The following is a 59952-nucleotide window of genomic DNA, read 5'->3' as shown; positions in this document are numbered from 1 at the left end:
GACTGTTTTTGAAGGGTTGAGCCAACAGATTGACCTGAATTTGGCTTAATGTTAATTTTGTCTATTTTGATAAGTTGTTACTGGTACAAGTAGTTGTTACAATTTTTGCAGTTTTAGCAAAATACTTTGTGATCTTTTAGAATGACAAAAAATGTAGTCTGTTTTGAGCTTGAAGTGCAGTAAAGACTGGTTAAATATTTTAGGTGGATATCTAAAGGGGAGGGTATGGAAAGGCAAAGAGCTGGATCTGAGTTAAACATCAAACTCAAACAAAACATACTCTAAACTGGTCAAGAGCTGGGCTGGCCAACCAGCTTAGCCAGACTGATTCATTTATTCAGCAGAGATTTAAAGAATCAGGCCCTTTCTTATCTTACTGGTCTGGTTTAGTTCTGATTAATTTTAAAGGACTCTACAATTAATTATGTTCCTGGTAGGTCAATTGTTCTCAACTCTCATTCAGCTGTGCCAAGTTCAATGGCTCTGTTGAGAGGTAAACTTGACTTCAAATAGGGTTTTTGGTTTATGGGAACACTCTAGCAATAGCAGGCACTGCAGAGCCCAAATCTATGGCCGGACCTCAGTTATGGAAAAGTTCACTAAGCATGCAACATACACATTATTATTGTTCAAAATTGTTCAAAAACTTGTTTCTTGTTTGAATGATTTTTTAGTTTCTTATACTAAACACAAATATCAGTGTGACAGGTGAACAAAAATACTAGTAGCTTTTCTAATAGCTTTGTCCAACTTTTCTTTTACAATATGACAATGTGGACCATCTAATTCAGTTTATATGACAATTTGGGAACATAAGCAGTCATATAGCGCTTCATATCCAAAACATATGATCGCTGTAAAAACCTGGCAGTGGAAAAAAAAAAGTCTTTGTTAATTCATAGAGCAGTGTTTTTCAGGTAAGTGGTACATCAGAGGAGTCATTGTGGCGTGTCTTCTGGTTTCCATCCATCTCTTGCCGGCTCTCCACGGAGACATCCATGGATGCACAGGGATTTCTATATTTCACTGTTTGAGTATCTCTGTCTCCTGGCCTAAATCTCCACTAAGCTAAAAATAACAGGCAGCCGTCTGCATTGTAGTCTTGCCCAGCCACTTTGGCTGTGTGGCTACCTGAGGAAACATTAACTCTTGATGGGTAGGATAGACACAAACACATACAGACACACACACACACACACACAAAACAGAGCGAATGCAGAGGGGAGGAGATTCAGCTGCTGTCCAGATGTAGAATGGGAAGAAATAGGGCAGGAGGTTTTACTGGCACACGTCCTACGGATGGTATGGCATAAGGTATGCCACCACCCAAAAACATAACAGACTCTTTGAGCTTGCACAACACTAGAAATGGTCCATTTAACTTTCAAACAATCACCAGGTCAAACAACCTTGAAAATCAAGAGACAGGACCTCTGTTCCCCCTGCAGCTCGGTTACTGTAAATCTGTTCCTCCAAGCAACTCTGTTACAGTAAACCTGACACTCTGTACATCTGTAACTGTACACTAAAAGCGTGATTTACTACAAAGACAAATAAACTATATAAATGTGCTGTTTAAAGTAGTATGCCTCCTTTTCCTTTGCTACAACTATTTATGACTATGATTACTGACTGTTTATGTTCCATTTTATGTGTTGCCTGGGTCTTTTGGGATGAATAATTATTTTTAGTATATATCTATCTATCCATGTACCTGTCTGTCTGTTTTTCTGTCTGTCTTGTCTGTCTATCTAATCTGATCTAATCTGATCTAATGTGATTAGCATCTCATTAGCAGAACAAATGTCCAGTCTAAAGGCTGATTTATATTTCTGCGCCGAGTCAACACATTGTTTTTAGTGTAACCTGCGCGAGTGCAGTTCATGCTTGTACAATCGCATTTTATTGCACTGGATAGCATAAGGTAGTTTAATTCTCAGTGATCATAGAGCAAAGGAGCAGGAAGATTAAAAGCCTACAGAAACTCAGACTTTACATCTAATGGTCTTAATAGGCTGAAGCAGCATATTATGGTTTACAGAAGTTAGCCATGTGTCGCATATAAATCTTACATTTAAAAACCATCAAAGCATTTCATAACATTTCATTATAAATCCACTCTTCTTCTCAGCTGTTCCTGCAGTTTTTCAAATGGTTTGGAGCTGCTTGTGAAGGATTGTGGCTGAGTGAAGGCCTTTTAGAATAAACTAATGTCTGTACAGTATAAACAGCACAATGTCTCTCAAAAGTGAAGCAACCAAATGCAACCTCTTGCTTATTGCAGCATAATGTGTAATTCTTATGTATTAGCTAATTTTCCTCCTCGAAACTGTCTTTCTATTTTCAGTGTCTTATTCCAACAGTTAGTCTCCCCGTGATAATAATCGTTATGTTTTATTTTCTCCCAGAGATTTTTAAAATGTTATTCTGCCATATCATTTGGCAGACTTGTCAGAGACAGACCATCTGCAGAATAATTTCTATCTATTACAAGGACTAGCTGAAAGTAGAGCATAAATCAATGATAAAATTTTAAAATCACTTTTTAATGCTATCCTTCTGCACTGTAAGAGTAATTAAGGCTGGTATCTACTTTAACAACATGGTAGACAATGCTGGCTTCATTTCTATTTTACTTTGTGATATAAATATTGAATATACATATATGGAACAAATATTAAATCAATATTGCTATGCCAAATTGTAGCTTTAGCAGTTTTCATGAATGTAATGATTTGGGTGATTTATCTGGCAATTTATCGGCCTAAATCAGTCGAGTTTGAACTGTGTCAGTTGGGTCATGTTGCATCATGTGATTTTAAGGAATTTAGCCAGATTCATAGGCCCAACCACCCCACAAAGAACTCAATAGACGGAACCCATCAACACATATAACTGTCTATTAAAAATGCAGCAGTAGTGGTGAAGCAGAATGAAAACTGATACAGCTTAGAACTGTGAAAAACATAAAAATCAAGTCAAGCGTAATGCCATTCCAGCTTTGTCGGAATCATTAAGGCTGATGTATTCTTCCTATAAACACTGTGCTGCTCATTAGTGTAAAAAATACAACCACAATGAAATACCATCACAATTAAAGCAGCCAACTTCACTCTTTCTACTGAATGAAGACAAATCCAATCACTTCCAAAAGCATGTGACTAAATTGCATAGAAGCAAACTCCTTAGCACTGTCTGATTTCCGGTCTTATTGAATTTCCTAGATTCCAGTTGAGAGGGAAGCAGACACATAATTCTAACCTCTGTCAGGAAGAAACAGCTGCTGTTTTCTCCAGAGCCCATTATAGCGACAGGCACGACAGAGAGCTAGTGGATGAATTCAGGTGAGAAAGAAGCTCCGGCGCAGCGAGCCAGACATTATAAATGACAGCGAGCAGTGGGAGTCCACCAACTGCTACCATCAATCCTACAGTGGGATTACTTACAGTTGTTTGTATTCATTACTGGGGAAATTGCAAACAGACAGTGCATATCTGTATATAGCTCAACTGAAAAACCAATATCTGCTGCCAATATCTACTGTACATACTGTATTTATTCCTTTATTCATCCATTTATCTTCTTATCTGCACATACTGGATTATGAAGTATCATTTATAATCAATGGTCGTATCTGCATCGCTGCTTTACAGAAGCTCTCTGCACAAGCTCTCAGCCAAATTCCAACAAAACGGACAGGCTGATTTGCTTGGTTTTAAAGCAATGAAGCCTAAATTTTGCTTTTATGGAGCGACTGAGTGTCTTTTTAAAACAAAGAGGCCCCTGAAATTTCTGTATTCATAGGGTATAGTCTAATGGTTTATGCATATCTATATATACATTTTGAAATTTGCACGAAATCTCCCAACGTGAGGCTTAACTAAAAAAAACATATATGTATATATACTCTGCACATTTTCCCTGATAGCTCACACAAAAAACAATGAGAATGAAAGAAATAAAAATAAGGCATGTTTAGTATCAGGCTGGCCCCAATGTATGGTAAAACATTCACTAGTGGTTTGGTGAGTGCACGGCTTGATTTTAATTACAGTGGAGTGGGGGGAGCTGCTTTTATAGAGCTGCCAGGTTTTGGCTGTACAGTCTGTGGCCAGTTTCAGAGTTTATTTATGCCAAGTTCTAATGAATATTAAAGGAATTCAAAAGACAGTAATGTTTCTATATTATTCCGTATTCTATTTTAGCATGTGTGTGAACTTACCAACAAACCAATACCTTATTTTCATCCATAACCACCACCAGGTACTAGAGATGTGTGCGAGTGTGTCACTGTCAGGATTCATTCCACTCAGCCCTGAGGCTTTATGTTGGTGCCTGCAGCTCTAACCACTTTGCGACTATTGCTGCCAACACTGCGGACAAGATGGCAGTAAGTCTCTTCACACTGGAATTATTTAACTGTAAGCCTTCACACAGCACTATGAAACCACAATTGAAAAAATCATACTCACTCACTGGCAACTGATTGTCTGCCAGCTCCCGAGTCTATTTATGAATATGGCCAAAGCTCTGTGACAGTAATGGCTTAACTGATAATTCACATGATTTATATATAGGTTGAAATGCAAAATGTATTACAGAAGGCTGCAATATCAATTTTCAACTGTCTACACCAAAAGTGTGGCATTAAAAACCAAAGCAATTCTTAATTTTGTGGTCCAATTCCACACGTCGTATTCTGTTACAATAATAAAACAACTATTGGAGAGTTATATGAAGACGTCATGACTGTAAAGATGTCATTCGTTTAAGGTCAGTTTATTGAGACATCACACTGTCCACTTCTACTAGCTGCTCCACCAGATAGAAGCTCATCTGTTTCTACACAGTTTGTGTTGGCCATCCTCTATTTCTTCATCAGTGCTCAGAGGATGCTGCCCACAAGCCACCAGTTGGTGGACTATTATTATTCCAGCAGTGACCATGAGGTGTTTAAAAACTCCAGCAGCACTGCTGTGTCTGATCCACTAATACCAGCACAATAAAAACACTACTAACTATCCACTACCATTGTGTCAGTGTCACTGCAGTGCTGAGAAGAATGACCCACCACCCAAATAAAAGCTGCTCTGTGGTGGTCTATCCTGTAGAGTCCAGACCACTGAAGAACTGGATGAAAGGAGGATAATAAAGTATGCAGATAAACAGATACAGAACTACAGTCTGTAATTATAGAACTAAAAGGTGTACATACAGTATATTCTCCAAAGTGAGTGTAGAAACAAGGAGGTTTTCATAAGCTTGTTATGCTTGACCAGTCGTGATGGCTGCCCACTCCACTGGGTCATTTTTCACAATAGTTTCGGGAAAGAAAAGGAAAACTCGGGCAGTTTAATTATAGTTATTTTAAAAATATAACTGGCCTTATCCTTTGAGTTGAAGGGTATACTGTAGATGTAGGCTGTTCCTAACATTTCATAGTACAGCAGTGTGTCATTTCTCAGGTTTTCCTCAAAGGTTGTGATGTACTTTGTCATTTTTTATCCTTAAATACTTATAATATCTGTGCAACACAAAAACAATATAAAAAATAAACATGTTATTTAAAGATGTAGCAACATAGATGGGATGGTTGCATATCATACATACATCTATATATGGCATCTGACAGTAAATTCAGAACCATGGTCAGCGGCAACATTTTGATTGTAAAGGTGATAAAAGAAAGACACGCAAAAGAAGATTGCATAAGACATAGAAGATACTTGTTATTTGCATTTTATTGTATATAATGTAGCATCGGTATAAAAGTAAAGAAGCAACGTTTAGACACTAGACTTGCCTTAGTCAGTTTACATTGATATACATGTGTAAATTAGATTTTTTAAACAAGACAAGAAATTCAAGTTATTAACTTTTCAACAAGTTGAGCACAGCTGTTAACGGAAAACCATTCCAACTATGTCTACCTCATAAAGCTGACTGAGAAAATGGCACCATGTGCAAAGCTGTCATCTAAGCAAGAGGTCCTACTTTAAATAATCTAAAATATAAAACACATTCTGGTTTCACTTTTTTTGTTTACTAAATTATGCCATATGTTGTTCTTCATAGTTTGGACGACTTTAGTATTAATCAACAATGCAGATTTTTTTAAATAATGAAAAACTACTGATTTGAATGTGTGTCCAAAATTTTGACTGGTACCGTATAGCCAGTCTAAAGTATAGCTTTCACCTGGTTCATAACCCCACTTATTACAGTTACCTGTAATAAACATGGTTATATACCTATAGGGTTAGTTGAAACATTTGCAAAATCTGGTCGCTTTTGACTGAACTCTTTTGCTGAAGTGTGTATTATTAAGATGGTAGCAAGGCTCAGAAGCTGTATAAACACTCCGTATTCACAGCACAATGTTTTCAGGCTTTAAGCAGATCTGACAGTTCTGCCTGAACATGTGTGAAAGGGGCACTGTGTCTAAGAGCACATGTTCCAGAGGGTATATCAGAGCACTTTCTGCATTAGTCTCATAATATCGCTCATGCATATGAACATCCTGATCATGCTGACATGTCTGTAATTGCATTCATATGTAAGTCATGAAGAACATGCAGTGGCTTAAAACCATGTCATGTTCCGGGTCTAAAAGTACAGACTTATTGGATCATTCGCTCACTGGCGCCCCCAGAAATGTTTCACAGGGGTGGGCCAATGGGGCCACTGGAAATATTAGGGTTGTGCATCATAACCAAAAGCCATAGCTGAGTTTCAGGGATTCTATTATACTGTTGTATTATATAGACTAGTTCTTAACTATGACAATACGACAGTTAAGAAATTGCATTCTGATATACTGTTTCTTATTTACAATTAACTATATAAGTTAATGTTATCTAATGTTATAGTACAATTAACCTTTTACAGTAATACAACAATTCTCTTTTACTGTGTTATGTATTTGTGTATGTATGTCAGGTGATTCAGTGTTCTTCGAATAGGCTAGCTATACAGCCATTCAGAGGTGTGCATTATATTAATAAATAAATAAATAAATAAATAAAAAAAGACATAATTATAGAAGCCAGTAATCAAAATGTGTTCACTAATATTTAAAAACACAGGCTTGGCTGCTAAACAGAAATGTATATTCCAAGATACATATTATAGGCAGATTATAGGTGGAAAGTTGGTCAATGTGCATTTATTTTCTGCACATAATCACAGATAGCACATTCTATGACAAAAGACGAGTAAGAAAAAGGAGGAATGAGAGAGAAGATGAGAGTAAGTCCGGTGATGGAGCTGAGGAAATAATCTTCAGGCAGGAGGGAGAGACCAAAAGTCCAAAAAAGCCAGAGGATTAAGGTGACAGTGCTTTTAATGAAGGACACTGGCTTTTTTGGGTTTTTGAGCCAGTTCTTCCTCCTCCTCCTCTGTTTCCTCAGTAGAAATACCCCCATCCTGCTGCCTCCTTCTCAATCACTTTATCACTACATCGAATCAAAATTTACTCACCTTCTCTCCTTTCTGCCTTACCTTATTGTGGTTTATATACTTACTTGGTAGAACTGGATTTGTAGATCTAAAGCTTGTGGTAGGTCTATATTTTAAAATAATAATTCATTTATAATTTAACACCATTTTTCCCAGTTTGGAAAGCCAATTACCTAATCACTGTTGCCTGTACGGACTCCTAGCACATCCCTTCTCCAATACATGTGAAGTCAGCTGCCACCTCTATTTAAACTGTTGTTGATGTAACATCATTGGGGGGACCCAGCTCAGATACTGTATATCAGCTAACATACGCCTCTGCTCACCCAACATCACACTAGGAATGATGTGGAGAGAAAATGTCATCTACCCACCCAGAGAGCACATGGCCAATTGTGCTCTCTCTGGCTGCTGATGGCAAGCAGTGGGATCGGAATGACAATCCTCAGATCATGGTAGTCCTAGTCCATTTGGACCACCCCAAGACCTATTTTGTCTGTATTTTGATAGACAAAAGTTTTATGTCAAATAAATAATATATATATTTTTAACCTTAATAGAACAATGTACCTTGGGAGGTAATGTTTTTTTTTATTGGTAATGTTTTACAAACAAGGTAAAGAGAAACATGAAATTATATTTTACAACATTTTTCACTACTGCCTGTTTAAGGGTTAAATATAGACTAATTTTCTCAGAAGGACTTTCGCAAAGTACTTACATATGATGTCAGTCATCCATTAAGGGTTGTATTTTGATATTAACTGAGATCTGTCAAATTTCATTAGTCTGAACTAACACATGCAAATCAAACATATTATTTTTAAAAATACATATGCAAAACTATAGTATATTTAAAAATACTGATGCCAAGATTTTCGGTATAGCAAAAAGTTTCGTTTTGCGGCTTCTTCAGAAAACACTATGATTAAAAGAACTTTCAATTGAATTATGGTTTAGAATTCCAGTGGAAATATTTGCTCAGAAGGCTGCTATCACTATGAATTATCCATGACATGTTTGCAAACGTTTGTGTGTGTGTGTGTATGTATGTATATGTGTGTGTATATGAGTTAGTAAAGAGAGCAGTGCATGGAAAAGGTTATTACAGTCTACTGGAGGACAGTCTAAAATGCTGTGTGTTGGTGGAAGGCACGCAGCAAGTATGTGTGTTTTTTTTCAAGGACAAAGGTAGACACGGTAGGCCACCTCACAGGGGGAAGCTGGAGTCTTCGAGCATCATGTGGAAAAAAAGGGAGGGAAAAAATCCAGGGCAGAATGAAAAGAGGTAACCTTAGCCGCTGAGGTGGCCTGATAGAAGTCAGAGGCCAGGGTATGGTTCCCCCTCTCCTCTGATCCACACCCACTTTGTGTTGTGGGAGTGCAAGGAAGAAACTGCTCTCCACAGGGCCAAGATAAGCAAATATAATGGTGCCACACATCAGGTTACTGCGAGGAGGGAGACAGAGAAAGGCAATGAGAGAGAGGGAATGTGCTGCAGCCTTATCTGGAGTCCAATCAACTCCTCCTTTTCTTGACATTTAATAATAGGAAGCCACGTAACTGAAGGAATTTGCTCAGGCCAAACTAGCAGCAGAGCCTTGGGCTTCACGCCATGTGATATCTATGCCATACAGTTCAGTGGTTAGACTGGAAATGGTAAGGGCCTAATCAGAATGCTACATTGTGCAGCATTACAATAGTGAATAATTATTAATAACTTCAAGATGGTTGGTGAGCAGGGCCGCCGCTCTGCATACGCAGACAACGCAGCCAGCGTTAGGCCTCAACCATTTTGCAGTTGCAGGGAGCCAAATTGACTGAGAATGAAATGTGTTGAAATTATGACATTATTAAATTTAAAACCCAATGTGAATTATTTATGATACGCTCATCTTTTTTGTCTTTAAACATTGCATGGGGCACCTACTCTACTACTTAAAAGCGGCACGTTATTATTTTTGTGCATAATATAATGCCCCCACCCCTATTGCCTGAAATGGCACGGCTCGGTTTGCTCTGTTGGTTGTTGCCAGATGTGACATTTTCCAGTCAAATAAATAATCAAAAAATGCATGGAGGCGCTAAATCTTGCGCATGTTTAACCATTTTTAAAGTGTATGTGGCCATTCTATACAAAAACTTGTCCAGTGCAATATTTGTGTAAGTTAAAAACTTAAAATAAAATAAACAAATAGGATGAAAAATCGTAACTTATCTGGCAACCTTAGTCCTAACTAAAGTAGCAACGCTACTTGAGTTTGGCAGGAGACAAGTTCACCGCGCGAAGTTGCTACTAAATGGTAATTCAACTATGAAGCGACGGTTTGAGTCTGGAGCTGAGAAGAAGAAAAAGAAGCAGAAAGATGAGGCCCATGCATCCCTTTCTGGTGAGTAACTTCGATGATAAAGGTTTAAATAGTTTTGATTACTTCATGTTCAGTGGTGTTGCCTGAGCTAGTTACGTTGGCTTTGCTGATTTGGTAGCTTTAAACGCTTAACTAGAAACTAATCTGGGTATTGCAAGGCACGTGGCACGTTTGCAAATAGTAGTAGTGTAGTTTGAAGATTTTTAGTGACTTTAATAAAAAATTAATAAACAGAGTAGCCTACCTATTGACTAATGCCGTCAGTGCACTATCCAAATGGTCTGTATGACAGCAGGATCAGACAGCTCTATAGATTTTGACAGGCTGATATAAATACACCACGAATATAAACGATAATTTCATAACCTTTAAGGCTGGCTTGTGTAAATGACGTGTCCACTGCTTAAAATAGACATGCATCGTTTCATTTATTATTTATGCATTATAAATAGTACTCTTGTGCTGTTCTTCACTGTTATTGGCCTTACTTATAACGTTGTAAATATTCACAGTTACATGTGTAATTTTAATAAATAGTAAAATTTTGCGTAAACCTTTTGTGTTTGTGTGTGTGTGTGTTTGTTTTTTTTTTTTTTTTTTTTTTTGGGGGGGCCTCCCTGACCAGTTATGCTTAGGGCCTCCAAAACCTTAGCAGCGGCCCTGTTGGTGAGGAACTGGTGTAGTGTGGCCTTTTTAATCCAGTAAGGCTCCCAACATCACATTTCCCCAACCATACAACTTTCAAAATTCTAAATTGCTCTTGATACCAGTGTCAGACCACATACCCTTTAAATAATAATTTACAAAATCAAAATCCTAATCAGAAATCACTTATATGTTTGAATGATATTGAGTTTTTTTCCCACAATATTGTCCATCTCTAAGGGGCATATTAGCTTAGCCTAATGTGTGTTTTGAGAAGGGGGGGGACACCAGGGGTGTCCAAACTACGGCCCGCGGGCCATTTGCGGCCCGTTTCCTATTTTGGAGCGGCCCGCAAGGTATTTTAGAAATAGAATGAAAGTTGGCAAAAGAGTCTAAAAGCGGAGAGGGTTTCGCATTTCTAGCACAGAAAATCGAGCCAAAGAGTCTAAAAGCGGAGAGAGTGCGCATTTCTAGCGCAGAAAAACGGGCCAAAGAGTCTAAAAGTTGCCGTAATTAAGGATTTTAATATTAAGAGACATCATAAAATTAAACATCTATTTGAAAAATCTTAGTTTACACAACACTGTCAAAGATAAAAATAGTAAGTCAAGTAAAATGGTGTGTAAATGAAATAATCAGGAAAAAAGTAGTGGTATATTTTATAGACATTTCCAGAGAGATGCGCTTCAAACTACTGCATAAGCTACGGTGTAGAGATGCGGCGATGCGTAGGCTACGATGTAGGTTCAGTGCAGAAGTATAAATAGGCTTTTAGTCCTACAGACTAAGACTAAGACAGGCTAAGAGCTAGGATTAAGGCCACAACCCCAAGCTCCTGGAAAATGATCTTTTCCTTGAAACTTGTGTGTTTTATTAACAGAAAATGATGAAACACAGAAACAACTAGATTGCAGTTCCTACAGAAACTGCGAGTGTGATTGCAGAGCTGACCGGGGTACCCAAACTTTTGACCAGTTGCTCCATTACACACAGTACTGGGGCACTGGGGTGTCCAAACTTTTGACCCGTGGCTCCATTACACAGTACTGGGGCTCTGGGGTGTCCAAACTTTTGACCCGTGGCTCCATTACACACAGTGCTGGGGCTCTGGGGTGTCCAAACTTTTGACCCGTGACTCCATTACACACAGTGCTGGGGCTCTGGGGTGTCCAAACTTTTGACCCGCAGCTCCATTACACACAGTGCTGGGGCTCTGGGGTGTCCAAACTTTTGACCCGTGGCTCCATTACACACAGTACTGGGCTCTGGGGTGTCCAAACTTTTGACCCGTGGCTCCATTACACACAGTGCTGGGGCTCTGGGGTGTCCAAACTTTTGACCCGTGGCTCCATTACACACAGTGCTGGGGCTCTGGGGTGTCCAAACTTTTGACCCGTGGCTCCATTACACACAGTACTGGGGGGCCGGGGTGTCCAAACTTTTGACCTAATGCTGTTTTATCCCATAGCTGCTCCATTACACACAGTACTGGAGTTCTAGCTACCTGTCCTTCGATCTAGCTGCCGTCCTCCGATTTGCCCCATTCATTCCAATGGGGCCACTTCGTACGACAATCGTACGAAATCCGTACGACGTAACTTTTCGTAACGCATATTTTCGGAAAGAGCTCAATAAGTTCTACAGGTCCTCAATTGGTTTCATCTTCGTATTTCAAAAATTGCGACGTCCACGGGCGTGCAAAGTTCTGCCCATTCATTTTCAATGGGCAAAAAAACGCGTACTTACGAAGTTTTTACGAAAAACGTAAGTCCGATCGGAAAGCTGTATACAAGCCCACCATTCCCGATATGGACGCACGTTTTCTCTTTTGAACGAAGTCGATATTTCGAAAACTGCGGCACTAGTTAACCGGACAAAAAACAGGTGGAATAATAATAATAACTAGATTGCAGTTCCTACAGAAACTGCGAGTGTGATTGCAGTGCTGGCTGGTATCTGCTATGGTGTTGCTAAGGTGTTGCTATGGTATCCGGGGTGGTTGCTAAGGTGTTGCTAGGTGGTTGCTAGGGTGTTGCTAGGCGGTTGCTAAGGTGTTGCTTTGGTATCCGGGGTGGTTGCTAAGGTGTTGCTATGGTATCCGGGGTGGTTGCTAAGGTGTTGCTAGGCGGTTGCTAAGGTGTTGCTATGGTATCCGGGGTGGTTGCTAAGGTGTTGCTAGGTGGTTGCTAGGTGGTTGCTAGGGTGTTGCTAGGCGGTTGCTAAGGTGTTGCTAGGTGGTTGCTAGGTGGTTGCTAGGGTGTTGCTAGGCGGTTGCTAAGGTGTTGCTATGGTATCCGGGGTAGTTGCTAAGCTGTTGCTAGGTGGTTGCTAGGTGGTTGCTAGGGTGTTGCTAGGCGGTTGCTAAGGTGTTGCTATGGTATCCGGGGTGGTTGCTAAGGTGTTGCTAGGTGGTTGCTAGGTGGTTGCTAAGGTGTTGCTAGCCGGTTGCTAAGGTGTTGCTATGGTATCCGGGGTGGTTGCTAAGGTGTTGCTAGGTGGTTGCTAGGGTGTTGCTAGGCGGTTGCTAAGGTGTTGCTATGGTATCTGGGGTGGTTGCTAAGGTGTTGCTAGGTGGTTGCTAGGTGGTTGCTAGGGTGTTGCTAGGCGGTTGCTAAGGTGTTGCTATGGTATCCGGGGTGGTTGCTAAGGTGTTGCTAGGTGGTTGCTAGGTGGTTGCTAGGGTGTTGCTAGGCGGTTGCTAAGGTGTTGCTATGGTATCCGTGGTGGTTGCTAAGGTGTTGCTAGGTGGTTGCTAGGTGGTTGCTAAGGTGTTGCTAGGCGGTTGCTAAGGTGTTGCTATGGTATCCGGGGTGGTTGCTAAGGTGTTGCTAGGTGGTTGCTAGGTGGTTGCTAGAGTGTTGCTAGGCGGTTGCTAAGGTGTTGCTATGGTATCCAGGGTGGTTGCTAAGGTGTTGCTAGGTGGTTGCTAGGTGGTTGCTAGGGTGTTGCTAGGCGGTTGCTAAGGTGTTGCTACGGTATCCGGGGTGGTTGCTAAGGTGTTGCTAGGTGGTTGCTAGGTGGTTGCTAGGGTGTTGCTAGGCGGTTGCTAAGGTGTTGCTATGGTATCCAGGGTGGTTGCTAAGGTGTTGCTAGGTGGTTGCTAGGTTGTTGCTAGGGTGTTGCTAGGCGGTTGCTAAGGTGTTGCTATGGTATCCGGGGTGGTTGCTAAGGTGTTGCTAGGTGGTTGCTAGGTGGTTGCTAAGGTGTTGCTAGGCGGTTGCTAAGGTGTTGCTATGGTATCCGGGGTGGTTGCTAAGGTGTTGCTAGGTGGTTGCTAGGTGGTTGCTAGGTGGTTGCTAGGCGGTTGCTAAGGTGTTGCTATGGTATCCGGGGTGGTTGCTAAGGTGTTGCTAAGTGGTTGCTATGCGGTTGCTAAGGTTTTGCTAGGCGGTTGCTAAGGTGTTGCTATGGTATCCGGGGAGGTTGCTAAGGTGTTGCTAGGTGGTTGCTAGGTGGTTGCTAAGGTGTTGCTAGGCGGTTGCTAAGGTGTTGCTATGGTATCTGTGGTGGTTGCTATGGTGTTTCTAGGTGGTTGCTAGGTGATTTATATGCATAAATTAGATTAAATGGTGTTTGCACGTTGCTACGCAACGTGCAAATACATCAATTAGCTATGCACGCTAGGTTGCTCTGGCCGTTCGGGGGTGTCCAAACTTTTGACCCGTGGCTCCATTACACACAGTACTGGGGGGCCGGGGTGTCCAAACTTTTGACCCATGGCTCCATTACACACAGTACTGGGGGGCCGGGGTGTCCAAACTTTTGACCTAATGCTGTTTTATCCCATAGCTGCTCCATACACTCACAGTACTGGAGTTCTAGCTACCTGTCCTTCGATCTAGCTGCCGTCCTCCGATTGGCCCCATTCATTCCAATGGGGCCACTTCGTACGACATTCGTACGAAATCCGTACGTCGTAACTTTTCGTAACGCATATTTTCGGAAAGAGCTCAATAAGTTCTACAGGTCCTCAATTGGTTTCATCTTCGTATTTCAAAAATTGCGACGTCCACGGGCGTGCAAAGTTCTGCCCATTCATTGTCAATGGGCAAAAAAACGCGTACTTACGAAGTTTTTACGAAAAACGTAAGTCCGATCGGAAAGCTGTATACAAGCCCACCATTCCCGATATAGACGCACGTTTTCTCTTTTGAATGAAGTCGATATTTCGAAAACTGCGGCACTAGTTAACCGGACAAAAAACAGGTGGAATAATAATAATAATAATAATAATAATAATAATAATAAGAAGAAGAAGAAGAAGAAGAATAAGACTTAAGAAGATCAATACTGTGATTGCATTACTGCAATCACACTAATAATAATAAGAAGAAGAAGAAGAAGAATAAGACTTAAGAAGATCAATACTGTGATTGCATTACTGCAATCACACTAATAATAGAGCACAGGGCAAAAAAGCTCCAGTAATTTTATGGTTTAATTTGTGAGCCAATTAAAAAATTCACAATTCTCTGGTCACACAAAGCAATCAGTGTTAATCGTGCTTTTTAAAACGGCTACTTTGATTGATTCCACTTCACTTCACACTAAAATAATTTTCCAGATTTACAAGCATTTCAGTGTAAAGCCTAATGTTTTTGTATTCCCGCAATGAAATCAAACAAGTCAAAATCCATCACCGTATGGGAAAGCATCTGGCCATCTATAACCTGTCTGACTGGCTGTATATGTGAGCTCTCTACATCAGTAAATCTATTGATTTGTAATAGGAGACACCTCACTGGGGTGCTGCAGTGTCTCAAAATTGGTTTAACATGTACACAAATCTTATTTTCAGCTAATCCAATCTAAATGTTTGAAGTAATGGTACACTGTCACAATACACAGCTCACCAGGAGTGAAAGGTCTTTCTCCTGTGAGTGCTTCCATGTCTTCATTGTGGCAGCGAGTTCAATTCATACCGCTTCCTGCATCATAAAAACATTCAGTCTTTTCTCAGCCAATATTTTCACGTACGCTTAGTTCATGGAAATATCATCCAGGTCATTCTTTATTTGCTAAAAATGTCTGTGTTTTCCCAGACAGGACAGAAATTCTTAATTTATCAGTTTAAGATCTGAACCAGTGCTGCAGGAATGACTGCACTTCTGTCCCTGGATTAGCTGATAATATTTACTCTGTTCAGAAAAGGCCTTCCTGCTTACTTCCTTTCCCATGGCGCACCCTGTGGCCTGTAGCTAGGTGCGACAGGACATAGAGGGAATTGCCAGTGTGAGAGAGATAAGATGCTGTGAAAACAGCAGATGATGAACGATGCCATTGACGAGCTTGGGGCATTTGCAATACAGTTTTATGTCCCATTGCTTGCAGAATTTAGTTTTTAAATTATATATACACTCACCAAGGAAGAGTGGTACACCTTTTTTTATCCATGCAATTATTGAATCAGCCAATCAGGTGGTAGCAGTGCAATGTATAAAATTTATGCAGATATCAGCCAACAGCTTCCAATAATGTTTACATCAATTCTTAGAATGGAATAAAAATAGTATTATGTGATTATGAGTGTGGCTTAATTGTTCGTGCCAGATTAGTTAGTCTTAGTATTTATAAATCTGCTGATCTCTAGAGTTTCCAGAGAATGGTACAATAAATAAAAAAATATTTCAGTGAGGGACAGTTCTGTAGATGGCGAGAGAGGTCAATGAATGGACTTACTCAAATGTTTAGAATGCACAAGAAAGTGAACCGTAAAGAAGTTGGTCTAAAACATCAGATGACCACATCTGACCACATCTGATCTCCTCTATAAGCCAAGAACAGAAAGCTGAGGACACTGGCATATAGGCTCAGCAAAACTGAGTACCTGAAGCCTGGAAAATTGGTGCCAGACCACTGAGATAAACAGATTTTGGCTTCAACAGTGTGAATCTATTGACTCTATTGACTTGTGTATACAGTCCAGGCTGGTGGAGGTTGTGTACTGGTATAAAGGTATAGGGAATGTTTTCTTGGCACACATTAAGTCCATTATGATTAATAAATGATCACTTGAATGGCACTACTGTGAGGATTTTATTTAATGAATCAGTTTGATTAGGTTTAATTACATTTAAATGTTAGTAAGGTCAGGGTATTGGATGAACACCCCCAACCTCATCCCCAACTCCACAACTCTTCCCTAAAATACTGGATGGAGCAACATCATTCCAGAGAACACGGTTCCACTGCTTTATACCCCTCTAGCCAAAGCCTGGCATTAGGAATGGTGGTAACAGATTTACATGTATCTGCTCCAGAGGACGGTCTTGCCATGTTCACTTTTAAACTAAGAATGAATCTCTTAGAATGTATACTTGGGTTTTGGATTCCCCATCAGATTTGTATTATTTATTTATTTATTATATATTTTTACAGTTATTTTTTATTATTATTATTTTTTTTATTATAATATATTTTATTATCATATTCTGATTCTTATGTTCTTAGTTCATTTTTATTAATTTTATAATTTCTTATCATTCTTATCATTTTACTTTACTATTATCTTTTTATGTGTCAGTTTGTTTTTTCATAGTCTTTTAGAATTTTCTATTTTACATATATATATATTATTCATATATGTTAAATGTTGATTTAAAATAAGTATTTATTTTATTTTTTAATTGTTTTCTATTTTATTCCATATTATTTAAAATTTCTTATTAAAGGTTTTTAATCCCTTTGATGCTGTAAATGCTCGGCAACATTGTAAATGAGAGTCATGCTCAATGTATCCCCAAGTAAAATAAAAGTTGATTTAGGTCCAACCCCGGATCAGATTTCACCTATTGAGTACTCCTATTCTCCTAAACATTTTAACATTTAAATGTGGTTTTAGTTAGCACTAAAATATCCTATTTTATCCTATCCTATAAATATCCTATAGAATATCCTATTTTCTAAATGTTCTCTATAGGGTCAATCTAAAGAAAGAACTATTTAAGCATCTTAATAGTTCTTTGATTTTTCAGAACTGTTACCCTAATTCAAAAACCTTTAAGAATCATGTTTAAAGAGTGTATCACAGAGGTAAAAGCTTGCAGATGTCAGACATTTTTTACCTCCATGAATAAAAATCTTTGTAGTAGCCGCCAGATTATATGCTACACCTAGTCCGCATGTGCTGTCTGTTCTTGGTGGGAATATACTTAATGTTTAATATATCAACAGGCGTCGCCTCCCTCTAATATCTTCCAACACAATATCTTTTTTTTTTATGTACATAATTATCAATCAACCGAGAGAAAGGAGTTTAAGGAGTGGAGAAATCGGTGCTACAGTGGTAGAAGTGTCTGCCAAATGTGGCCATGTAATGAGAGAATGCATCCAGGGTTTTCCTGTAGTTTCCCCTCATCTGGGATCCATAATTAGGGCTCGATAGAGACTTGGCTCCCTGCCTTCTCTTTTTCCACTGACGAGAATATGAGGAGAATACATGTGCTCCCCTTTTTCTCTTTACATCTAAATATTAATCTACATGAACTCTTTATTCTGCTGCAGCGATATTAATCTCAGTATACTGCAAATAATTAGTCTGTCAACATTATTAATACACCAAATGAGCTAAAATGGCCTGTGTACATTATGACCTTCAAACAACCTTTGTGTTCAAAACTAAACAATGACTTTGGAAAATAAGAACATGAACATAAGAACATAATCCTTCAGTAGATACAGACATGTGATACAGTGTGGTGTTGTTAACCTGTTTTGGAGGGCTATTAATGTCTGGCATATTTATAAAATCAAACCAACAAATAAGAAAATAAGTAAAACCTGGGTATATTACCTTTAACACAACCTTCATTGTGTAAAGAGGCTGTAAATACGTGATATCATAGCTGAATGACAGCGGTGCTTGAAAGTTTGTGAAATAATTTATAACCCATCTTTTATTTTTTTTGCCTACATTTGACACTTCATCAAAAAATTCCTCATTAGATAAAAAACCAATTGCTTAATGAAGGAAAACAATCCAGTATTACACACCCTTTCAATGCATTTTTATTAGATTAATGTCAGGACTTGTTTTGAAATGACTTGATCATTACAAAACATGAACTTTATTCTTCTTTAAGCATTTTTGGTAGATCAAATTATATGCTTTGAGTCATTGTCTTGCTGCATGACCCATGTTCTCAAGAGACATTGTTCTTCAGAATTTGTTGGTTAAATGTTGGTTTTAATTGTGACCTCAGAGACTATCACACTTCTTGCTCTTGGCATGATCGGTCAATCATTCCTGTGGAAAGTAATAACAGTCTTGAATTTCCTTCATTTGTACACAATCTGTCTGATCGTGGTGTTAGCTGTCTGACTTAGAGATGATTTTGTAACCTTTTTAATCCTAAGGAGCATCAACAGCTCTTTATAAAGCTCCTCGGTTTGTGCTATGATACATTTCCACAAACATGTGCTGAGAAGATCAGACAGATCTCTGTTCTTAAAAAAAAAGTCAAAAAACAGGCTGCACTCCCAAATGCTTCTCACGTGCTGAATCCGCAGACAATAATCCAAAATTGAAGAGGACCGGACAGCACTCGTATAATATCCAAGTGTATTTATTAGACTCACAGAAAAAACGAACGTTTCGGCCCTTAGGCCTTCCTCAGCGTGCTCTCCAAACACCAGACCCGCTGCTAAATGGATCAACCAGGTGTGTACACCCCGCCCCACTTAGCTACGTCATTACAGAGTCCACAGTATTACATGTTATTTTACACAAAAATATATAATAAATATACAAACATCAATGATGTGCAGAAATGAGAAAAGAAAATAACAAAAACAATTATTGAAAAACCAAATACTTTAAAAACAATAATAATAATAATCACAATTTCATGGAAAAATACTAATCACAATCTTATAAAATTATATCCTACTCAAAATCAAATAACAGTATCTTAAAGATCCACATGCACAAAAACAAAAAATAAATTAAAGAAAACAACTCAAAGAAAAATCTTCATTCATGCCTTTTGGATTTACTGTATTTAGTTTAAAAATGTACCAAGCCTCTCTCTGTAGGAGACGCTGCTCCCGATTCCCACCTCTAGGTGAAGATTTTACAATTTCTAAACCCATGAAACGTAGAGAGTTAGAATCATGTCCAGCATTATTGAAATGTCTAGCTACTGGGGATTTTTCATCTTTTTTCTGATTGTACATTTATGTTCACAAATCCTTGTCTTTAATTGTCGTTTTGTTTTTCCTACATAGAGAAGGCCACAAGGGCATACTAACAAATAAACCACAAAGGTGGACAGACATGCTATCCTACCCCTGATTTTGAACTTCTCCTGTGTTTGTGGATGTACATAACAGTCCTGTGTAATCATATTGTTGCAAGCAACACAATTCAAGCATCTAAAATTACCATCCAAAATTTTGAAAGAAAAATGTACCTGCTCTGTTCTGTGTAGATCTCTGTTCTTTTAATAAAAAGGATGTCCACTCACATCTGATTGTTGTCCTATTGATTTAAAGCACCTTACTCTAAATTCAATTTCAAAGTGTCTGCTTACCCTAAATATCCACATACAAGATTACATATGTACAGATATGAATTAATAAATGACTAATTCTAATATTTTTGTAATATAATTTGTAATATTTTTTAATTGTTTTCCCTTGTCTACTTTTAAAACTTTTAGAACATATTGTCAGGCCAGCCAAGCCAAGCACCCTATGCCCAAATAAGGACTTCCCCTAATTAGAGCGCACACACACACACACACACACACACACACACACACACACACACACACACACACACACACACACAAACTCTGAGAGGCACTCCATGCCCATATATGGACTTCCTCTAATCAGGGCACGCTCATGCAGTCATCCAGCCCTGATTAGAGATCAGCTTCACCTGGGCAGAGTTGCTTATAAGCACGCTGCTCCTCTCTGCTGTTGCTGAGTATTGGTTGCTCTCATGGTCTGTGGTTCCTTGTGGTTCCAGCCTGTTTGCTACACTACAAAGCGTTCTATCTCCCAAGCCTGTCTTCCCTAGTTCCTGTTTTTTCCTTGGACTCCTCCCGGCCTAAGTATCCCTGTTTTATTTCTTGTTTTGTTTGTTTGCCCTGTTTACTTTCTTAGTCTAGCCATTTTCCTAAGCTCTGCTTAGTAGTTTTCTGTTTGCTATTTTGTAGTCTAGTTCTCTCTTTGTTTTTCCCCATTCCCCTTACTACTTCCTGGTTTTATTGTTTTGGCCGTTCCACTTATTCCTTAGTCCCTGTTTCTTTTGGCCCAGTCTCGTTTACTTTGTCAGTGTTTATATTTGTTTTCAGATTTGCCCTACTTTAGTGTGTTGCTCTAGTCCTCTTTTATATTGTTTATTTTGTTTATTTCAATAAATTTTACTGCTTCGTTCTACATCCCAGCAGTGTCTCTTATTTTCTCTCTGCCTGTTTACAGTCAGGCATGACACATATTTAGTATGTTTAAAATGTGATGAAGACTTAATAATAATAATAATAATAATAATATTAATAATTTATTTCTAGAAATATGGAAAATTCAAAAGGGATCCTCTCAGTATCATCTCGCTGTGCAAACCTTCTCCCACACTGAGCTTCAAACCTAAGATCACCTCTGCTCTTCAACTCCAACTCAAAGAAAAAGTTTGTTGGCTCTGAAAATGCTGACGGCCATGACTAAAATAGCTCCCTCGCTATTTTCCATGTAAAATCTTCATACAGACCAAACAGCCAGGGTTTATGCAAGGCTTGTGTTTCTGCCCCAGACAGTTGTGGGGTTGATGTCCATTGTTCACCGCTTTTCTTTGACAGCTTTGTTTGCTCTCACTCATCCAAATAAAGATAATAGAACTCAATTACCACGGGCCAGTGACCTCTAAATGACTCTGTTGTTGGTCCAGCAACAATTACCAGTCACTTACTACTGGCTGAAATTCACTCAGCAGACAAGGTCCTGTAAGCACAGGAAACCAAGCCCTCATGTATCTGCAGTGCTTCCAGGGATTTGGTAATTACCCACCAGATAGAGAGTGGAAGTGCTGTTGAAGACTTTTCGCTTCAGTTCACTACAAAATTAAAGGGAAAACGCAGGAGAAAAAAAGTTCAGGAACACAGACATTCGCCTCACCTCTTCCTCTGTGACGTCAGCTGTCGGCACAGCTGTTGTTAAGAGGAGTTCACCTCTGAACTTCACATCTGTACGGGAAACACCTGAAGCATCTCCATGTCCTGGAAATTCAGCTTAGCTGAAAGAAGATGTGCATCCCTGCAAATGATTCTAGATCATTAACTAATGTCCCTGCTTGCTCTCAGTACATCGTTTTGTGCAAAAAACCTAAAAGCCAGACATTTTCATTTCAGCTCTCACTGCGTTTCTCGTCTATGGTGATCATAATCTGGCCAGCCAAGTAAGTGGTTTCATACCAATTTAAAGATTCCTTCTATTTATTACATTATGTGGAGGCTATTTAAAAAGATTTAAAGGTTATTTACACTTCTTCACATATTTCATCAACATAAAATTAACCTTAGTTTCTTTTATGACTTTACAAAATGCTATTTGTATTTCTCATTTTAGCAAACTGAGCTTTGTGTCACCACTACAGACCAAGCATTACTGGGCATGCTTAGAGATACAAGGCATCTAGACAGACACAGTAGAGTAATATTATTAGAAACATGGGTTATGCAGTGTTGCACATTTCTTGCAAGCATTGTCTTGGACAACCAGGTATCTGTTTATAAAGATTTATACTAATTCTGTGTACATTGGCGCCAAGTGGTCCAGCGGTCTAAAGCGCTGCCACTATGAGCAGGTTCGAACCCCCGCTCATGCAGCTTTGCCATCAAGCTGCCGGCGTTCAGAGGGAGCAAAATTGGGCCAGAAGGGTAGATGGCGCTCTCTCCCCACATCACTCCTAGGGTGATGTCTGCAGCACAGGGCTTCTGTGAGCTGATGTACTGGAGCCGAGCCGCTGTACTTTCCTCCGAGCAAACTGGCTGCTCGGCAATGCTGCATCAGCAGCAGCTCGAAAAGAAGTGGTGGCTGACTTCACATGTATCGGAGGAAGCATGTGTTAGTCTTCGCTCTCCTGGTGTGTTGGGGCATTACTTGTGATAGGGGGAGTCCTAATGAGTGGGTTGGGTAATTGGCCGTGTAAATTGGGGAGAAAATGGGAAAAATTTGAAATAAAATTTTATAAAAAAAAAAAAAAAATCTGTGTACATCATGATATAAAGCAGCACACATTATTATGAGTGTTGTTAAAGGCCCACTAAAGCTGGATCTTCCACAAACCTTAAAAATTTGAACTTTTTTTCTTTCTATGGTGTATATCTGGTACACCTTTGACACTGTGGATGGAAGAATGTTGGGAATGCTCACACAACTTTGAGTACTAAATCCACCTGTCCCCAACTATCAGGCCTATCATGTCCCCTCTGCTATAACGTTGCCTTGCTTTGAAGTTGCCTTGTATTAAAACTGTCCTGCCATTCACTGTATTTCCATGAGAAGGCAAGTAGAGTTCTCTTTACAAAGGGTTACATTCATCTCTTTGTACATCATGACATAAGCAGCCCACCTCCTCTTGTGGATTGCTGAAGGCCTACCATAGCTGTCATCCCCAAACCTCAGCAAAGTGATGGATTGTTCTTTGGAACAATAGTGATTAATGTATAGTGAGAACAGACTTGAAGAGACTCGAGGGATGCGTGCGCTTCTGGACAAAGCTTCAGAGAGCTGGGATCCCAGCCATACATACTGCCTTTTCGCTGTCGAGAAATCGGAGATCCATTGACAAGTTTGAGGGTAAGGTGTATGGCAAGGTTAAGAAAATTTAATGTAGAGCAGCTCCGGAAGGATAGCGTAAAGCAGAGCCGAAGTTCATGAACAAGATCCTGGCATATGTATGGTGGAGTCCAGATGTTTCAGGACATGGTGGAAGCACATATTGACCACATCCCTGACAGATTGATTCGCCCTGTAGGCAAACTGTAGAGATTCCAGAAAGGGGTTTGTGACACATTTGAGGTAGGCCAAAGCTTTGAAGGGTTTCATAATCACCAGTGTCAGGGATACTGGCCTGCAGTTGCTGATGTTGTTTATTTTGTCTCGTTGGGGAATAAGGACAATGGCAGGTACCATAAAACAAGTAGGAACTTTGCATAGTTGCACAGGGAGGGGTTGAAAATGGTTTGAATATGGGAGCTAACTGCTCCGCACAGTGCCTCAAAATGCCAGGGGAAACACATTGTGTCCAGCTGCTTTCCTGATGGTCTGTGTTATGAAAAGCTTGTGAACTCTTCAGTTTTGCCAACAAGGAAAGAGGGTGAAGGCACTGCGGGACTGGAAGGGAAATCAGTGCAGACCATAGGAGTAATGTAGAGTGGGGGAACCCACTGAAACTGAACCAGAGTAATAAAAAAACAGTGAGGAGAAGACTATAGATGAAAACAGCAGTAAAACTGATTTAGCTGGTTGACTGATGGAACCAGGGGGCTTTTCCATCTGAAGCTAGTGAGACTCTGGGGGGGGAGCCTTGAAGATGTTTTTGGAAAAGTATCTGGAGTTTCTAGTTTTAACTGCCATGTTGAACAGTGGCTCTGCAGACTGGTGTTCCTAGACCCGTAGGCCTGGTTCTTGGCATGTATGAGCTAAAGAATGATATTCTTTAATAAACCACGATCATAAGCACCATTCTGAACTTCCGTACAGTCTTTAATTCCAATTGAGAGAAGATGAATGAGGTTACAGAGTCAGTTTACTGATCATTTACTATTGCAAGACCTTTCCTGAGTGGTTCACAGATCTGTGGTTGACTGCTTGAATGGCTTAAACTGAAATTCTTAACTGACTACACTGATAGCATACAACAAAATGTTAAATTAGTGTAAATCAACATGATGTAAATGGTGTCTTTTTAGGAATATACTGGTTTGATGAGTATAAAGATAATAGAAATCATATGTATAGCTTTCATAGTTTCCATATCTCAACCTAACTGAACACCAATAAAAGATTGTACATTTAAATGTTAGACAGTGCTCATCACCCAAAATCTTACTAAAATACTCTTACTCCACCTTGGCGTGAATGGCATCATAATGCAACCACTCTGGATGGGGGGATTACAGAACATCCTGCAACCTAGAAAGAATTATTCATTTCATGCACTTTTTCTCCCTAAATTTTAATAATTGTGAATATCCACCAAATAGCTAGTTTTTACCAGCAAGTCTACCAGTAATGGAGAGCCAAAGTCTAATATAGGGGTATCCACTCTTATCCAAAAAGGGCTGGTGTGGCATCAAATTTTTATTCCAGCCAAGCAAAACCACATGTCATGTGTTTTCTGAAGACTGACAAACTTATTAGACAAGTGTAACAGGGTGTGTTTCTGGTTGTTTAGAATGAAATCCTGTGGCCACACCGGCCCTTTGTGAACAAGATTGGACACCCCTGAGCTAAGATAAGCTTCCTATGAGTCAAATAAAGTATAATATTTAGAAGATGTAGAAGATTGCACCAATTGGAAGCCTTTTAAAATACATTTTTTGTTATTTCCTATAAATGCAGCTGTCAGTGCTAGCAGCTAGCAGTAGAAAGGAGGAAAAGTTTTCACTGCTTTGTCTTCAGTTGTGCTAAATTGTGTACATATGTTCTACTTTAGTAGATTTTAAGAGGTCCATATTTGCATTGGGTTCCAAATTAGATTTACACTCACGGGTGCGCATTTTGGGGTTTTAGTCATCTTAACATGTTCCAAGAGTCGACATATGAAATCCTATTCACTAAACTAATGAACCATAAAGATTACTAAAGTCCTTTAAACTCTTTGAATGAATCACCTCTACAATAATTTAGAGTTTTCAAAAAGCTTTAAGAGTTGTCCATATACTGTAGTTAGCCTGCTTTGTGTTGTTAATTCTTTTTTGCCCTAGATGTAGACATGCCTATACTTATACATATGGTCATACACATATACAATGACCAGCTACGCCCTAATGACTCAGAATGCCTTTGAATTCCTGTGTTTAGACTAAGATATTTAACTTAAACCTTTAATTTAAAGTAATTTAGTAGCCCAATCAATAAATACGATACGATGAGCTGTTTCCTGGACGTCATTTTGATTCATTGTCCAATTTATTTCAGTTACAGATCGTATATCTATATACCTATCAGAAACTGTATCTTTAGAGTTACAAACTGAGAAGCATTATTAGGTCTTAAGGAAGGAGGGACTTTAGAAAAAACATGCAAAGTCGTAGCACACGTACGGTGAGCACATGTTGCTGAACACATAGCTGTTTCTGCCTAAGGTGTGAGGAAACTAATGAAGCTCAGGAAAACATCTCTGAAATAATAATGTCATGTATAAAATCAAATATCAACACAAGCTTTCAGCACTCCATTTGCGCTGGTCTTATGGAGATATGGTGGCCTGCGGGCCTGGCACTCCACACCGATGTGAAAGGTTCAGGTTTCCCAGCATGCTATGCAACACCTGTATGATGCTCGTTACATGTGCTAGAGTGTGACAGTGTTGACTGTTTGTGTACAGTATTTCTACATTATGAAAATGTGTGTATTTATATAGTGTGTGCATATACATCTGCGTGTTTGCATTGTGCTTAATAGCCTGCAAAAATCCGCAGCAGTAAAATAAGGTGAGCCTTGTTCTGGTATGTGCATTTATTTTATGGTTTGGTACTTTGGGGAGCTCTGTGGTGACTCTGTGCATATGTGTTCATGCCTACGCAAGTCTGCATGCATGCGCACATGCACGTGTGTGAGAGAGGGAGCGTGTTATATACATGTGCTTCCTTCACTTCGCCTCAGGAAGGTGCTGAAAGAAACCCTGCGAGACCTAATAGAGCAGGTACCTTTTTTCAATTAGAAATAAGTTAGGCCCGAGAGCTGCGAGATCCAAATATGACCCAGACTAACACCCACTGCGGCGATCGAGCAGTGGCGTTCTGCTGAGCATGTGCTTCTGATGCGGGCAGCATGTTGTATTGTTGGACTGTCGCCGGCGCTCTGTGCTGCGGGTCAGCATGTCTCTTCTTCTAGCTGTCATCACTTATACAAATATGTCTCCTCACAACAACGCAGCGAGAGCGCGCTCATATGGTTCCAGTATACATTAATAATTCTCAGTGGTCCTGGGGCTTCAGGTCTCCTCTTGAATTTATATTGTGCGCAGCGAACCTCAAATGAAGGGACCTTCTCTATATCGCAAGCCTGGATAATCACAGTTTGTTTAACCTGGAATTGGTTGGGTCACTCACAGGCATTCATTAAATACTGTATGTATTTAAAGCAGATTTGTGTGCTGTAATTTTACTCTTTGGTGGTGTTAGTTCTCAGAGAATAGTTTGAGAGTGAAAGTGATCAAATTAACCTCCTTCTGAATCTGGAACATTTTTTCATCTTTAGTAAAGTTTTACTTTGGAAAAAAAATGAGAAAGTGACCAAATGTATCAAATGATGAATTACTATTTTTCTTGCACCGTGGTGCATAATTTGATTCATTTGCTGAATTGTCTATATAAACTAAATCAATTAGTACAGTCTCAACAAAGAATCAATCCTTACATAGGATCAGCACAATGAAATACTGCACATGAATAGGCTCTGCTTATGAAAGACACATAATACTTATGAATCCAGCCAGTTCGTTACACACCTCATCATATTTCAGTCCTTAAAAAAAAAACTCTGTGCCCATGCCCAGGGTACCTCATTTAGAACCATGCTTCTTTTCATTGTGTAGAACATGCACAGTACGCTGTGTACACAAGTTACTCCAGCAGTGTTACTCTGTATCCATGGTGAGTCATTCATCTGGGCCTGCTTTAGCATTCCAGCTCTTCATGACAGAAACCACTCTGGTCTCCACAGCTCCATCCTCTCGTCCAGAACATTCTTTACCAGAACAGCCAACCTCACACAGAACCTTACAAATAAACAACTAGAGTAAAGGGAAAAGTATTTTGCTTTAAATAGGACAACAACTTATTTTAATCTAATTAACAGCAATATATTAATTAACACTATATGGGCAAAAGTATTGGGATATATTTATCATATAAGGGTATTTGAAAGAGTTCATCCAGCTTTTGTTGGAGTAAAAGTCCAGGAAAGATTGTGATTTGCGACATGAATGTTAGTTAATGAGATCTGGATGTTGGATTATGCCCATGCCAACTTGTTCATCCCCAACTTGTCCTAAAATTATTGGATGGATCACCATCATTCCAGAGAACACAGTTCCACTGCCCCACAGATTAATAATGTGTGCTTTATACACTGCAAAAAAATCTATAACTAGACAAAATATATGCAAATTAAGACAAATATATGTATATTAAGCAAAAAAATCGGCCAATGGGGTAAGCAAAATTTTCTTAGTAAGATTTCTTACAACAAAGCAATGGCAAAGTTTTAAAATGAGTGAAGTAACACTTAAATCAAGCAAAAAAGTCACTGTTTTTGGAGACAAGAATCAGAATAACTTGATTGCTGCTTGATTGTGCTTATTTTGATTACAAATTACGTAAAATAAGGTACAAATTCTAAGTAAGAATGATTAAGATAATCATCCCTAAAAAACACTTACAATGCTTAGTGAGGAAAAAGTCTCATCAGAGAAGAAAATAAGATTTATTGCCTTAAATTTAGAAAATTTAACATGCTTAGATTTAGTTTTTTGCAATGTACTTCTGGCATGTGCCAATCCAATAGGTTCATACTTATCTTCTCAAGAGAGTTCTGCCTATTGCCAATACTTTACTATAGTGACTAGATAAGAGCTGTGTGTGCCTTTGCACATTTGTGACAGCAAAAGACACAAAAGGCAAATATTTTGAGCACTAATGTTATAAATATGTTAAACACAATTTTTTGAATGCAGAAACCACTACAAATGATAAAAGTTGAACTGTTTGGTGACAGTTAAGTCCCACAGGGCTCTATTAAAGGGGCTATGAAACTGATGGCAATTCTGAGAAAACTGCAGTTATTGTGGGCATTGAGGGTAAAAACAAACACTGTATTTGGACATATAGTGCAACTTCAAGAGCTCCCCCTCATAAAATATCTTTATACCACGATAATAAAAAAAGCTGTGTGTCTAGACCTGGTTTGTTAAACATAACCCTAAAGCTAAAACATTACTACCCAATCCATAAATAACAGTGAGCTCTGACGTACAGGAGTGGTCAAGACAAGCATGCTTGTAATGACATCACTGACCAGCCGTGTCAGAGTGATGGAGTACCGTGTCACAGCATGTTTGCTTTTCCAAGTGTTGTCATATAAATAATTATATAGGCTTTGAGAAACGTGTCACAGAGACAGTTCTTTCTTTAAGAGAAAATGCTTTGAGCTTAACACTCAATAACCAAGTAATGCTTTTGGAGCATTTATAATTTCTTTGGCAAAAATCGAGGCGTAGGGGTTTCATTTGAACAGCATAGTCATCCAATTAATCTGTCCATTTGCTGTTGATGGAAGAGCCCTTTTAATCCGTATTAGGGCTGTAACCGAATATGAATATGCACGTAATTCTGTAAAGAACAGAAAATCTGTAATTCTGTAATGAACAGATACAAATAGAAAGTCAAGAAGAGAATCTGAAGGTTTATGGCTATGTTCACATTACAAGTTTTCATTACTACATTGCTCAAATCCGATTTTTTGCTCAGATCAGATTTGGCTATTTTGATTTTTTACATTCAAAAATGTAAGTGATCTGTATCTGTGTGTAATGTGAACAAATCTGTCCCTGAAACACCTCACATGCACACATTGATACTTGTATAAATGTCTTTCTTCACCACCAACACCGAGTACATGCTCAGGTCGAGGAGGTGAAAAAAGGTTGAGTGGTTTGTTTTTGCTGTTTTTGCAGCTACAGCTGCACAGCTGCACCAAGAGATGTGTGGGTATGAGAGAGAAGCATGTAGTAACACATGCGTTAAGGCAAAAAGATGCATGAATTCCAATTTGACCATTCACATTCACGTTGCATCTCCATGGACCGGATGTGATTTGAAAAAATAAAAAATAAAAATCGGATTTGGCACGTTCACACAGTCATGAAAAAAATCACATCTGAACCATATTAAGCAAAAAATCAGATTTGAGTCACTTCAGCCTGGTAATGTGAACAAAGCCTAAGTCTTTATTACATTGTATTATATATTTTTCTATATCCTGTGTTCATCACCTTCGTGGGCTACGTCTCCCTATATCTGACACTGATTGGTCTGTAGAATGTTGTCATTTGGGCAAGTAGCTTTTCCAGGAGTTGTGCCAAATTCTACCTTCCTGCCAGTATTCAGCCCCCCTTTCAGGTTATGTCACATAGCAGAATAGCCAAGAAATTATCCTCAGCTTCCTTTTATTTCTGTTAATAAATAAGGATTAATCTACAGTTACAGTAGATATAGCAGTCCAAAGTATAATCTGTTGGGTCCATACTGCTGTGGATTTGTGTGAACATATTTTGCCATAACACTGGTTCGTTTTCTTCTTCTGTTGTGGGTTGAATGGTTGACTCATTGAGCTCCATTGGCTACCAGTTGATGCTCGCATCAAATTCAAAACTCTTACAATCGCCTACAAGGTAATGACAGAACAGAACAGCTCCTTCCTACCTGCACTCACTCCTAAAGGGTTACACTTACTCCCGCCCGCTGCGCTCCTCCAATGAACGTCGCCTCGCCTTACCAAACAAACACTCACACAAAGCAATCCAGACTGTTCTCATACAGAGTTCCCCAATGGTAGAACAAACTACCTTCCACTACCAGATCAGGAGAATCTCTCACTATCTTTAAGAAACTCCTGAAGACAGAGCTCTTCAAAGAGCACTTACTCTCCTAACACCTCTAACACACTAACTACTTCTAACCTCATTTCCTTCTTCCCCTCCTTCACTTCTCTATCCCTTTTTTCCCTTTGACCTCCTTTAAGCCCTATCTAAAAATGTTTTATCGTAACTTCTATTACTTTTGTACTTGACTATTGTAAGTTGCTTTGGACAAAAGCGTCTGCCAAATGTAATGTAATGTAATGTAATGTAATGTAATGTAATGTAAACAATAGACTGCCTTGGCTTCTTCTAATTGGTTGGAAAGTTCAAACCAGACCAGTTTATTGGTAAGACCCTATTTGTTCCACACTGTGGTTCATGGCACATAACAAAATCTGCATTTATTAATGAAATATGATTTTAGTTCAATATTAACTTTTTTAAGGCAGAGCTGCTGCATCATGAGCAGTGGCCTCCATTTTTGGAACAAAAGTATACATATTTTTCAGTTTATCTCTTTAATAAACAGTTTTATATTTGTACCCCAACAAGTCACATGATTAAAGAGCACATTCTCAGATAAGGGTGTTTTTATAGGAACACATTACAGCACTTTTCATACACAGTCTTCCATTTTAAGGCACCATAATGACTGGGATAATAGACTTCACATGTGTTACGATTTCTCGAGCACAGAAAAAGGGGTTATTTCAAAAGATTTTATATTGTATAATTTACAAAATGTTTTCCACCAGTGCAAAGAACCCTTTAAGGTTCAATGAACAGCATGTTTTTTGCTATTTCTCAACATGCAGAGTTGCTCCGAAAAACGACAGAAAATCCACTATAAGATTTAAAAACAGTAAGAGACATCAGCCAAACATTATAAGATTATCAATAGCTGCAGTTCACCGAAGATGCAAGGTGATGATCTACTGTATATTGGGTTCAAGAGCATTGCTATGGCTGTACACCTCATATGAAACACAGTCTGCCTGAGCTATGCATGCAGACTTGACAGTGCGAGCCTGGTTTGATTTTAGTACAGGGCAATTCAGGTCTCTCACATACCTACATTTCAGGAGGAATTATAACATTCTATATTGTCCAGGAGATTGATATAAATATATGCTTACATCTGCACATTGATAAGCATAACTATAGAATGATGGAGCCATAGGTACAATGTGTTTCACAGGCAAAACCATGTCAAATTAAAAGCAACATTTTTCTCCCCTCATGTTTTAGCAGAATGACACATTGGAAAGTTGGAAAGTAGAATGTGGTGCATAGATTACATCTACATCAATGGCAGAGTCTCAAGAGACGCAGAGATGGAAAAGACTAGATTCAAAAAGCAGATTCAAAACAAGTACCATTCATACAGTTTGATAGCAAATTAGAAACAGAGGCAAAACTGTTTATAGGAAGCACTGCAGGCTCAGATAATGAACGAGTATTCTCAAGTCTCACGCTTTGAGCGTGTGACACACGCACCTTAGCGAGTTCACACGCTCACACGCCACACATGGTATTTCTCACGCTTGCCAATCCATCGGCTGTATATTATAATGTACTCTCGTTGAGCCAATCAGAATATAGATCGCTCTGTTGTTAGGCAGACCTAGTCAAAGAGGGTGGAGTTTCAGTGTCAGGCGTGAAGAACTGTCCGATTCGAAAGTTCTGAAACACACGTCGGTGAACAGCGGCAACCCCGCGCCGTTTAACAACTTAGTTTTTAGTTTTAAGATGCTGAATTTTTGCTGTCATTTACACACATTTACTGTAATGTTTGCTGTTGCAAAAGTCATTTATGTTCATTACAGGGCTCTCAAGTTTTGAAGTTTGGTGGGAGTGAGATTGGGGGGAGCCCAATTCTTCAGTATTTCATGTTTTGTCTGTTTATCTTAACTTCTTTTGTTAATATACGTTCATTACTGCAACAAATCCCAAAACGCCACTTAATGTAATGTTGTCCTTTTTTTTCACAACACTTAAAAGACAATCTGGCATCAAAGATAACAAGCGATAAAGTGCTTTTGTTGTTATTTTGTCCCATTCTGTAGTTGGTCTCCCAAATGGTAGCTGACTGGCAGGTGGTGGTGTTATCCACTGCACCACACCAACCCCTACATTTACTATTATCTTTGAAGTTATTAGCCCTTAAGGCTCTCAGTGAAACTCAGAACCAGCAAAAAAAACAAACAAACAAAAAAAGGGACACGCTAGAGATTTTGGATTTGATAAAAGTCTGGATGGTTCTTTTTATCTTTGGTCTGGAGCTTAGGACATCCATTTCTTAAAAAAAAAAATCTGGAACATTAATTCACTGTGTGATGGTGCATCCCAGATGCCTACAAGCCCAAATGCATGTTCAAAAACCATACAAAACATGAAATATCTGGAAACCCTGTGTTTATATAAGTAAACTGTCCATAATGTCCAATATTTTTTGTACATAGCTTACTGTTTTTTTTTTTTACAGTAAGCTATGGTGTAGTTAATAGCACCTGTGTCATCCATACTGAATGCATTGTAAATGAAAATGCATAAAGATATGTCAGAGGAACCATGTTTTCTATATGAACAAATGGAATACTACTTACCTAAATGTCAGTACAATTATGAAAAAGGTCTAACAGAAACAAGCAAGAAAGTTATACAGCTGCTGCTGGGCCAGTTCTGAAAAGCCATAATAAAATCAGTTATCACAGACTGTGTTTTTGTCTGGCTCTGTTTTATTGCTGTCTGACAGAAAACTACAGTACATGCCCATTTAACTTGCACTTGTCTAGAATGTTTGGAAAACCATGGCTGACCTCTCAAATCATGGTCACTCTGTCTACCAGGGTGAAAGCCCTCGGGACTAGAACTAATCCTCATAAACAATGACCAGACGTGTCCCTATTTTGTTCTTTGCTTGTTTTGGGTTTCACTGATTGAGAGGCTTAAGGATTAAACACTTTAAAGGAAATGGTAAAAGAGAACTAATCACATTTAAAATGCAGATACTGGCTGAAAAAGAGATTGATGTTGTAAATCCATTAAAAAATGAGAAAGGAAACAACTAAGCATCCAAATGTATCTTTGATTTGTAATGGTTCAATGTCCAGTGGAAACTGTACTATCGTGGCATTGTTGATTACATGTCTGAAACATGGACTGTAACTGTAAGTGACTGTAAAACTCAATTACTGTTGCAAAACCCATGTACAGGTGCATCTTAAAAAATAGAATTTCATATAAAAGTTACTATATTTCAGTAATTCAGTTTAAAATGTGAAACATATATTATATAGATGTATTACACACAGAGTGATCTGCTTTAATTGTTTTTTTCTTTTATTGTTGATTATGGTTTACAGCTAAAGAAAACCCAAAAATAAGTATCACAGGAAATTAGAATATTATGTAAGACCAATTGATACATTTGGCATTGTGCCAAGTCCTGCTGGAAAATGAAATCTGCATCGCCATAAAAGTTGTTTTTATTGGATTTGTTTTAGATGCACCTGTAGGTACAACGGATCTATAAAATGATAGTCTTGGCTCATTAGGGTATATTTACACCTCCAAAATGTATTTAGCAAGCTGTAGATTCCAATATATATATATTGAATATCTATTTTGAATGGCCAGGGCATCCAGACTGAGGTTGTACAAATCGGATTGTAATTGCCTTTTTTTTAAAAAACCTCCACATGTGGCTTGGATATGATTAGCGAAAAATGGATTTCATGTGGTTTCTAGCTGTCCAGACTATCAAAAATCAGATTTAAGCTGGCAGTCTGAACACACACTTGGATAGATAGATGTGACTCTTCTTTTCTGAGACTTTTTATTAAACTAGAGCTCTACAGTGCGGATCATGCTAGATTTTCCCAAAAGGTATGTTTATGAAATGCTGACTGCCTTCCTCTGCTCTTTCTCTCTTTCTCTTTTCTCCACCTTCCATCTCTCCCTCTGCCAATCCCTTCATTCTGGCAAGGCTTGAAAGTGTGGATCCAGAGGGAGAGATTGAGTGGGAAAGGGAGAAGGGAGGATGGATGAGGGGGATTCAGTAACCGTAGGCCAGCACTAGGCCATCCACAGAACTTTATTGTTTCAGCGTGCCATTGCCCATTTGTTTTCTATAAAAGCCACATGGTAGCGTTTGGGGAGCTTAAACGAGATTGGTGTGCATCATCTCAGGTCTGTAACATTTGCTACTTACTTGCTAGAACTGTCTTAATAAAAACTCTCTTAAAAGTACAGACAGAAACGGCGTGAGCTGGTGGCATATGCTGGACAAATTGAATGTCAGGAATGAAATATTGATAACCGTTTCCTTGCATGGTGCAAATATGACGGTGTGCTGGAAACCCCTCTGTAAGACAGAGGGAGAAGAGAAAAAAATAGGCAGTGAAGCCCAGTTGCTTATGATGAAGGAGAACGTAATGCAAGCTGGGTCAAAATCTGGGTAGAAATTCCGACATTTTTTTGTCTGAAATATGTGCAATATCAGACTAGCATAATAATCAGTCGGTGAGTGTATGTGAAGGAGAGCAGAACAGAGGGGCTAAAAACTTATCACTCCGCTCCTTATACTGTAAAATACACAACATTTTAAACAGTAACTGTATTCATTATAACGTGCTGGTGATGGCTGATGACAGCTAAGTTGTTTTTGTTAGAGCAGAATATGGAGAAAGTAGAGTAAGTGGAAGACTAAAAGTGAGACTTACTGAAAGTGAGACTTAGGCCCAATCCCATTTCACCCATCTCTTCTGCACTTGCACGCCCAGGGGTAGGGTGTTCCGATTCTTGTTAGGCTGGAAAGAGAAGGTGAAGTTTTAAGGCTACAAGGACCAACAGAGTTTTTTTAGAGAAACCTTTCAAACAGTGGACTATAGGAATAACTGGCAAGATGGCGTCACAAGCTACTAAAGAAACCCACAAAGTTTCCCTGTTAAAAATGACAATAACAACTATATTACCATAATATGTAGTTTTCATGTTTTATGGCCATTTTTTTCATAACAAGCTATAGACTGTGAAAGTGAAGCCACCACAGGTCAAGCACCCCCTGCTGTTCGGTTGCAGAAAGCTGTGTAACCCAGCCCATTCCCATAGGTTTCATTGGCAAAATAGACAACTTTCAATCACGTTTTTCCAATATACTGTAATTCTACCTCCATTATTTAAATGCAACAGCTAGTATAACCTCTGCTTATATTGTCAAATTTTTATATCCCCACAGAATTCGTTTTTTAAAACGTTATTCAGCTCTATTCAAAAAGGTGTGGTTATTGTAAAAGGGCTGGTTATGGGCGGGACCAATAACAGACCGTCAGCTCCGCTCCGCTTTGCAGCCTGTGACCTCGAGGCAGCCCTTAGGGGCAGGGTTATTCAAATGAGTAGGCTGTCTCTCCACAGTCTTTCTCCCTCTTCTGGTCTCTACTGCACAGATTCGGGTTTCAGGATTGCTAACATGGCGGATTTTGGCTTCATTTTCATTAAATGAATGGGAACGGCGACACGGCGTCCATCTTTTTTACAGACTCTGTAACAAGCATAAAAAATCGCTAGTACTTTGTCTAAGTAGCTAATTGTCCCGTTCCACCTTAAATGGTGCAACAGAGGACAGAGGATGCAGCATTTAAGGTAGAACAGAAAAATAAATTAAAAGGTAATAAAAGCTCCCTATCACAGATAACTTAAGGAATGGACACTAATAATTAATTGCTGCACCACCTGCCCCTTTCTGAAGACATTCAAACCCTAAAATTAACTAGTTATCCAGGAGCTAGGTTTCTGTATAGTGCTCCATTGCTATCACATCAGCTTGGCAGGGTCACCTACAGGTTCTTGATGGGTTGTCTTCATTCTTAGAGGGAGGACTCTGTTTCAAGTGGAAGGGTTACACTCAAAATCAAGGGGTAGGGGTACAAATTAGAAACAGGATTGGAACTTACCGAACCAAATATTGGCAATAAAATATATAAATCCCTGCTGGAAAATACAAGCTGGTGACGCTGGTTGAGATGGATAAACAGCTGAGATTTGACCAGCATTTAGTAGGTTTTCATTTGATGGTTTATGTGGTCTACAAGCATGACCAACCTGACGAAGATAGATAACTAAGTTTGACCAAGCTTGTTGACAAGCATAACCAGACCAAGCACATTGGTGAGCATCCCCAGCATAACCAGCATCTTCCAAGCATGACCCAAATTAAATACAACATACAATATGCTGGTCAAGACCTAGTTAACCTAGTTAACATGTTTTCATCCGAATAAGCAGCTTAAACCTTTCAGAACCAGCTGCCCACAAATAGCCTTCAGTAAATGTGGGTAAAAAAACATATATACTAAACCAGATACACATTTTATTACAAAAAGCACAAAAATCATGTTAAAAAAAAAAAAAATCACACTATTTGAAGAACAGTTTGTAAGAATTTCCCACTGTCGATGAATTTTGTTTACAATAAATAGGGTGTATTGTTAAAACTTATTTAAATAATGTGATATTATTTAAATAATGTAATATTTTTACCATATCGCCCAGCTCTAGTCTTGAGCTGGATTTTTAAGCAGAATAATGCAAAAGGGGAACGTGAGAGAGAGAGTGTGAGACAGAAAGTAAAGAATGAAAGAACGATAGACGTAGACATAGAAAGGAATTCCTGAGAGCATATGGAAGAATGATACAGGTTTTCACACAGTACACAATCCCAGCTGTATATCCCCATGATACACAGGACTAATTCTGCCAAATGATTTACACTAACGTCTGTGCTCAGCCATTTCCTCCCCACTCACTTTCCAATATATACATTAAACAGATACATTTATTGCTGCATAATCTGGGAGGATCTGTCTTTAAAGGAAAGGGGGGGGGGGGGGGGGGATGAATGGGCTCTGAATAATTCCCCCTTCATTTTTCCTGTAAACGTCAATGAAAGAGAAAGCAGATTCATTCAGTAAATAATGTTCCTGCCTCCAACAGTTAAAGACAACCAGAACATACCCTATGTATTATGGAAATCGAAAAGCTGAGAAGAACAGAGCCTATGGAAAGTACAGAATGAGCACTACAATACTCACAGCTACCTCTAGTGGCTACTAGTGAAGCAGATAAATAGAAGGTATATGAAATAAAGAGGAGTTCCTCAGTCTTTTAGACTTTTTACATAATTATTGTATAAGAATGCCATACCAAAAGCAATTCAGGGTGACTAGATGTAAAATGCACCATTCTAGATTGCCTTATTTGGTCATATTTGTTACACTGGGAACAAACATGCTGCTTTGTGCCTGATAAAGATATTTTTAACAAAACATTCAGGAAAATGCATACAGTCAAACAGTGAAGTTAAATCGATTTATAAGCTCCCTGAAGTTAAAAACAATGCACTTAATTGTTATTTAAATTAATTTAAATGAGAAATCGGGTATGAAATGGGTTTAGGGTGTAGTAAAACACAACGGTGCAATCTTAACCTCTGTTCATCCCTAACATTTCAAAATACAGCATTTTTAGCCAATGCTCCCAACAGGGTTACAATGCTAGTGATACGGGCATAGCAGTGCCCATGCAAAGAAATAGCTATTTTTACATCATTAACAAGCTTAAAGTAGCGCCACACTTCACTGGTAGAATTCTGAGAGCTCTGATATTTAAAACGGGGCACTGAGAAATTTGAAAGTGCACAGAAAGTTTAATAAAAAGGACTCACGTTACTTTGAGGTAGTTCTCCGGGCGCCGCCATCTTGAAATCAAGTCACGCTCAATCAACTGACAAGTCACTGATTAGTAAAAACGTTTGAGCTAAGTTTATACCATTTCTCGCATGGTGCTCTTGATTCTCATGTAGACAGTCACCAGATATTTTCAGCAACAGCTGGAATTTTATATATTGATACAAATTAATTTTATAATCTGTTAATCCGTATCCTACCTATAATCCCTATCCTACTTATTCTTTCAAGTTCGTCAGTCTAATTGTCAACTAGAAAACTTTGCTTGAGTCTGGCTTCTGGGCTGGAGTTGTGCACTGCTGAATTACCTATTTTCCTAGTGGGATAGGCTCATAAAACCTGACAACTAACAGGTGTTGATTTTTACTTTTATAGCTAACAATAAGACCGAACTGTTATGGTACAATACAGATTACAAGTGAACAAATACTGATGGTAAGTAAAGGTAGGAAAGACACCCTGTACTCAGTTCATTTGACTTAATCAGCTTGTGTTCCCAGCTTTCTGTAGTATTTATTTTATTTATTTCAGTAAGTAGGGCAGTTAGGTTCTACAGTGTACATTTACATTGTAGACACTGTGACCCCTGGTCCCGTTCATTACCACTGTAAAGAAACCAGAGACAATCAAGGTAATTTGATTGATACTTTTTGTTTCGGCATGTATTGTGATATACCTTGATATTCCTCAAAGTTTTGTAGTACAGCCTATGAAACTGATGGTAATAACTACAGTACTAAAAGTGAAATGTGGGTCTGCATACAGGGTATACTGCACACACTACATACACTAATCATAAACAAATGCAATTTTTTCAAAAGTTTAGATTTTAGTTAAAAAAAAACAACAACTGTCCCACACACTGCAAAAAATCCATTGGCAAAAACTAGACAAAATATATGCAAATTAAGACAAATATATGTATATTAAGCAAAAAAAATGCCAATGGGGTAAGCAAAATTTTCTTAGTAAGATTTCTTACAAAAAACAATGGCAAAGTCTCAAAACGCAAAAAAAAAAAAACCATCCAAATCAAACAAAACAAAAAGTCACTGTTTTGGACACAAGACTCAGAAAAACTTGATTGCTGCTTGATTGTGCTTATTTTGTTCAAATGACTTAAAATAAGGTACACATTAAGAATGATTAAGATAATTATCCCTAAAATAAGCAAAATAATCTAACACTTACAATGCTTAGTAAGACAAAAAGTCTTATCAGAGATTTATTGTCTCAAATTTAGCAAATTTCACTTGCTAAGATTTAGTTTTTTGTTCATCATGTTGAATTTAACCACTGTAAATATATTTGCCTTCTTCTTAGTTACTGAACTGTGAAGAAAAACAAATGGTTAAACTTTAAGAGTTACAATTAAATTTAAAGTAGGCTGAAAAACCACCTAAGAAACAGCAAAAATACCACATGCCTGAAGTTTCCGAGATTGAATTCAAGCTCCACAAACTAGGAACTCACTACATTAACACTCATTTTCGTTCCACTTGAGATTGACGAGGTGAGGAATGTTGGAAAATGAGACTCCTGCCTGCGACTCCTGAATGACGTAAGGCCATTAACAGGTGTTAGGCCCAGAAATCTGCTAGAGAAATGAGCGCCTTTTAGTGAATGGCCAACGATCTCTGCCCTATGCCCTAAACCAGTCTACACACCCCTAAGTCACCCTGTTAAAACACACCGTCTCCAAAAACACCCTGTCCTGCACACGCACCGGTGAACTTGCAGCCCTTGATTGCTTCCATGTTGCTTGAGTAAACATCTGAGACAAATTAGGCCCTTGTTATTGTTGTTTGACTTCAGCTGCACTGCAGGTATAACAGTCCCCAGCAGTGTAAAGGCCTCTTCTTGATAACCTCAGGAGAGGAACAGGGCTGGTGCCACAACACTTCATTACACACGTGTGGAGGGACCTGCCACAGACTAGGCACTTGCGCTAGACACACAGGTCCCATTCTCTACCCGGCTCTGTGACCCCTCCCAGACTGACTGAACAGCACTGAACTTTCCATAAAGCCTGTCTTCTACCAGACCATGCAAGACTGCGGCTCTGTTCTGATTTAAACAAGGGCCCCAGTCTCTACATGTTGCTTTTAGGTGAAGGATAAAACTTGCTTTTGATAAGCTTGTAAGAAATAAAAGAGTTCTGTGCTATGTAATGCATCTAATGATTCAATTATGTGAATTTATGGAAATAAGCCGACAAATACAAACAGGTGTGGCAGCATTTAAGAGCATGGAGAAGAATGAGACACTGTGCTCATTCAGTTAGTAATTTATTACATTTGATACATTTTCCCATTGGTAAATAAATACACTCACATGTGCCACATATCCTTTACATGACAGAAAAAAGAGACAGAATCAAAAAAAGGAAACACATGGCTTTTTACAAGTTATGCCAAACTATGAGATGCAAATTCCACAAGACTGAAAACTTCTTCAATATGGGGCCAAGAGAGGAGATAAAGATATCCCTAGTAAAAGGGGATACATGGTACATCTGTGCTCAATTACAATCCAAATTAAAATGAGCCTGAACACACGTCCCCTGTTTCTTTCATTCAGCAAAATAATGATGATGAACTAAAGAGAACAATACCACTTAGTGCTGCGGTACTATTATTTTCCTCAAAGATCATTCAAAATGTGACTAAACATTAGGTATACATTTCTTATTCATTGATTACAAATTCCATACGGATTTTTGGGATATTTATAACAACAGCAATCACAAGAATCATCTACTTCATGAGTCTTCCTAATGAGATCAAGTGAGATGACCTCTGAATATCTGAAAAGGGCTCTATATAAAACTCCAAGTTAGGAGAAGTGAGAATTCACTGAGAGCAGAAAAGTCTCAGGTGGTTTCAATTGTCTAACCCAAAAAAAAAAAAAAAAAAGAAAGTAGAAAGATGGCTGAGGATGTACTGTACTGCGATGCCTGAGGAGACAGAAAGGGAGTCCGATGTTTTTCTTTTCTTGGTTTGTTTTTTCTTTGACTAACTGTAGGTCTGTGGTTCCCACCGAAACTTCACGATAGAAGTCTATCAGGTCCAAGGAGCTGGAGCTTTCCAGAACGAATACATCACACATCACACATCACAACAGCCTCATTCGTCTCCTGCAGGCAAGTTTTCCTCAATCCTCTTGATGAATTTCATGCGGATCTCTGTCACATTGTCTCCTCTTAGCGTGTCTTGAGCAAATCGCACATCCACAGCCATTTGAACCTGAGGAAACAGGTCACAAACCCTTGAATATGATACAAACAGCAACATCAAATGGCCAAAAAATACATTATTTATGGTTAATTGTCCAGTTATGAGCAGTAGTAAGGAACAGCAATTTTGTTTACAACAATGACTAACAATTTGTTCCCTCTGTTTCTGAACTTTGCAACAGATCAGTTTGACCCACAACAAAACAGGAGGGTTCACAAACATCAATTTACCATCTCCAAAGCTCCTCTCAGCACTCCACACAGCAAGTTAGAGTAGATTAGAGTGCTGTGGTTGTCTGGAAGCTCCACAAAGTCCACCAGTGGGTTGCTCTCCAGGATGAGAGAGAACTCATCTCCAGCAGGGCTCCAGTTAGTCACACTGGGGGTGATGCCCAGGTACATCTTGAAGGCAACCTGTTCATGAAAAACAGTTAAAACCCTTAAGGCAGATGAACTGAACAACCCAGTCTGAATACTGTTAACGACTCACGTAATCCAAGTGTGATATTCAGGTCAGTCGTTTTTTTGCAGGTCAATAACATTCTTTGCAGGTACTGTTTATGCCCTCAGGCAAACTGAGCCTCTTAAATAACCTGGGTGATATTTTTAATAGCAGAGAACAGAAGGTTTGGAAATTTTGACCTGACACTGGCTTTTTGAACTCTCCCCATGGAAGCGATGGAAGTGCTAAAGGGCTCAAAGACTCAGTATTCTGATCAGGAGCCCAGTGCTCTGAGCAAACAGACACACGGTAGATTAACATCTGACAACGTGGCCCACAGAGGAGAGCAAAGAGAGAACAGGGTGGGGGGAGACAGCAAAATACTGTCATTCTTTCAGTGTGAACTAACGCTTTCTGCAGCGCAATGTTTCGCAACTGGTCTAAGTAACAATACATCTGGTCATCATGGACCAGAGATAACAAACGCTGGGGAACAGGCAGCTTAAGTCTCTCAGACGCTGCAAATGGCTAGCCAGCTGAATTTATGGTGGCATAGCTAGAATATTTCCCCACCTGCAAGATTAAGAAAAATCAAAACAATAGGAGACATGATGAAAGCTGCAAAACTATGCAGGCTACTGGAGACAAAAGTTCAAATCGCAGTCACTTGCTTTTCTGCACATTTACAAGGTTATTTGCATCCAATTCTCTCTCTCCTTCACTCTCTGTGTCCGTGTCATACTTCAAATGGGTTATGCATTCAACCTCTAATTGGCTCAGGATCTTTCCGGTACCTTTGCAATGACATCAGCTGTTTCTCGGAAATCCTGACACCTGCCTACGCTGGAGCGAGCCAAGAAGTCCTCAATGAGTCGTACTCCAATATTGTAACCCCTTCAAAAGACAGAAACAAAGACACAAAAGAAAGAAAGGAACATTTTGTCAGAGAGCTTCAGAACAAAAACAACCTCCTCGTCTTTTATGATGCACCGTTTCATTTTATTTGTAATACTGCCACATTTCTTTGCTAAATACTTTCATATCAAGTTCATAGCAGGGATAAAATGTCAATGAGGAAGAAAAGGCTATCCTAACCGTTCCTTTTTATTACATTTATTGTATCAAACAGGAACTAGAGAATAGCTGAACCAGTGCTCCATCTCTGACCACTGACAAGATAAGCTTTAAATAAAATTAAAGGCCAATTCAAGCTACCAAAATGCTCTCTCATTATCACCTCTTTTCTTAAAAAAAAAAAAAAAAAAAAAAGATCAGCCTTCCAAATGATTTCTTCATAAAAGTGAGAAAAAAACAACAGTGCAAACCAACAGTGATATATCTTTATGGACATTAGCTCAAGTTCCTTTTCACAGAGGCAGTGGAATTTGTCAGTGTTCTGTAGCACCACAGCCTTTCATTTAAACAGAGAGAACCACGGCCACACAGTTACCTATTCATTTTACATCATGCTGTGAGCAGGAGGAGGTCCCTGGGGGAATATACTAGTACATTTTACCTTCTTCTGGCAAATACCATGCAGTGGACTACGCCCCTCATCCACAACAATACTGTGGAGAGAGGTGGAAAAATGACCAAAAATGACGTCCTTCACCTCTTTACGGTCTGTGCTTTTAGACACAGCACAGCATTCTAGTAAGATGTGCCATGCCCGGCAATTATAAGAAACTAAATGTTCCCTGGAAATACTGTACTGTGTAAAAGTCAGGCACCACTCTTTGTTTATTTCATTTCCACTCAAAATGGCTATTAAGTACAAGGTGCCCAGTTTCAGGTGACATTTCTGAAGAGATGAAGTAAGACCCTCCACTTGCAAAAGAAACTAAAATGTTAAGGGAAAAAACTGGAGAAAACTGTGGACCTACTGACCCAGAGTCCACATTACTCAATTTCAGAATCTGAATCAGAAAAGAAGCAGACATTTTTAAGGATATTTCACCTAAATATCTGGACCAAAGTATAGAACAAGGTTTGTTTTCTGTTACATTGTTGTACAGATTTGGCCCTATTAGTTTTTGCTTAATGCTGCAGTTTAGTGAACACCAAACACAAAGGCTGTGTCTCTTTATTGTGTTGTAAAAGGGTATGCCTTGAGTGTTGGCATGTTTTCATTTCAGCCAGCCACCTTTCCAGGTGTTTTGCCAAATTCTGCCTCCCTGCCTTTATCAGTTTCCCTTTGGGTGGATGCATATCACGCAGCAGATTGGGCGTAACAAATTATTCTTGGGTTTTGTTTTTCTGTTCATAAATAAGGGTTAAAGTAATCTACAGTAGATATAAGAATCGCTAGCACAATCTGTTGTGCCTATGGAACTGTGTCACTTCTTGTACTGTATAATGGGGGATGATAGCCTGTACGTCCTATTACTAGTTCAGAGCTCAAAAAAAAAGAAAAAAGAAGAAGAACCATAGAACAGTTGATCCATAGAAACAACAGATTTTAATCTGACCAAATGTTGGTCTTTAAAACTTAATACTTTTGGTTCGGACCAAACTAAAAAGTCTGAAGGTCCAGACCAAACAAAAGTAGGTATGTAGAAATCCTAAGAATTAACTTAGGAGGGGTGAAATAATTTACTATTCTTTTGTGGCGACTTTTTTTCTGCAGAAGAAACAAAGTACATGACATTAAATACAAATTAATACAATGCACTTCTTATGTTTTATGCATTGTTTCTCCTTACTCTTATTATCTGCTTACAGTATAGCTGCAACAGGTAATAATCATCCTGTATCATTATGTATTGTGTCTTTACCTGTAATTTTGTTCTGCAATGCATTTCTGTGTTGTTGAATGACAATAATAAAGAGTAAATCTGAATCTAAAATATCTGAAAAAGTAAAAAAAAATCTGATTTGATGGGTGGTATCTGACTTTTGCACATTACTGTAATATATGGCCTAGAAAAAGAGAGCAAGAGAGACTCACATTTTCTCAAGCTGCTTGTTCACTTCTTCATCATTTTCATAATCTTTACATAGCTGAGTGACCAGGGCTCCATATGTAAGAGTAAACAGTTCAGAATTCTGTAAGAGAAAAGGCAGAAACACATTCAGAGGAGAAAACAGGAATTAGCTTTTTATTGCTTAGTTTCAATAACATTAAGAGCTACCTTCCATTTACACTCTAAGAATAAATGATTAGCAAATAGCACAATTAACAGTTATAATAATAGATACATTTCTGGTATTTAAAGGGCAAGCACAGCAAGTTGAGTCAGATTATCAACAGGGCTGTGGATTTTAGTAAGAACCTGGCAATATGATACATATAACAATACTAGCCAAATCAGTTTATCCTAAATGTAAACTATTACTGTGCTATTCAAGGTTTCTCAGTGTAGTTTCAGCTGGTTTGAGAAACACTGCACTACGGTACTGCAGGGCTGTTACCCTTTGCCGAGGAACAATGCTTTCAGCTGAGCAGATCATGTGACTGGTTTCAACAACTGAAAGTCTTGGGCACCTCCTTGTGGCCCAGCATGAACTTAAGCAGAAAGGTGCAAATAAAACTACATTACTATACAGAACATACATATCTGAGCGTTTTAATAAATGTTTAAGACAAAATACTAGCATATAACACACAGTCCCTTAATTGTTTGTCTTTAATATGATTCTATAATGAAGAAAAAAATTAAATGGAGGAATAAAGAACACTGAATTAAAAATTGACTAGTATTGCAGTACAGAACAACATATCACAATACAACATTTTCTTAAAGCCCTAGTAGTTTATATAACCTAAAATACTGAAAAACTTATACATATACATTTTATGGCACTTGAATAAGTGAGATATCTGAATGATGTACATAAAATGTTTTAATCAAGATAAATTTGTTTATTCTAAAGAAAAGGGGCATTGCTGAGATGTACAGATTATTAGAAAACTTTCATTTTAATCAGGGGTGGGGGATAGGGTCCTAAAATAATATCACAATATTTCAGGGTATATTTGCGATAGAATATTCCTGGCAATATTCTATGACAAAAAATAAATAAAATAAAATTAATATAAAAATTTATGTAGTGATATTATTGCATACTATATGATATGGAATACCTCAATTAAGATTTACATCTTAATGGTCCCTATGGCCCTAAAGTAACATCACAATACAATAATAAGAGTCCACATAAAAATAGTGAGTTGCTGAACAGCTTTAATTGTTGCACTAGGAGTGGCATAAAGTTATACAAAAGCAGTGTGCAAGACTGGTGGAGGAACTTGCTTAGATGCATGAGAACTGTGTTTAAAAATAGGGTTATTCCACTTTATATTGATTTCTGAACTCTTAAAACTTTATAAATATGAACTTGTTTTCTTTGCATTATTTGAGGTCTGAAAGCTCTGCATCTTTTTTGTTATTTCCACCATTTCTCATTTTCTGCAAATACATGCTCTAAATGACAATATTTTTATTTGGAATTTGGGAGAAATGTTGTCAGTAGTTTATAGAATAAAACAACAATGTTCATTTTACTCAAACATAAACCTATAAATAGCAAAATCAGACAATCTGATTCAGAAAATGAAGTGATGTCTAAATTCTTTTCCAGAGCTGTATGTGGGGCTGTATTTCTCTAGACTCTGTACTGTAGCTTTTACAGACTAAGTCTAAGAGGTTATTGTCCATTAGCATTCTCCATAACACCCCAAACAAACATGAAAACACTGCAGAAAACAAACCAGCTTAACTTAAAGCTCCTATCGGACTGTCTAGCAACTATCAGCCATTCATTCTTACTGAATTTAACTGAACCTGGATCCTCATAGCCGACGTTTACTTGGCCGAGAATCACTAACCACCCAACATCTCGTAAACATCTTATTTCTGTATCTGATACAAAATCACACACAATAAACCTGGATTAATTCTGTATATAAACAAACTGCAGGTAGCTGAGTTAGCTGGCTAACTGCTAGCTGCTCTGGTAGTGGAGCTGCAGTTATACACCATTAGCCACAGCAGCTAACTAAAGGCTAACAGCACCGACACACAGCACGCACTCACCATCTTCTTACTGTCAGTGGATCTGTTAGACTGCCTGGACATGGTGTTCGGTGTTGCAGCGCTGCGCAGGCAGATTACAGCCTATATTTTATTAACCTGCTCTGTAAAACAGATACTGCTCCTGCTCCTGTATCGATTCCAAAGCTACTTCCTCTATCACTTCCTGTATGTCGGGTGTTTTTTCTCGCGTTGATTCATGGGAGTTGTAGTTTTTATGTAGTTATTATCAATTGAAATCTTGCTACAGTGTTGTGCCAGTTCACATGAATTATGAATTTTGTAAACTAGTTTAAAATTCAGTTCATACTAATTTTAATGAACATAAGCTAAGTTTAAAAGTAAAAAATTAACCCTTAATAAACAGGCTGCTATTATTTTATACTATAACCCCTTTCTACCCATCTATCCATTAGTAGCCTAAAATCATCACTACTCCCAAAATAATGTTTTATCATATATCATGCTGATTTTATACTGGAACTACTTCTCATTTCCACAACACAAAACAATATTAAATGTTTATACAACGCTCTTTTAGTGCCACTCCTTAAAAAATTAAATCAGTTGGCTTCCAGAAAAACTCTTTATATTAATATTATGAAAATAATCACATAATATTAAAAAAAAAGTTTGACTGTAATTTAAAAGGTTTATAACTGAGCTATACAATTTTAAACTCCAGTTATAAACCTTTAAAACTCCAGTTATAAACCTTTTAGACGTGCCCTGGTTGTAACCATCAGCTCACGATAGCAGTAATGCTACTTGATGCACTTTTTTCTGCATGAAAAACATTTTCTGTTGAAAATGAAAAATTAAAACTTTGCTTTTTGAACAAACTACATCATTTAAATTTTTTCCTAAATTAGAGGAATATCGTGGCCGATGGTTAGTTATTATCGTTAATTTGTGTTTTTAGCCCCAAATTGTATTGACCCTCATTAATTGTGGACTCCCTCGCGGGCTCCCTCTAGCGGTGTGCAGTAATTCTCTGATACAGCGGAGCAGATGGGGAGTGTGTAGTCTCTCTATAAACCGGTTCTGTCTCGATTCAGCCGCGTGAGTAAAGCAATTATTTGGAAATTGACTCCTTCAGTTCAGCGTTCACAACAAATATAAACGCGTTCAGTGAGCGGAGATTGGTGCTTAGTGATAATTTAGTGTTTAGAGTTCATTTGACATGATATTGGTAAAATAAGATGAATGTCACCCTTGTAGAGTTTAGTTTTTTCATGTTTTAAAGGAAACAACATCAGTTCCAGCTTCCTCCACGAGATGGCCGTGTATGCCTAAAAGAACTGCATCCAAGAACTGAAGCACAGGACAGGTATTTTACTGTGTTTTACTGACAGCCACAGAACACAAAATACATGTGAACACAATACACAAAATATAGCTGCACACAACCGACCTTCAGCATTTAAATGTGGTTGAAATACCGTGGTAATATCTGTCATAATGAGTAATAGCTGTTGTTGTTTCAACGTTGAAACAACGCTGAAACATTTAATGTTAGATGTTGTGGAAACGTTTACATTTTAACGTTGAATCAACATAATGTCCTGGTTAGATGAAGGGATTAAAAAAGTGGTTTTACTTCCATTTCCGGTAATTACTTTTTATTTGCCACTATTCTATTTGTTTTACTGATGTGTTATTGAGATCAAATGTTCAATCAGGTTAGTAGTGGTGGGTAATTTCTTTATACTCAGCTTTACTACAGTGAGTTTATTGTTAACACTTTGTTAACCATAGGATTTTCTAGTTTTAGCTACTTTTAGTAATTACTTTTTGTTTGTAGTTGTACAGTTTCTACTTCTCAGAGATGTATATTCAGAGAGAGAGAGAGAGAATAAAAATAAATTTGTTAATTTTTCATCATGGCATACAGTTTTTTCCCTATTCCATAGAATTTTGAGCATCCTGAATGTGAGCTATGGGTTCATTAAAAGTTGAACGTACGACATTGAAACAACATTGCCATATCAAAGTTGATTCAGTTTTCAAAATCAACACCAAACCCAACGTTTATTTAACCATAACATCAAAGTTGATTCCATGCCAGCTGTGTGTTTTTATGGAGATGGAAATCTACACAAATATCCTAAAATGCATGCATGCTTTAACACGTTTAACAGCTTTTTGTTTTGAAGAGTGCTGTATCAGTGTAACATAATTTTCCAACTCTTGCAACAAAACCTGACTGAGAAAGTACATTTATGTATATAAAACCTGGCCATTAATCTCTTAAGACTCTGCATCCTTATATGGGGACCTTATATGGGGACATCATAAACCATAAGGCAATGCGCCGCTGATGTGACAGACGTCCTCAGAACAGCACAAAAGTGGTTTGTTGTTTGGTCAATCCCTAGACAGTTCATTATGTAGTAAATGCTATATAGTGAATAGTGAATCAGTTAATGAGTCAACCATTCCAAACACAGCTACTGCCTAGGTTTAGTTTTCATACTTGCTATGTCCATATTAATCCAAAATAACCATAAGAAAATTTTAAACTGCACACCAAGCAAAAGTCCAGGTCTCAGGAGGTTAAAAAAGTATATATGCTTATCATAAACTGGATTCACTGTATTAGTCTAGAAGGCAACCAGAAGACAAAAGGGGCCCATATAAGGACACTTTTAAAATAAATATGGCTAATAAACCTGCTGGACTGACTGATACAGTATGTAAATAAGCTCTACTCTGACTGGGTGACCTGTGTCAGACCTTTGTCAGGCCAGAAGCTAAAATACTCCAAAATATGTGCTTCGCCCTCCGTTTTGGAGGTTTCACTATCCAGCACAGATTGCCAGTATCCACTCAAACACACCTGAATCAAATTGTCTTTAAATTACCAGGTTTAGGAGTTGAGAAGTTTGAACAGGGAAATCAGCAAACTGTTGTGAGCACTTTCATTAAAACTAAAATCTTGCTTAACAGATACCAATACCAATTATAAGTACAATTACAGTACTTATGTAATTGTACTATAATACAGTACAATTACATATCACCAAAACTGTCTTGGCTCATAATATTTAGGCACACTAAATGTACATCAAAACTCATTATTTTTTCCACAAGTGTTTGGTTAAACGAAAATCAATGTGTTTCATTGAGTCAATAAAGCATTTGTTTTTATCCCCACCAGATTTGTCCATCCATTTATCTATCCATGCATCTATGCAGCAATCTTCTTATCAACTTCTAACTGTTGGAGTTGCAGTTGGTCTGGAGCCTACCCAGAATTATTGAGCACAATGCAGGAAGACCCCAGGTCAGTCACACATTACACACATTCAACAGCACCCATTCACTCATACACTTACACCTGGTGGGCAAGTTTAGCTTAGCCAGATCAACTACCACATGTTTTTTTTTTTATTCAGAATTACAAATTAAGGTTATTAAACACTTAATTTAAGATATATGTGATCCAGATTTCACAACAGTAGTAGATTGCTAATGTATTCCAGTAAAAATAATCTATAGCCAATTTGAATGAGAGTAAAGTTAAATCAGATTCTCATTCATTTTATTTCCTTTTATGCAGCTTTACTGTCTAATTCACCCTCATTATCACCCATTCTCCCAGGGTTTGGTCTGTATGGCTTAGTAATTATGATTAATGAGTGTTGTGTCCACTACTAGAGCATTTAGGACTCAAAATAGCTACAATTTCTAATGCAGTTATAAATCTAAACAGGTATGTTCTCTTGTGTTTTGCACTTCTTGCTGGTTCACTACGTCCTGAAACAGATTTAAGCTTGAACATGCTGTGATGAGTGAGCTTATCTAGCACAGGGAGAAAAATCCCACTTCTGGTTGCTTATTGTCAGTTTTGTTCATTCTCAGTGTTGTCTTAGCGTGCAGGCTGGAGATGATGGATATGCACTTCAAAAACAGGAAATCATCTGAGGAAGAGAGAAACCAATAGCAACGTGATATCACATTATAGATAGAAGTGTGTTTGAAAACACTCTTAATCATTTGATTTTGATACTCCCAAATTGCCTCACGGAACAACAATGAAGACTCCTTTTCTGTTAACTTTTTTATTGCTTCTTCCTTTGGAGAGAATGCAATAAGTAGACCTAAATATGAAATGAAGGCCTTATTCTGTTGCCAAGCAGGTGATCTGTCATAAACAGTAGGTTTGGAATCAATATTTTCAGTAATGATAGATGAAAAGTTTAAACACATTCACATTTTGTCAGTGTGGCAGGAAGAATTCTCTCTATATATACAGTACACAATAAGTCATATAAACATTTATTATATTTATAAACACTCAATGGAGTGTGACATGAGGCTGTAGTGGTGTATTTTAATGTCTTCAAATATATATTATAATACATATAATGGGTTTGGTTTTCCAAAGAACAAAGATCAAAGTGGCAATAATCATTATACTTTTAATAAAAAGCATGAACAGTCTTCCCCAGTCGTGAGTGTTGGTCTGATTTGAAGACCTCCTGGTATATTGAAGGCAGTATGGAGAGTAATTCATACTCAGATATGAGTAGAAAATTAGAACTCTTGGGCCACTCTCACAGTGTATCATATTTTCGACCAGAAGTAATTTTATCCACATTATAAACTTTGTTGTAACTCTAAAAACAGTGTTAAAAACCTGGGATATTTTAGTGGGAAATACCTTAAAGTGGTAGTTTATTTGATTTTAGACTAGCTAGATAGCTTCCCATATTCCAGATACTCCCAAATACTTTCAGTGATGTTGAGGTATGGACCGCGGCGTGGTCAGTACAGTTTTTCTGAGAACACCTTCAGTAGTTTGGTATTCAAATATTCTTCTTTTATTTTCCGTTGCCTTTTTTAGATCTCATGTTAGAGTGGAGTTTGATTTTCTTATCTTTCTCCTCTTCATATGAAAGCTGAGCTGAAAGTACTCCATATTTTAATATTTTTTAATTATTGTTCTTTGACTTTTCTCATCTTTTTGGATGTGGATTATCTGATACGCCATCCACTCAGACATATCTCCTGAAATGATAAAAAAACTGTTCTCAATTTCTGTTTTTATTGTAATAAAAAGGGTGGCTTCAACACAGTGCTGCACTGTACTGCAGTGCAACTACACAGCATTGTATGCTATGATACTTTTACACTGCATACTTTTGCTGTTTGTCCCATTTATACAACAGGAGTGGGTGCTCTCTCAGTTTCACTTTCTGAAACTAAATTATCTCCTGTGTCATGCTGTTCCAAACTGGAGCACCTCCAAAAACTGCATGCCCACCTTACACACAGTAACAGCAGGTGTTGGGTAACTACTGTTCTCACTCCTGAAGTCTTCAGTTGTTAAATTGTTTGTGCATAAATCTGGTGGGAACCAGAGGAAGATGGGTCCCCCTTTGAGTCCTGGCTCCTCTCAAGGATTTTATCTCCTGATTTTGGGAAGTCTTTGGTTTCACCATCTTCCTTGGTTTGAGCTTGAGCAACAATCTCTGTAAAGCTGATTTTGCCATTTTAAAAGCTTTATAGAAATGTAAAATTGAATAGAATTAAAGGAAAATATTGGACTATGGGCGTGTCATCAGTGATTTCCTGTGGTTCTATTGGCCATTTTTACACAAAGCATAGAAATGAATCCATCCGTTACAGTGAAGAGTTTGATGATTGCCGATTGCTGTCACATGACTGGATGCAGTGGAAAGGGCAGATTCTATTGATTTAGGAAGTGTTTAAAGTGTATTTCTGAAAATGATTAATAGAAGCATTGAGGAAGAGTGAGTTTGATGGGCCAGTGTGCTGTTAAACAGTTTAAGCTTTTTCTGTAGTATAATTTTTTGGCGGGACAAATTTACCTGCTTCTGAAATTAGGGGGGACATGTTCTATGTTCTATGTCTTTTTAATCTGTTTGTTACATTTTATTACATTTTGTTGTAAAGCTCCTTATATATTTGCTTGGATAGTTGCTATGTAAATAACAGTTTACTAAACTGTAACGTATCAACTTACAAAATTGAAATGACCTGAGCGGGTCAACCCGAGTAGGATGGGTTCCTCTGACTGAGTCTTGGTTCCTTTCAAGGTTTCTTCCTCTTAAAGGGAGTTTTTCCTTGCCACTGTGTCACCATAAAATTGGCATCTCTGTGGTGCTGCTCATAAGAGGCGTGGACCTGTTTTTCTCTGTAAATCTGCTTTGTGACAACCTTTGTTGTAAAAAGCGCTATATAAATAAAATTGAATTGCATTGAATCGAACTTTAATAAAGCTAATTGGGTAACAATACATTTTAATTTATTTCAGCCAAAAATATTTTACAGTGCACTTAATATTTTTTTTTAGGGTTTGGACCTACATGCTGTTGATTTTTTTTTTTTAGTTTAGATGAATCAGTTTAAACCTTTTGCATTGTAAAACCTTCTTACTTTACTACATAGTAAAGTTGTCCACAGGAACAGAAACCCCTTTACGTAGTTGGATCTGAAAAATGCTTCTTTGCTTTTCTCTTTGCTTATAAATCATTCATAAACCCCGATGGTGCACACTCTAAATGTTTAAAATTAGTGTTTCAGAGATGATTGGTAAGTAAGCATTTTTTCCCTCCATAAATTACAGGTAGTGGTGTTATTAATTCACACATCAACCCGAGCAGCAGCTATTACTTAATAAAATTACCCCCAACTCAGCAGCTTTAATTTCTGCAGGGAGCAGCTTCTGGAATTGCGCATGTATGTAATAATTTAACATGGGAGTGTATGCATCTACTGGCAGAGTTGTGATCTAAAGATCTTGCTTATTAGCCTGCAGAGGAGGATTTATGATTATTACTGGCCGATATATTATCTCGCTGAGTGGTGTTCGGCCACACTTCAGTTAGGTGGGAAAAGTCAGCAAGTCATTGCAGAGAAAACACCCCGGCTGGGTGTTTAAGAGGGTTGCTTAGCAGAGAAGCAGCAGACAGTCTTAGAATCTGGCCCAGAGTATTTCACAAAAGCCATGGGGGAAAATATTTAACTGATCTGGCAAAAAATAATCTTAGTGTGAGTGCACATGTGCTCGCTGTGGCCACAAGCTGCATTCCCATAAAGGATTAGTGCAGGACAGCCATAGGTGATGTAATGATCCATGCTGTGCTTGTCCACGTCTATTTCAAATCATATATGTTTAATGGCCGTTCGTTTTTTCCCAGTCCTATCAGAATAAGTGGAAAACAAGCCTGAAAAGCCTTGGTCTTGTTGATATAAGAAAAAGCTAGTGCTTCGTTCTGCAACATAAGCTGATTCAATTCAGGAAATGGCTCTTTCTCACGGCACTCTGTTATAGTAAATCATTTTCACATATGCTCCTGTGTGTGTGTTTTATGAATCAAATTTATGTATGTAAAGGAAGATTAAGTTAAAATTACTATAAAGTAACTAATTACTTTCATTTATTTTAGTTAAATCACATTTAGTTCTGCATCTCAGTTTGGTCAACAATACATATTATTATTTAGAGACTCAAATGTAAGTATAGTAAATAGTAAAAAGTATTACTGCTACTAACATTTCTTAAATATTCTATATGATTTCTAGTCTGTGTGCTTCCATAAGAATCTGTTTACTGTACATTCCCATCTACATGTTAGGACCACAGACTGTGGAGTTGACAGAATTTATACTTTACCATTCTTTAAACCATTCATCTACCATGAGAAGATTTCCTAACCTGCAGACGGGAAGAAACAGTAAACAAATTGAAAGGGAAGAGAACTACTATAGATTTCACATAATATTTCAGCTACAACTCATTTAATGATGTTTTTGAGGCTAAAAATATGGGTTCAAAAAACTTAATTACTAAATTAAGTAGTGTAATTATTTACTTATTACGTTTGTTTGTTTTTCATTTTTCAGTATAAGGAGCAGAGCTATATTTAATCTGTCTCAGTTAAATTCACTTTAGTGTATTTTTCAAGAGCTAAAAATGTTTTCCTATTTTAGCAATGAATAGGCAGATGTCAACCCTGCACAGCGTGACTTAGGGCGTGTCAGTGCAGTGTTGTTTTATTATGTATTCTGTTAATTGTTGATGTAAAAGTTGAGTCTGTGCACTGCTGCATGTCCTTGTGCCTGTGTTGCCAAGATAGCAATGAACGTCTGACGGTTGACTGACTAGGTTCAAATCAGTCAGTGGCACACCTGTGTTCTCTGTTGCCATGATAGCAATATGCCAGAAATTAACCTGAACACACCTCACTCTGAGAACACCACGCACATCGCCGGAGACATATTTACAAGCTTCTTTGCTTTTTAAACTATGAAGGCACAAGGCATGAAAATAGACTGCTGGCAGGGTGTAAGTTTACAATGAGCATCACAACGAGTCATACGCAGGGTGTAAGATAGGGCTCAACGTCTCTACCAAGAAGGCTGTGTGAAAGAGCCAGAAAAATAACTTTTTTTAATGGAGAAAAGGTTTACACCCTTCTCTACAAAGAATAAATAAGAATCAAATGAAACAGAGGTTACTATTACAGGCTGTTAGTTCCAGTGACTTACACTAGAGTGTAAGTGATGATAACAAGTTCAGTGTAGTTTACTGCTAATTATGGTTTTCTGCAGGGAACAGATTTTCTTTGCAGCTTCTGTATTTTGTATTTTTTTTTCTCTCTATGTGGATACATAAACGATGAGACACAAACCATCATTTGGTACTCATACGTTGTCATGTGACATCTCCCTGACAGTGTAATAAACCCTGCCCGCAGGCTGTAAACATCTGAATAGAATCCAGCAGGTTTTCACTCTCAGCGTGAGGCTTGACGCCTGTCATATCAGCTCTAAAAGATGTAATTTCATGGTATGAAGAACAATGTGCTTTGACTTGAGCCAGTCATGAATTGTAATTTCTCAAGACTAACATGCCCATGCAGTGAAATTCTATAACATTTCCAAAACATCATATATTGGAAGTGATAGATTTGATGGGTAATAATTCTAGGATGTCAATGGTGTAGAAAATCAAATTTAACCACTCTGCCTCTTTTTGAACACTACACGATATGTATGATATTACTGGTACAAAAAACGCTTAGATATAGATTATAATACAATATTGTAGACATGTAGAACTTTATAATTTATAGAAACATACATGTAATATCGTATTGTCTTTGGCATCTGAATATGTGCTTAAAATAATCGTGAGGCAAATGCTAAAAGGTTAGAAAAACTCAAAAGAAACGAAAAATACAGTAATAAAATAGCGTATGAGAAGAACGAAGTGCTGTGGGATGTTTCATACATTATAGTTTTTATAGTTATATTAACACAACAATAAATCATTCAACATACAGTATATGTAGATATTTCCATGCCATATTCTCAAAGGTGGACGCTGTGCATACCCACAGACGCAGAAACTTTATAACCCTCATGTACCCAATAGCATAATTCAAAAGCATTGTCAGAACAAGGCTCAGAAGGGACTGGTTGTAAAATTTACTGTGGGAAATAACTGCAGAAACACATATTTTCTGACAGGATTTGCTGTGGTTTGTTTGGATACCTGGAGAAGAGATACACACAGACAACTGGAAAAATTACAGTAGCTCACTACTGTCTACTAGAGTAATAGTAAGCATAAATTTCTTCTGTCCACAGTTTGTCAACAATGTTTGTGGTAATACATCACAACACTGCAAGACCAAAATAGTGGACATGATTCCAACATGATATTAATAAATGAGGGATACGTTTTAATAATCAAAAGTCCTTTTTAGCAGTTTACAGAAGAGTTAACCAAAATGTCTTAAAATAATGCATGAAATGGTGACACTCTTATTCACATATTAATTGAGGATAGATGACCCAGCCCATTCCCTTTCAGCATATACTATGTTAAGACTGCCAACCCAAATATGTTTTTGATGTATCTAGATTGTATTTAGATTGATTTTTGGTTTGAAATTTGGAGGTTATGATCAGATGTATATTGCATCAATGTATAATTAAAAATATGTATCTCCAAAACAGCAACTTTACATGAGAGAGATAAACACCTCTTAAATTCCAATGGAATTATTGTAAAAGTTTATTTCAGCTCAAGTTTTGACCCAATGTAAGGGACAGTTTGTGTGTTTAAATTATGCAGTAAGCTAAAAATATGCAAAAATGGAGTTGTTTTTTATTGGACATCAATAAAAGATATTGTGGCGTGAGGAGGTGGGGAAGCCGTGGGTCCGCCCCACGCCGGAATGCACAGCTCTACCTGACCCAGCTGATCTGCATCCGGACTAATTAAACAGCCAGCTGGGACAGGTATAAAAACTCTGGCAAAAGGGACCGCTAAGAGACTTTAAGTAAAGCTCTTCAACGACTAGAGCAGCATTGGGCTGATTTATGTTTCTTTGAGTTTATTTTGGGTGTGGTGGAGGGCCTTTAAAGTCAATAAAAGGTACATTTTAAGTTCATCTACTCCTCGTATCTGTGTATCTCTGTGTTTTCTACTACCGGGTCACAGTGGCCACGCCCCTAACCCCAGCGGCCGGTCACAATATATTTAAAACCAACTGCTTTATATTGGTTAGACTAATGCCATTAAAAACCCGAATCAAGTAATTTACTCCATGGCACCTCTGGGGGTAAACCACATTGATAGCAGCAGATCCTTTAAGCCCCACAAGTAGTGAGAGGGGCCTCTGTAGGTCACTTTCTTGAGCAGTGGGCACTAATGACCATGTTGCTGATTCACTGGTATACCTGCAAAATGATCATTTTGCTTTGAAATTTTGATGACTTACATATATGATAAATATATTCACACATATAAAGTTATATTTATTTAACTCCTTGTTGGTGCATTTTTTTATGAATATATTTTAAACCATTCTGTGTTCACTGAAGGTGGTCTCTGCAGGACGTTTGAACATTTCCAGTCCAACTCTGCACTTGTTTATGTTTACAGTGGTTTCATACAATAGTTGTGAGTGCCTGCATGATCTCTCTAGGGTCAGAGCCAACAAATACAACAACTATCACTTTTCTGCCCTCCTAAATTCTTGTTTTTAAACCTCTTCCAGGCAGAATAAACTCCTGACACAACTCATATTTTTGTTTTTTTGGGAATGACTTGGGACCTAACCACAGATCTCATTGATAAAAAGCACTTTAGTCGTCTAGTGGTTGAGTTTGAGGTTTAACTCAAAGACATGACTGCGGGGCAGACGTGGCAGGGAGCCAAATTGCTGGAGCCATCACAGGTGCAGGAGAAGAAGCAGCATTTGTAGAACGGGCCATAACATCCTCTGTTTGTCACCTATTCCCTGCAACAATGCCCCAGCCTCAGCACAGGCTGCCATGGATGTCATATCTGGGTTCCACCGGAGGAGCCTTTGTAGTTCCTTCTTTGTAGTTTTGTGGGGACTACTTCCAGCCTCATGGGCCAGCTCTGAATAAAGAAACGAGGCAGGAGGTGACAGAGAGAAAAACAGGAAAACAGTGCAACCTAAGCACAGCAAATCATAGCCATGGTAAACATATACATATATGAGTGTATAACAATAGTACCTCTGAATCTCTTTGCTCAGAGAAGATGTCTGCAAACAGATAAGCACACTCAGAAATGTTGTATTTAAAGGCTGCATATATATGGACATGGCTCAGCTCTGAATAATGTATTTATAAAGAAATACTTGAATATTATGTCTCTATAATAACGTATGCTAGTATTCACTTAAGCAATAGAACACGAGAGGGAGTGTGTTATCACGGATAACATCACGGCTGTGATTCGGTTGTAGGCACGAGCCGAAGGCAAGTGCCGTAGATCATCACAGCCGTGATGTTATCTGTGATAACACACAACCTCGAGTACAACCCTAGTACTCTCCTCTCCTGCTTTGTGGAGTCGTCTTCAGGTGAAAGCTGCGCATTTTTGAGCATTTCTGCTTGTTTTACTGGGTGATGTTGGTAAGCTAGCCGGCTGGACTGTGATTAGGTTAGCGTAGCTTGCTTTAGCTCAGCATTAGCTTAGCTTAGCCTAGCCTGGCTGGTTAGCATTCTGGCTGTCAGACGGCATTAGCCGAGCGATTTCCTTTCCCTTTTTTCCACAAAAGATGAGCCAGCGCTGCGGGTGAGCGTGCCGCGGCTGAGCGCTAGCCTGTGCTAAGCTAACGCTGCTGCGGGTGTCCTGTGTATACGCTGTTATACACTTTCTCAACCAATCAGATTGTGAGGTCGGAACTAACTGTTGTATAAAAGGCCACATCATATACTAGTAATAAAAAAAATAAAAAAACCTTGGATAAAATGTTTGACCAGCTCAGCTCTCAACCAGCATGACTTCAATATGACCAATCTGACCATGCTGGTTGTCATAACTAGCAAGACCAGTTGACTTGTTTACTGACAAGCTCATAAACCTGCAACCTTACCAGCACAGGGTATGTTTTCACCAGGACGACGAGATTTTAATCCACATTAAACATCAAAAACAACTTTAACCATCTGAAATCAGCTTCCAGCACAAACTGGTCTTCATCTAGATTTTTCTTTAGGGTTTGCATTGTTATAAGAGGCCTCAAACTGAAGCTATAAAAAATGTTAATTTTTTATCATTGTTACAGAAGAAATGTTGTTTAGTAATGGAGGTGTGGGCCTATGTCTTTCTACCAAAATCCAAGTTAAAAAAAATGATAAAGAAAAGCTGTGTGACTGTAGATATAAACAACTGCATCAGTTTTATACATATGCAGCAACACCACTTTCATTAATAGAAACTGTTTATCAAAATAATGTAACATAATGGAGATAATAACTCACAGTACAGTTATTTTTGGAGCTTAAGTACACTTAATACAAGTGTACAATACACTTAGTGCAAGTAATAATATAAAAAGAAGACTTTCACTCATGTAATATTTCATAAGAATTATTTAATGTGTCAGAGCAGGATTTTTGTAATTGATCCAACCTTGAATCCCCATTTTTAGCTTTTTTGTTTTAATCATGCCAACATTTCATGATGAATGGACAAATAAAATTCCTTGGAATTCAATCTATTTACAATGCAAAATGTTGCTTAACTTTATCAGCATCCAGAATCTAATAATAATAATAATTTCCTTGGCATCTGTGTGATGGGGAAATCTTAATTATGTAGTTATAGTGATTTTTCAAATATATTGTTGTTGTCTCAGAATAAAAAAAAGTTTTTCCATTTACAACAGTCTTATGGAATATAATTAGATC

General features: G+C 38.1%; 1 protein-coding gene across 1 annotated transcript; it reads right to left on the bottom strand.

Moving 5' to 3' along the window:
* Nucleotides 1–40301: 40301 nt before the first annotated feature.
* trappc3 (trafficking protein particle complex subunit 3) lies at nt 40302–46913 on the bottom strand. Its single transcript, XM_015608266.3, has 5 exons — nt 46744–46913; nt 44655–44752; nt 42502–42601; nt 41497–41679; nt 40302–41275 (listed from the first exon to the last, which is right to left on the bottom strand). Exons 1-5 carry the CDS (start codon nt 46783–46785, stop codon nt 41156–41158), a joined length of 543 nt encoding a protein of 180 aa, XP_015463752.3. The 5' UTR covers nt 46786–46913; the 3' UTR covers nt 40302–41155.
* Between the last annotated feature and the right edge of the window lie 13039 nt (nt 46914–59952).

The sequence above is a fragment of the Astyanax mexicanus genome, chromosome 3 (genome assembly GCF_023375975.1).
Source record: "Astyanax mexicanus isolate ESR-SI-001 chromosome 3, AstMex3_surface, whole genome shotgun sequence".
NCBI lineage: Eukaryota > Metazoa > Chordata > Actinopteri > Characiformes > Acestrorhamphidae > Astyanax > Astyanax mexicanus.
This window is presented reverse-complemented; position numbering and strand designations above follow the sequence as displayed.

Coding starts and splice junctions, on each gene's coding strand:
- trappc3 (XM_015608266.3), bottom strand. CDS start 46,785: ATGTCCAGGCAGTCTAACAGATCCACTGACAGTAAGAAGATG. Junction 41,680..42,501: donor CAGCTGATGTCATTGCAAAG/GTACCGGAAAGA, acceptor TTTCATGAACAG/GTTGCCTTCAAGATGTACCT. Junction 41,276..41,496: donor TGAGAGGAGCTTTGGAGATG/GTAAATTGATGT, acceptor CTGTTTCCTCAG/GTTCAAATGGCTGTGGATGT.